General features: G+C 53.1%; 2 protein-coding genes, 1 long non-coding RNA gene and 1 pseudogene across 3 annotated transcripts; 2 read left to right on the top strand and 2 right to left on the bottom strand.

Annotated features, from left to right (window-relative positions):
- Positions 1-15,535: 15,535 nt before the first annotated feature.
- LOC113995317 (zinc finger protein 774-like) lies at positions 15,536-16,503 on the bottom strand (the record flags this gene model as incomplete). Its single annotated transcript, XM_027735235.2, has 1 exon — positions 15,536-16,503. A coding segment is annotated over one exon (810 nt), but the record flags the coding sequence as incomplete, so codon positions are not given.
- Positions 16,504-21,121: 4,618 nt separating this feature from the next.
- LOC120324819 lies at positions 21,122-23,215 on the top strand. Its single transcript, XR_005566451.1, has 2 exons — positions 21,122-21,375; positions 22,958-23,215. It is a non-coding gene; the product is annotated as an uncharacterized LOC120324819 (long non-coding RNA).
- A 7,263-nt stretch (positions 23,216-30,478) lies between these two features.
- LOC113995312 (zinc finger protein OZF-like) lies at positions 30,479-32,809 on the top strand (the record flags this gene model as incomplete). The annotated part of the gene is made up of 1 exon (XM_039389222.1): positions 30,479-32,809. A coding segment is annotated over one exon (1,389 nt), but the record flags the coding sequence as incomplete, so codon positions are not given.
- A 5,942-nt stretch (positions 32,810-38,751) lies between these two features.
- Positions 38,752-60,899, bottom strand: LOC113995314 (annotated as a pseudogene).
- Between the last annotated feature and the right edge of the window lie 9,698 nt (positions 60,900-70,597).

Here is a 70,597-nt window from a genome sequence, read left to right as displayed (position 1 = left end):
CACTGACAGAGGCTGAACAGGAGCCAGAGCGTGCCCAAGTGGCCAAGAAGGCCAATGGATCCTGGCCTGGATCAGGAGCAGTGTGGCAGTAGGAGCAGGGAAGTGATTCTTCCCCTGGACTTATCACTGGAGAGGCCACCCCTGGAGTGCTGTGTCCAGCTCTGGGCCACACAGTTCAGGAAGGATGTTGAGGTGCTGGAGCAGGTCCAGAGAAAGGCAATGAGGCTGGTGAAGGGACTGGAGCACAAGTGCTGTGAGGAGAGGCTGAGGGAGCTGGGCTTGTTGAGCCTGGAGAGAAGGAGGCTCAGGGGAGACCTCATCACTCTCTACAACTCCCTGACAGGAGGTTGGAGCGAGATGGGGGTCGGTCTCTTCTCCCAGACAACCAGCAATAGGACAAGAGGACACAATCTTAAGCTGCACCAGGGGAGGTTTAGGTTGGACATTCAGAAGACTAGGTGCTTGAGCATTGGAATGGGCTGCCCAGAGAGGTGGTGGAGTCACCATCCCTGGAGGTGTTTAAGAAAAGACTGGATGTGGCACTTAGAACCATGGTCTGGTTGACAAGGTCGTGTTGGGTCATAGGTTGGACTCGATGATCTCATAGGTCTTTTCCAACCTAGTTGATTCTGTGATTCCTTCACAGCCCCTTGATTCCATGAGGTTTTGCAGTGGTAAAATGGCCCTTTTATTCCATGAGATTCCGCACGTCACAATGGCCCCTAGGTTCCATGACTTTCCCTGAGCGTTCCAGGGTTCTTTTGGTTCCATGAGGCTTCTCAGTGCCACAATATCCCTTGACTCCATGACGTTCTGCAGTGTCACAACAGCCCCTTGGTTCCATGAGGTTCTGCAGTGTCTGAGGGTTCCTTTGGTTCCATGAGGTCCCACAGTGTCACAATTGCCCCTTGATTCCATGATGTTCCACAGTGTCCCAGGGTTCCTTTGACTCCATAGGGCTGACACTGGGTTTGGAGACATAACAGATCTGATAATGGTTGCAGCAGAATGTGCCATAGAAAATTTCTGCGTAACCAAGCTGCCATGCAAAGAAACCAGCCAAGAAAAGAGACAATAAAGGCAGGAACTTGTGGTTAACAGAAGCAGCAAAGCAGGCAAAGGTGGGGTGTTACAAAGAATCACAGAATATGTTGAGTTGGAAGGAACCCATGAGGATCACCGAGTCCAACTCTTAGCCCTGCACAGGCCCATCCCCAAGAGTCACACCTTGTGCCTGAGAGCATTGTCCAAATGCCCCCTGAGCTCTGTCAGCCTTGGTGCTGTGCCCATTGCCCTGGGGAGCCTGTTCAGCGCCCAGCCACCTTCTGGGGGAACAACTTCTTTCTAAGATCCAACCTAAACCTCCCCTGACACAACTTCAGGCCATTCCCTCAGTCCTATCCCTGGTCCCCACAGAGCAGAGCTCAGGGCCTACCCCTCCTCTGCCCCTCCCCAGAAAGTTGTACCTGCACTGAGGTCTCCCCTCAGTCTCCTCTTCTCCAGCTGAACACACCAAATGCCCTCAGTGTCCTCATACAGCTTCCCCCCAAGGCCCTTCCCCATTCTCATTGCCTCCTTTGGACACTCTCTAATGGCTCAATCTCTCCCTTCCATTGGGTCCCCCCAAACTGCCCCAATGTTGCAGGTGAGGCCGCCCCAGGGCAGAGCAGAGCGGGACAATCCCCTCCCTGGCCGGTCCGACCATGCTGGGCCTGATGCCCCCAGGACAGGCTTGGCCCTCCTGGCTGCCAGGGCACTGCTGACTCAGGGCCAACTGGCCAACCACCAGCACCCCCAGGGCCCTTTCCTGGCACTGCTTTCCAGCCTCTCCTTCCCACTCTGTCTGTACATCCAGGGTTGTCCTATCCCAGGAACAGAATCCCTTCCAGTCCTGTGTCCATGTAATTTATGAAGATGTTGAAGAGCACAGGAACTGGAATCTAAAAGGAGAAGATGCAAAAACGAGCTCGAGAGTCAGAGACACATCCTCATAGAGGTACAGGCAATGCTCTAACTTTATTCCAAAAATACACACGTTATCAAGGGTCCTACAGGGTTCACACGCTCTATTCTAACTTTCTATTGGTTACATTTACTTTCACACACTATATCTATAACTTCATTGGCTCTACTAGCCAAGGCACATTTCCAGGTCCCCCCATCTTCTGGTTTCTCACACCCTGGATAACAACATCCTTCCTTGTTTTCCTCTATGCAGCTTTCTGATATCTGCTGCTCAAGGACACACATCTGCTGTTGGAGAACACAGGTCCCTGCCATCCAGCACGCAGGCCGGATTGTGCAAGCAGGCCTGATGCAGTATATGTCCTGCATCATCTAAGATTTTCTCAACAATTCCCCCTTTTTCTTTTGCACAATCCAGGCCTGACTGATGGTCTTTTGCTTGGTTCATCTCTTTGTTCTATGTGGTTCTTGAGAAATTTTATTTTGCAAATGAAACTTCATTTAACTCAGGGTTATGTGCCTCCCACTCTTTATCCAAAGGTGTTTGTGCATATGTAAGGTAATATGGTTTACGCATTTGTGAGCAAAACCAGAATATATTAATAATCATATATTCATACATTCACATGCATACATTCACACAACTTTCATGCGTGATGGCCATCACTTCATGCTCTCACACAAACATACTTTTGAGTTGTATTTTACTGTGTTTTCTGGTTGTGAACTGAGAAATTATCATTCTTGTGTTTTGCCCTCAGATGAGCAAGATCTAATTATGCATTTCTTGTTTTTATGAAAGTATAACTTGGAAAACATAAACATATTTCTGCTTCACGTTCAATTCAAAACCCAAATACATACAAACATTCTTATAGTTTAAAGATAAATATATACTCATATTTTTAAAGCAAAACGCACTTCTCTATGCAAATGGGCTTTTGGACTTCAAAGAGAACTTGTCAATAGTCACTACAAAAACTTCAAAAGCTCCACTTCTCCACCACCTTTAAAACAATTCTGGCTATTTAGGCAAGCAACCTCAAGTAACAGTCAGCAAGACCATTTCATGAACTTATCTTTCCTCACTCCCCCCCCTTTTTTTTTTTTGTACTGAAATTAAACTGTTAGGTTAGTTGTTGCATAAATAAAAAGCTTAGCTTTGTTGACTTTGAGCTAAGTGTCCCGTGCAAGGACAGGTCTTTATATGATTTGCCTGTGGCATGCTGTATCTCAGGGGTCTGTCTTAACATCATCTTCTTTTTCACTGTTTCTGTCAAATGTTTTTGGAGAGTTGTCAACTAATAGCAAAATACCAATTAATCTCAAGTTATACAAGATGGTTGTTTCAGGGACGAAGTTCCCATCTATCAGCGCTTGCATCATCCAATTAAGCACAAATACATTCCCACAGCATGGTCTGTGGTTGGACCATGCCATTGTTGAACAAGTTAAGCAGCATATTGATGAAAAACAACATAGAATATCTACAACAAAGGACTAATAGTAAAAGGGTAGACAATAATATCTTTGTAACCATATCCATCTTTAGTGAAGAGATCAGAATAGGCTCTAGCTGTTCCTGCTTCATTGGGTCAGCCAGGGTCACTTGCATGCTATGCCGTGGTTGCAGGTAATCATAATCTCTTTGCAGTCAGCATACAGGGGGTCAGCATCCTACTGTTGAATGTAGATGTAATCTCCAAGTTGGAATAGACGAACAGGAGTGTTTAATCTCGCGGATTCGGATTACAGAATGAATCTGTGGAATTTCTGCAAAATAGAGCCTAGACTATTAAACAATTTTCACAAAAGAATTTCAAATTTCAGAATTTTTGTAACTTGACCGTATGAGAGGAATATAGGTTTTATAGTACGAAGTGGTTGGCTGTCAGTTACTAATAAAAGGCTGTGGTTGTTGTCCCGATTAATAGAAAAAATGAAAAAGCAACTAGAATAGTTTCCTTAATTTACTGTATTCTGCATCATCTTCCCAGCTTCTGGTCAAGCTCGCTGGAGCCACAGATTGGCTCCTCTATTCATGAGAATTACTAATGACAGATTGAGAATGAATACATTTTCATTTGTGACTCTTTCCATTAATTTTAATATTATTTCTAACTTTTTGTTTGTTTGTTTTTTCTTTAAATCTCTACTGTGGTATGTGACTCAGGTTTCAGTTTGCAGTGTTTCGCTTCTCCTCCCCCTATCCTGTAGGCAGGGAGATTCAAAGCGAGATGGGAGAGGGGTTTTAGATTTTTTGCCCTCCCTGCCACAAACTGTAAGGCAAAAATATTTCTTTCCCCAATCAGAAGATTGCAAAGTTGCAGCCTCTATAAAGCAGGAGGGTTCTACACCCCCCCTTTTTTTTTTTTTTCCCCGAGTTTGGCCAGAGGAGGTGTAATACTCAGTTGCTCGGCAACAAACGATCTCTATTGTGTGAGCCAGTAACACCTTATCTCTTTCTCTGCTAAGGCAAAGTTTTGCAAGAGGGCTTTTTATCCTTTTTGTCAAAACCTTGCTTGCTTTTTTTTGTTTGTTTTCTGTTTGTTTGTTTTTTGAATACGATGTTTTTTCAGAAGGGTTTTATAGGGGTAAAATACAGCTAAGACTAAGGCATTTCACTAAGATTTTCGTACAAATACTCATTTCCCGGAAAAACTCCCTAAAACTGTCTGCATACGAGCTTGCAGGTAAACGCAAGTCTTTGGGTTTAAGTTATCTACAAGTGAGTAGAAGGATTAAAAAGAGAGATTTTGCTTTTAACAACACTGTGAGCCCACAACGACACACCGGACAGACAACAGAGTCAACACGAGAGTTAACAGAAACACGGGAAAGCAGCCTTCTAGCCTGCTCCCCTTCTCAACAAGAAGTGATACTTTTCCGGGGTTGCTCCATCCCTGTTTCCCTCTGGGGCCGCTCCTGGTTTTTTCTTCCACCGCTACTGCCGGGCTGCTCTCCTGCCGGTTCTCGGGTGCTCCTGCTTTACCCCCACGGTGCTGCCTCGCCCTCCTCTGCTACGCCGTGATGGTTTTCCGGCCATAGCAGCTCTCTGGTGTTCGTCTGCACCACGATTCTGCATGGGGTGGCGGCGGCCACGGTTCGAATTCACACGGTTCGGTCGGGGCAGTGTGTGCCAGGCCGCGACGCACTCCCCCCTTCAGCAGGATGACTGCACGGCCGAGAAGTTTCGTAGTAGCAGTGAGGGTTTTCAAGTCCCAAAGTCTATCTCCCAAACCCCGCCATTCCTTAAAGGCGAAAAGGAGAGGGGGCACTTTAAAGAAACCGTTTTCACGGGCCCAAGCAATAAGCTTGTCAAACACCTCAGCTACTGTTTCACCTTGCTTAGCAAGGATAGCTAACAGCAGCTTTTTAGCTGCAGCAAACTCCGATTCCATGCTTGCAGCAAATGACAGGGGGAAGGTAGCGACCCTTCCTACCTCGGTTCGCGCCGACTGGCCCACGACCGAAACGCCTCTGTCCAGCTTCTATCAGCCTCTCACGTCTCCCACCGCGTCTCACCGCAAGGAGATCAACCGGCTCAGCCTCTCGCGTCTCCGACCGCGTCTCACCGCAAGGAGATCAACCGGCTATCAGCCTCTCGCGTCTCCGACCGCGTCTCACCGCACGGAGATCAATCGGCTAACCGCATTCTTCTACCGTTTCGCGCTTTTTATCACCTTTTCGGGCGCCAGATAAAAGGAGAAGATGCAAAAAACGAGCTCGAGAGTCAGAGACACATCCTCATAGAGGTACAGGCAATGCTCTCACTTTATTCCAAAAATACACACATTATCAAGGGTCCTACAGGGTTCACACGCTCTATTCTAACTTTCTATTGGTTACATTTACTTTCACACACTATATCTATAACTTCATTGGCTCTACTAGCCAAGGCACATTTCCAGGTCCCCCCATCTTCTGGTTTCTCACACCCTGGATAACAACATCCTTCCTTGTTTTCCTCTATGCAGCTTTCTGATATCTGCTGCTCAAGGACACACATCTGCTGTTGGAGAACACAGGTCCCTGCCATCCAGCACGCAGGCCGGATTGTGCAAGCAGGCCTGATGCAGTATATGTCCTGCATCATCTAAGATTTTCTCAACAGGAATCATACTGGGAGTGACTGGGAATATAGTGGAAGTGACTGGGATCATACTGGATGTGTCTGGAACCATACTGGGAGTGGCTAGAATCATACTGGAAGAGACTGGGATTACAGGGCTGTGAATGGAACCTTACTGGGGGTGACTGGGACCTACTGAGCCCATGCTGGGAGCCAACTGGGGACACACTGGGAGCAAGTTGTGGGCAAGTGGGATATAGTGGGAACAACTGGACTCATACTGGGAGTGACTGGGCTCTGGGAAAGGCAGGATAGGGAGGAGGGTGAGAGCAACCCCCCTCTCACTGCTCTGCATTCCCCAAATCCTTGTTCCCAGTTCCCACGCTGGCCCTGACCGGCAGATTGGCTCCAAGATCCCTTTCCCTGGGGACACTTCCCTGCCCTCTTCCCACCTTCCTGCCCCTGGAAATCGGCACTTTGGAGCCTCATCCCATTGTTTCCTCCTTCTCTTCCCTATTATTATCAGGATCCCCCTGTACCCTTGTGGGAAGGTGGCTGGGGGTAACCATTCGAGGAAACTGAGAAGTTCTGTTCTCATGCCAACAGAAGTTCTAATGGCACAGAAATTCCAGGGTGAAAATTGAGCTGCTGCTCCTGGATGGGACATGGGGGCAGCTCCAGGATGATTCCACGCACAACCGTCAGCACCTGCTCAGGGGTGGAAGGGAAGAAGGGCAGGCTCCGTGGGAATCCCTGCAGGGAGGGGAACTCGGGGGCACTTTGCAGCTGATAAACTGCACAGCTCCTGCCAGCCCAGGGAGAGAGGAGGAGGTGTCCTGCTGCTGAGCCAACAACTGTGGGGAAATCTCTCTCCTGGGGTGAACTTGTTTCATTAAAACCTAATTGTAATATTAACACACACCTCCTCCCTCTGGGCAGGAGCTCTAGATTTTATTGACTGTATCTTTAAAAGTGAAGTGAGAGGATTTTACACCAATCAGTAACAAAGATATTTATGACTAAAGTCACTCAAGCTCCACCTAAACATAAAGAAATAGTATAAAACTAAGTCAAGAATAGGGGAACAATGAGGCAAGACTCCACGGTAACTGCTGGATTCTGTGGATGGGCTGGACCTGTCTCTGCCCTACAGGGGCCTCTTGGGTCAGAGCCGCACTCTGGGCACTCGGAGCACTTTCCTTGGGACTAGAGCTTGTCTGGGCATTGCTTTGGATATGTTTGTGCAGTCGGACACTGTCACCAGCAACCCTGGAATCTGAGCCTGTCCAACTGTACATGAATAAAGGTTGTATTCCGCTCCCTGTCCATGTGAGTCCTGCCCGGGTGCTTGATCCATCGGGAAGGGCCATGGGGTGGGTGGGAGCAGTGGGATGAGCTCTGCCGGCAGGTCCTGGCTTTCCCCAGGGGGAGAGAAGTGGCCAGATCCAGCTCCAGCTCCGTGGCTTGCTCAGGCGGTGATTCCAGCCGGGTTGGAGAGCCACCGTGTCCCTGTCCCCATCCCGCGGGATGGATTCCGGCCTGTGCAGGTTTTAATTTTTCTTAGCGGGTTTTTTTGGGGACGCGAGTGACCCCGGCGGGAAAAGGGGGGGTCCAAAGGGCCGCCGGGGACGGCGGGAGCTTCGCGGGCTGGGCCGGGCCGGGCCGGGCCCAGCAGCGCCCCGGGGCCGCCGCCCGGTCGGGCCGAAGCCGCCGGCCCAGCCCGGCCCTGGGGCGCGGGGAAGTCGCGTCGCAGCCGCTCCGGCACCGCCGGGTCGTGCCGGGCGGGAGCGGCAGGAGGGAGCCGGGCGGCGGCGGGCGGGGAATCCCGTCGGCAAGGGCGAGGAGAAGGGGCCGGGGCCGCCGGCGGTGTCCGATCCCGGCAGGAAGCGGGGAGGGCCCCGGGGAGCGGCGGCGGCGGGCGGGGCCCTGGGGGAGCCGCCGCGAGGGGTCCCCGTGTCACTGAAGGAGCTGCACGGCGAGACGGGCGAGATGTGAATAGAATTAAATATAAAAAATAAAATAAATGGAATAAAAAGCCACACACAGGGGGCCTCCACCACCCCGCGACTAAAAAGGCGGCACCGAGAGACCGGCGGGGCGGCACCGGGGGCTGTGAGGGGGCGATGACCGGCACGGAGGGGTCCCGGCCACCCCCTGTCACTGAAGGAGCTGCATGGCGGGACTGCGAGGTGTGAACAGAATAAAATATAGGGAATATAATAAAAGTGAATAAAATAAATAAAGAGCTACACTGAGGCGTTCCCGCCGCCCCACGTCACTAAAAGCTGCACTGCAGGCGAGACGTGGTTAACGGAGCCACACCGGGGGTCACTGTCGCCTCGTGTCACTGAAGGAGCTGCACTGCGGGAGCCGCGATGTCGGAGCCGGAGCGGCTGCGACGCGACTTCCCCGCGCCCCAGGGCCGGGCTGGGCCGGCGGCTTCGGCCCGACCGGGCGGCGGCCCCGGGGCGCTGCTGGGCCCGGCCCGGCCCACGGAGCTCCCGCCGCCCCTGCCCCGAGCCGGGGCCCCTTCCCGGTGCTCCCAGTCTGCCCAGCCACCCCCAAGCGCCCCAGGAAGGGCTTCAGCTGGGGATGCCACACAAGGGCTGCTGGGGGGGCTCACCTCAGTTCGGTTTGGTTTGTTCTTCCCAAGTTGGGGAATCTGACTTCTGGAGTTTTCTGTCAGAAATCTGTCCCCTCCTCCGCTCTGCCAAAGGGACTGGGGGCTTTATCCCTTTTTGGGGCAAATAAAACCAATGTGTTGAGTCCTGGCAGGACACAGCAGCCCTGCAGCCCGCGGAGCCCGGCCTGGCCTGTACCCGGCAGAGGAACAAAGCAGCTCAGGGACTTATGAATCAGCAATTAATTAGCCTAAGAAATTGCTCCTAAATTTGGGGCAGGAGAAGTGAAGGAAGCCAGGGCTTCCACTGAACCAGTGCTGTGCCACACACACGTCTGGGAAAGCCAGCCATGAGCTCCACAAAACTGTATTTGTATCTATTTATAGATAGATCTGGCATTTCATTGATTGATTCTCGAAATTTTATACCTCTTTTAATCAATTCTTTTGCCACCTCCCCCCAAGTCCAAATTTTATGTTCTCTGCTGTTGTGGTTGGGGGTTATTTTCTCCTCTAAGGTGGCTTCCCCATATGTGAGGCTTGCTATTTGTCCCTCTAGCTGGATGCCCATGAGTTTCAGGGATTCAGGAAACCTCTAATGAGGGGAGTCATTCTTTCAGGGTCCACAGGCATCATCATAGGGGACTCATGTCATGGCATGGCTTTAATTCTTTATCATACATCATCTGTAAGCAAGCAGCTTTCTGCACACTTTCCACAGTCTCATCAACATTCCCCACTATTGCCAGGGGATCTCCCCTTTCCAGGGGATTAAGTCCACCTGTCCCCCTGTATGAGGGACCAGGGAGCTTGGTTGTCTCCTGTCAGGAAGACCCCTGGTCCCCAGTACCCCTCTGCCTCTTTCTCTGATAATAAGATTTGGTCACCCCCAGTAAGGGAGATTCTCCAGACATGTTCAGTTTCAGATTCTTTGGAGGTTTGGCTGTATTCTTTTTTCAATTTGGCCAGTTCAGTAGCTGTATATGGGATTTCTTTTGTGGTTATTTGAGATGTCTCGTCTTCCGAACCCTCATCTGTGTATTCTGTTTTAATCAGGGGGTGTAGCGAGACTTCCAACTTTTCAAGTTGATGCAAGAACTGTAAGTCAGAGGTGGGGTAGGAAGTAGTTTCTTTAGGTGGCCCCGATTCTAATTCATTTTCCCCTTCTCTCATCAGTCTCTCATTTAGCTCCTGCAGGAGCATACAGGCAGCAACCCTCTCATTTTTCAATTCCTCCTGGAGGATATAGGCAGTAGCCCTCTCCTCCATCAGCTGCAGCTCCAAGGTTTTGACTAGCTCTTGCAGTGATGCAATGGTCTCTATATCTGTTTTACATTGTTGTTCTCTGTTCTTAATTGCAGTTATTACTACAGCACCCAAAACTGCACAAACTATAGGTTTTCCCTTACCTTTTTTTCACTTTAGCTCCAGCCCGTAGGGCAGTAATTCTATCAACTATTGCTTGAATATTCCACCAGTTGCTCTGAGCCCATTCCATTCCTGGAATTTGCTTAGCACCAAATTCATTCAACAAATCAACAAGAACTTGCGTGTTATGTTCCATATTATCACAGAAGCAGAGTGGTCATTCCTGGGGAGTACCTTGCATAAGTTACACCTAATTTCCAAATTCCACTCCTCTCCCCAGAAAGGTACCTTGCATAAGCTATGTGCCCCAAAAGTGGACTGGTCATTTCTGGGGGGTACCCCGTGTAAGTAACAGTTAATTGCCAGAAAGGTGTCTTGAGTAAGTTATGTCTATTTTACAACAAGCACACAGGAGTTGTCTTCCCGAGAGGCGCCTTGTTTAAGTTACTTTCCAATGTCCCACTTCTTGCACCTCAGGATGTACCTTGTTTTACACACTTGACAACAGTAATACACTTCATCTTGAGGGGCACCTTGCTTTAGTCACATCAGCAAAGCAGTCATACAGGTTAAAGAACGTAGTAGACTCTTAATCTTTTGTAACTAAAATAGAGCTAACCTGTAACCTTTTGAAAATAAAGCATATTTCAGGAATTATTTTTGGGACCAGCAATACTCACGAGATGTACCCAATGTCAAAGTGATGGATGCAATATGATGCTTCAAACACCAGATAAAGGAACGGAACTGGTACAAACTGGACTAGTGGTCTGGTTATTAACCAAGATGGCAGAGAGCCTGCACAACAAGGAAAGTTCAAAAGTTTCACCAAGAAGAAGACCTTGAGCCTTCATCTGAAGACCCTCCAAGAAGACCCTCTGCATGATAACGTGCACGTGCAAGGAGGTAAGAAACCATGTAAATGAGTTCCGAGAAATAATTAGCTTAAACCTGCCCATTCCAAGAAAAGTAATTAATATGAATACTGTAAGTATTAATATGAATACTGTAACAGGCATACACTGTTCCAACAGGCGCATATGTTAGGAGGAGATATCCCCCGTGCTGCCCGGCCCTGTAATAAAGAGAATACCTGCTTAATGACACTTTGTGGCCATTGAGTTTCTTTGCTTTACAAGTAACTTCTATATCACAAAATAATCAATTATTACAGTGCACAATTATCACCTTGGAACCAACACTCTCGCTTCTAGGGAATCCTGCCAACTATGCCAAAAATATGTTCCAATCTGCTTCGATGCAGATGCGAACCAGGTTCTAAAACACTCCCATAAGCCAGGTTAAGGCACAAACGAGGCCAGATGCTGGATCCCAAAACGAGAATTCAACTGTGTTTTGGAACACAAAAGAGCAGAGAGAAAGAAGGGAGATAGGACAGTGGGACAAGCTAAGGGGAACTGTTAAAAGCACAGGACAGGAGTTAGCAGCACCATGAAGTGCCGCTGCCTTGCAAGCTGGTAGATCTCTGGGCTTCTGCCCTGGTCGCCTTGTAGCCTCTGAGGAACGAACCCAACCCGCAGGGGAAGGGGGTGGCAGCAGCTCCCGCAGCAGTCCTGCAACAGCTCCCCACAGTCCCCGGGCACGGCCTTAAATCCCCTCGCCGTGGGACCCCTGGATGCCCCCTGGCCCGTTCACCAGGATCCAAGCAAAGGTCTCCTGGCACCGAGATGGGCCCCGAGTGTCCCTTGGCTGGCTCCCCGGTCTCCAAGCGAGATCCGCCTGGCACACCTTATTTGGGACAGTAAGTCCTTCCCATGTTTTTTGATTGTAACAACTTTTTCTCTTTTTTGCTCGTCTGCCTGCCTCTGCTGGCTTGCTGGGTGCCTCCTGGAGCTTTTGCAAGGAGCTCGGCTCCTGCAGCAGCCCGGCTGTGGCACCAAGGCTTTTGAACTCCATGCTCAAGGCAATGGGGAAGCAGACTCCATCTTGTCATCAGACTCCATCTTCTAATCACTCCATTACAAGGGGTCCTGGTGTTCCTTCCCACCCCATCCCTGGTGTCCCTGACTGTGCTCGGCATCCCCCTCTCCCAGTGTCCTGGTGGGTGGTAGAGAGGGCACAGCCCACTGCTCTCAGCACCTCCAGGGAGCTGCAGAGGATCCTGTGCCCTCTGCCAGGTCACCCACCCCCCCAGGGTCCCCTCAAGGCAGGGACAGGGTTTGACAGCCCAGAGCTGAGCTCAGGGTCATACAGAGCCCAGATAAAATGGGACCAGGACCAGGACCAGCTCAGGGGGTACATGGGAGGCGGGAAAGGGGTTGTGGGAGCTGGGGAAGGGGATGTGGGAGCTGACAGGGGGATGTGGAAGCTGGGGAAGGGGATGTGGGAGCCAGGGAAGGGGATGTGGGAGCTGACAGGGGGATGTGGAAGCTGGGGAAGGGGATGTGGGAGCCAGGGAAGGGGATGTGGGAGCTGACAGGGGGATGTGGGAGCCTGTGCCACTGTTGCTATGCCACAACCCCCGGCACAAATGAACCGGGGCTGTTCCCTGGCTCTGCTCTTTGGGGTGTTCAAGCTCGTTATGAACAGGGAGCAAAAAGCCCTTGCCGGGGGTGCCATGAGGTTTCTTCACCCACCACCCACATTGGAGTTGTCCCACAGATGATTCTGGGGCTCCTGCAGCAGCACCTTTGGGGGGGTCAGGATTAGGGGGGCCCTGAGACCTCTCAATGCAGCCCCAGGTGAGCAAAGCCCCCTGAGCAGACATGGGTGTGTCCCCCCTGCTGCAGGGGAGAGACCCCCGGCCCCAGCACCACCTCTGCCCTGCCCAGCTTTGCCCCCTCCTGCCCCTTCCTCTGCTCTTGGGAAAGGGGAGTTGAAAAACTTGCATCACCTTCCTGCTTCCCAGCCCAGAAACAGTTTGGGAGCTTCAGCTGCTGCTCAACACCCACAGCTAGGGCTGGTTTGGGCATGGTTTTATATAAATTCTTGTTCTGGGAGAGATGGAGCCTTTCCCTGGAGCAGAGGCCCTGCCCAGGGGTAGGAAATGGTTCTGTGTGGGGAAGGCTGGTGGGATCCATTCCCCCTGACCCACCCGTGGCACTCACAGCCTGTGGGTGAAGGGGATGGAGGGGCCCTTGGGAGGAGGTTTTTGAGCTGCTGTCTCCCCACTCAGAGGGATTTCCTGAAACAGCTGCTTTGATTCAAAACAGGCCTGTGAAAGCGTGGGAGTCAAGACACCTGAGAGAGAAGAAAGGAGGGAAAAGCTCTGAGGGAGATTTCTGTGCCTCCACCTCCTTTTCCCATTTCTTCTTCCCCCACCTATTTCTCACCCCAAAACAGCCCAAGCTGCAGCCTGGAGCAGGAGGAATTTTGGGATTGGGGACAGTAATAAAATGCTGCATTAAACCTTATTAAAAATTCAAACATTTGGATAGGAAAAAACATCCTTTTGGGTCTTGCCTTTGCAAATACAGGCAGGGGGTTCTCACCTGGAAAATATTTACCTGGGGAAGTACCAGGTGCTGGGGCTGCTAATAACTTTATTTACACTGGTGATGACAAGAATACCTGCTGGGCATTGATGTAGAAGGTTTAGACAGTAAGTACAGAAACACTTTACATTTGCCAGTGACTCGGCAGCAGAGTCCACAGGTACTCCTAGTTTGTGTCAGTCAATCCTTGTTCTGTTTTTTGGATTTTTTCCTAATAAATATTCCACGAATTGCTCCTATGGGATCAGTTTTGCTTTGCTGAGGAGATATGTGACTTCTGAGGGCCTTGAGCGGATTATCAGCTTTGTGTGCTTTTATTTGAGGAGCACAGGAAGATCCTGATAAAGCCCATGACGGAGCAGGACCTGTGCAGGCCCTGGGAGCTCAGGGTGTTGTCCCAGATCAGCTCGTGGCAGGAGGAGCTGAGGGTGCCCCTGTCCCCTCTGTGGCCCCAGGGGTGGCAGAAGCCCCTCGTGAGGCAGGTCCAGAGGCACCATCTCCTGTCCTGGAGGCTCCATGAGCTGCCCTGCAAAGGGTGTGGAGACAGGGGGTGGCCTCAGGTGGGTCTGAAGGGCCGTCCAGCACCTTGGGGGGTGACCGGGGGGGGCCTGGGACTGAAAACACCTCCCAGCTATGCAAGTCCTTGGGATGACACCTTTCCAGGTGTGGTGGTGCATCCCCACCCCCCCAGGCCTCCCTGTGATCTGAGAAATGCTCCTTAGGCCTCAGCCTTGATGAACAGCCCTGGGCTGAGCTGCTCTTGAGCTGCTCAGAAACACTCTCTGCTGCCAGGAACTGGTGCTGTCTAACCAGCTCCTGCAGTTTAACCAACAGCCTGGGAAACTTCTTATTTTTCTTGCCTGAAGAACAACCCAAGTGGAATCCGATTTTTGTTCTCCAACTTTCAGAGAAAGTCACGGACCTGACTTGGGGCCAGGATGGACAATTCCTGTGGGGGCCCCATAACCAGCGCTGCTGAGTGAGACCCTTTGAGGTCTCTGGGGCCGCAGCAGCTGCAGGGACTCTGCTCCAGCACGGGCTGCCCACGGGCTCACATCCTTCTTTTTGGGCATCCCCCTGCTCTGTGGGCTCCTCCTTGGGCTGCAGGGGAATCTCAGCCCTGGTGCCTGGAGCACCTCCTGCCCCTCCTTCTGCACTGCCCTGGGGGTCTGCAGAGCTGTTCCTCTCCCCTGTTCTCACTCTGCTCTTCTCTGCACCCAATTCCATCTGCACAAGGACTTTTTCCTCCTTCAGTACGTTCTCCCTGAGGTGTCACTGCCATCTCTGATGGGCTCGGCCTTGGCCAGAGGCGAGTCCGTCCTGGAGCCAGCTGGAATTGGCTCTGCTGGACATGGGGGAAGTTTCTGGCAGCTGCTCACAGAACCCAGCCCTGGAGCCCCCCTGCTACCAAAACCTGGCCACACAAACCCAATACACTGCCCAGCATGCATCACCTGGAATGTGGGTCACTGTGTGTCCTAGTTAGGACAGCTGAGACCAGTTCATCACTGGATGGGTGTAACCCAAAACTGTGTATTCTATAGCCTTCCATGCCATTTCTCAGAAACTGTTTTCAATAGACTGTTTACACCCTCTGCCCAGAGCAGCCTGACTCCTCAGGCTACCAAGTAGGTGTTAAGAGGCCTGCCTTATAGAAGGGTGCCTCCCTGTTCTCACACCCTTTGTGAAACTCCCCGCCCTGAGGAAAGTACTGAGCATTCCTGCCTGAACTGGAGAATATATAATCTTGGAGTCTTGGGACTTTTTTAACCACTCGTGGGATCCAGAAGAAGATTGCAGATCACCGCTCTCAACCAGACTGCAGACCACCAGTCTCGACTGGACTGCAACCACCACTCTGGACCAGATTGCAACAGCACCCTCACCAACAGGTTTTTCCCCCTCTCCCTTTACTTTGGACTCAGGGGGCCCAACAAACACCACTCCGTTCATGTCCCAGGGTGCTGGGTTATACATTTGGGTTTTGTGGGTTAAAACCAATTGTTTGTCTGTATAATCGTACTTATTGTATTGTTTTATTAAATTGTTATTCTGACTTATAATCTCTCTTTTGGGTTGAGTTCATTTTCCCCTGCTGGTTTACCTTTAAACCAGCACACTGTGGATCATCAAATGTGGGTCCCCTGATGGCTGATGGAGTTGGAGCAGCAGATGAAGCTCTTCCCGCAGTTGAGGTGCTCACAGGGCTTCGCTTACTGGTGGGTCCGTTGGTGTGAGGTCAAGGCAGAGCTCTGGGTAAAGCTCTTCCCACACTCGTCACACTTGTAGGGCCTCTCCCCGCTGTGGATGCACCGGTGCATGACAAGGTGGGAGCTGCGGGTGAAGCTCTTCCCGCAGTCAGTGCAGCAGAAGGGCCTCTCCCCTGTGTGTGTCTGCTCATGTAGGAGGAGATGTGAGCTGGTCTTAAACCTCTTCCCACACTCAGGACATTTGTAGGGCCATTCCCCACTGTGGATCTTCTGGTGGCGGATAAGGTCGGAGCTCAGGCTGAAGCTCTTCCCACATTCCAAGCACTTGTAGGGCTGTTTCCTGGAGTGCAGGCGCTGGTGGGTGATGAGGTTGGAGCGGTTCTTGAAGCTGCTCTCACATTCCATGCACTTGTAGGGCCGTTCCTCAGTGTGGACGATCTGGTGGCGGATCAGGCAGAAGCGCCAGCTGAAGCTGCTCCCACACTCCAAGCACTTGTAGGGCCTTTCCCCAGTGTGGGTGCGCTGGTGGTGGATCAGGTGGTCGCTCCTGCTAAAGCTCTTCCCACATTCCAAACACTTGTAGGGCTTCTTCCTGCTGGGAGGCTGCTCAGGGACCATCGGGTTGGAGCTCTGGCTCAAGCTCTGGCCGCCTTCTTGGCACAGGCTGGCTCTTTCCTCCTCAGAGCACCCTGGGCTGCCTTTGGAGACCCTCCTCCTGGGGTACCTTCGTGGCTTTCCCTCCCCGCTGCCTTCCTGCGCTGTGGAGCCCTTCAAAACGGCCTCTCCCACCAGGCTCTGCCGGGGGGATTTGTCCTCCGGGCTCTCCGTCCTCAGCTTGGGGCCTGGGGCAGGAAGGAAGGACAGGGAGGGGATTTGCCTCCGGCCCAGAGGGAAGGCCAAGGACATCCCCCCAACTCCGGCCCCGGCAGGACGGCGGCGGCAGCGGGGTTGTCCTGCAGCCGGGGGCGATGCTCGGCTGGGAGATACAGGACAAGACAGGGGCAAAGGGGCACTGACTTCCTCCTCACCTGCCTGGGGGTCCTGGGGCATCTTCCTCTTCCTCACAGCCTCCTCCTCCATCTGGCCAAGGTTTGGGAAGAAATCCTGCTGTGGGGGGAAAAACAAGGTGTGAACACAGCAGCTAGGGGGTTCCTCCTGCCCAAGTCCATCTCTAGAAGTCACTTGGAGTCTTGTGTCCATAATAACTCCTACAAGTGCCCCAGCTGCAAACCATGTTGGGCACAGATCTGGTGACCAATGTTCCAGGTGATCCATGTTGGGCACAGACCTGGTGACCCACATTCCAGGTGATCCATGCTGGGCAGTGCCTTGGGTTTGCCAGGTTTTGGTAGCAGGAGGGCTCCAGGGCTGAGTCTAAAACAGCAAGTGTTCTGTCGAGCTTTAATGTCTCCTAGCTGCTTGCAAGCTTGTTTTGCTTTGTTTGCTAACAGGTATAAATAGGATAGTGCCCCCACTTTAGGAGAAACCCTCAAGGCCATTCAGCAGGTGAAAATCGGCAAGGCAGCTGGGGTTGATGGAATTCCACCCGAAGTCTGGAAACATGGGGGCCTTGCACTCCATACCAAATTTCACGAGTTTGTGGTGCGCTGTTGGGAACTCGGCAAACTACCATCAGACCTTCGTGATGCAGTCATTATCACTTTTTAAAAGAAGAAAGGAATTAAATCTGATTGCTCAAATTACCGTGGTATTACTCTGCTCTCCATTGCTGGCAAAATCCTGGCAAGAACACTCTTGAACAGACTAATACCCACTATAGCAGAAGGAATTCTACCTGAAAGTCAGTGTGGTTTCAGAGCCAACAGGAGCACCACAGACATGGTATTTGTCCTCAGACAACTGCAAGAGAAGTGTAGGGAACAGAACAAAGGTCTCTATGTAACCTTTGTCGACCTCACCAAGGCTTTTGACACTGTGAGCAGAAAAGGTCTGTGGCAGATTTTGGAACGTTTAGGTTGTCCCCCTAAATTCCTCAAAATGATCATCTCACTCCATGAGGATCAGCATGGCCAAGTCAGATATGGCAACACACTTTCTGAGCCCTTTTTAATTAAGAATGGTGTGAAACAAGGCTGCGTTCTCGCTCCTACCCTATTCACCGTCTTCTTTAGCATGATGCTCCAAAGGGCCACAGCAGACCTCAATGATCAGGACGGTATCTACATTCGATACCGTACTGATGGAAGTCTATTCAATCTAAGGCGACTGAAGGCCCACACCAAGACCTTAAACCATCTTGTCCGGGAGCTGCTTTATGCTGATGACGCCGCCCTTGTTGCCCACACAGAAGCAGCCCTGCAGCGTTTAACATCCTGCTTTGCAGATGCTGCTGAGCTCTTTGGTCTGGAGGTCAGCTTAAAGAAGACAGAGGTCCTCCATCAGCCTGCACCTCAGGATGTCCCCCATCATCCCCACATCACCATTGGTCAATCAGAGCTCAAATCAGTCCAACAGTTTAATTACCTCGGTAGCCTCATCTCCTCAGATGGTAAGATTGACGGAGAGATAGACAACAGATTAGCAAAGGCATATAGTGCTTTTGGAAAACTCCATAAAAGAGTATGGCGTAATAAACACTTGAAGAAAAGCACCAAGATCAGTGTTTACAAAGCCATAGTGTTGTCGACTCTCTTATATGGATCTGAATCATGGGTCATCTACCGCCACCACCTGCGTCTCTTAGAACGCTTCCATCAACGCTGCCTCCGTACAATTCTAAACATCCACTGGTCAGACTATGTGACCAATACATCTGTTCTAGAGCAAGCAGCTATCACAAGTATCGAGGCTATGCTGATGAGAACACAGCTGCGTTGGGCAGGGCACGTCTCCAGGATGAAGGACCACCGCCTTCCCAAGATCTTGCTTTACGGTGAACTTGCCACTGGCTGCCGCCTGAGAGGAGCCCCGAAGAAAAGATACAAGGACTCCCTGAAACAACATCTCAGCCTTGGCCATATTGATCACCATAACTGGTCTACTCTGGCCTCCAATCGGGAGGCCTGGAGACACACCATCTATAACGCAGCTGTCTCCTTTGAGAACACACGCAGGATCACCCTCGAGGAAAAAAGGCAACGCAGAAAGAACCGTGTATTGCAGAATACACCATCTAAGGAATCTTTCTGCTGTGCCTTCTGCAATCGGATTTGTCTGTCACGTATTGGCCTCATAAGCCACCAGCGTGCCTGCAGCAAATGTGGATAGAGCCTTCCCAAATCTTCGTTCGCGAAGCCTAGCCATGATGATGATGTCTATCTCGTATTGGCCTCATTAGCCACCAGCGTGCTTGTAACAAACGTGGATAGCGCCTTCCTAAATCTTCCTTTGCGAAGCCTAGCCATGATGATGATGATGATAAATAGTAAAAAGCTTTGCGAGTTGGTGCTTGACTTGTGAAACAGCCCCGGACAGCCAACTCTGAAACAATAACGACTCAATGTGTCTCTCGAGTGTGTCATTATCGGCTTGTCGCAGCCCAGGGAACGAATGCGATGTTTGCGGCCAAGGCCGAGGCACAAACCCGTTCCGAGCCCGCCGAGGCTCAGCGGGAAGGAGGAGCCCGCGGGCAGCCGCTCCCTCAGCGGCCCCTGGGGAGGGGACACGGGGGGACACGGCGGGCCGAGCCCGCCAGACCCCGCTCCCCAGGGCCGCCGACACCGCCCCGCCCGGGCAGGCCGAGCCCGCCAGACCCCGCTTCCCGCGGCACCTCCCGCCCCCTCCGCCCGCAGCGAGCCCCGAGCCCCGAGCCCCGGCAGGACCGAGCGCGGGTCCCACCTGCGCCGCCTCCGAGCTCCGCCGCCGCCTCAGCGCCATCCAAGCGCTGCTGCCGCTGCCCCGGCCCGGCAGACGAAGGGAGGGAGCAGTGCCCGCCCGATCCGACCAATCAGCGCGCGAGGGCGAAAAGTGACGGGAGAAGCAGCCAATCATGACGGGACTCGAGCTCTGCCGCCGCCATTTTGTGGCGCGGCCCGGGCCGGGGGGCAGGAACAGGGCATTGCCCGATCGCCGCCCCGGCACAAAGACCCGGCTGGGGGACATTGATGGGATTGGGAACGGCTCAGATCCGAGCAGGAGGATGAGAAGTCAAACGAATCCTAATAAAACACCTTACCCCACCTCTCCCTCCTTCACGGACTTCACTTTATCCGCTATTCCCTCCCTCCGCTCCTCGGCACAGGGGGATGGGGGTCCCACAGCTGCTTCCCGCTCAGGGAGAGGAGTCCGTGTCTGCTCCGTCCTATGGGGTAGAGTGGAGTCCGTGTCTGCTCCGTCCTATGGGGTAGAGTGGAGTCCGTGTCTGCTCCGTCCAGCGTGGGGTAGAGTGGAGTCCGTGTCTGCTCCGTCCAGCGTGGGGTAGAGTGGAGTCCGTGTCTGCTCCGTCCAGCGTGGGGTACTTGGCAGGGGAGACAGTCCCTAGGGAACAGGCTGCTCCACCGTGGGTCCCCAACGGGGTCACAAGTCCTGCAGGAGCCTGTTCCGCGTCGGCGCCTCCCCGGGCTGCAGGGGGTCTCGTGTCCCCCCACTCCCCGCTGGTATCCGGCGATCGCCACGTGGCTCCGGGGAGCCAACATCCTCCTGCCCAACCTGGGCACCCCCCACCTCCCCTTTCCCCAAATTCCCATCCCGGGGGGCGCTGGGGCCGAGGGGGGACCCTGGGGGGGTCCGGGGGGAGCGCTGGGCGCTGCGGGTCTGTCTGGCAACTGATGAGTCATCAGCGCTGCGCGCTCGGATTGGCTGAGCACTGCTTTGGGGGTGGGGCTGCAGGAAAGGGGGTTCTTTGCAGGGGAAGACATTTGGAGCTGGAAGGACTCCAAAGCTGAGCCGCAAATGCCCCTTGTGGGGATCGTGGGGGGTCCGCGGGAGGTGATTTGGTTTTGGGGGTGTCCCGGTGGCGGTTCCCGGCAGAGCCCCGGCGGTGGGCGGGGGGATGCGGGGTCCCCCCCCGCGGTGGGGGTTGGTCTTGTTGGAAATGATCCAACTTGCCTCAAATTTTCGTCAGTGGCAGCAGTTGACCGGGTTTCTTTTCACGGGCTCTTGTCGCTTTGATCTTTAAAGCACCCAAACTTGGAGTTTCTCTGCACTGGCTCTGATGAGCTTCCATAAACAAAGCCCGAGGGAGCTGAAGATTGGACGTCTGGGATCTTAAATTCCTGGTCCTTCAAGGACATGTTGAAGGAACCAGAAGGTCCAGAGGGGATTTACAAAGACATTGCAGCCTGAGAGTTGGAGACTCTGTGTCTGAGGAGGAGTGCTAAGAGGACCAAAGAACGTGGACCAAATTAGCCAGTTAAGGATAGAATACTAATTAGAGTCTTAATTAATGAAGATAATTCATTAGTTCATTAATTCGGGTAAATCATAACCAATGAACATTAATTTGTTTGTTTGTTCAAATGTATAAATGTGTGAAAAGTCTGGAAAGGGACAGGTGTGGCTGGAATGATTGGCTCCCTGTCTCTGGGAGCCAGAACAAAGCAGTGCCTGGCTCACCAACACTTCCCAGGGGCGTTGGAGGGTTTCATTTCTTCCCAACGCTTTTCAGGGACAATTCTTGGTGAGCCAGGTGGGACAATGCTGTCGACCCTCCAGGGATTCCGGGACCCTGAGGACTCCAGCGAGCAGTGAAAATATTCTTCTGGGAGATCTCAGTCCCTGGATCTGGTGAGTTCAAAGCAAGATCCCTGGAATTTTATTAAGGCATTCCTGAACATAGAAAAGGTATACCTAAGCATCCTAGAAATGGAGCTCTAGAACAGAATAGAATAGAATTGGGTTGTGAAAGTGATGATAGAACTGTAAAAGAAGGAGTGTGATATTTGGCTTATGAGAAGAAATCCCTACTGACTGAGTGAAAGGGGTGGGTTCCTGTCCCCAGGTGTGGTTCAGGGGGTGGGTTCCAGGCCCCAGGTGTGGTTCAGGGGGTGGGTTCCTGTCCCCAGGTGTGGGTCAGGGGGTGGGTTCCAGGCCCCAGGTGTGGTTCAGGGGGTGGGTTCCAGGCCCCAGGTGTGGGTCAGGGGGTGGGTTCCAGGCCCCACGTGTGGGTCAGGGGGTGGGTTCCAGGCCCCCCGTGTGCTTTGCCCACAGATCAGTCACACACAGAGCTCTTGCCCATAGAGCTGCTTTGGGGAGGGCTTTGCTCAGGTAACTGTGTTTGTCAAAGCCAATGGTCAGTGCTGGAGAAAGTGAAGTGTTTGGGGAGTGTGTGTTACTGGGAGTGTGTGTTATAGTATTAGAATCCTGTCTGACTCGGGGATGCCCATAATAGATATAAAAAAGAAAAAATTCACTTGCTGTAAGTGTTAAATGTGATAGTTTGTTCCTGTGTGAATTTTAAAGTGTTTGGTGCACATGAAATATTTGAAGGAAGGTAAATTGCCACAGCAGCTGTTAAGCTGGGACTGTGTGTTCAGAGCATTCTTTAGTGTCAGCTTTAGTGTTTGCAGGGGTTGGATTTGTGTTAATTGTGCCGATCTTCAATTAGTGATTAGTGAATTAGAGATTCAGTTTGTGGATTATAATACGGTTTTTCAGTTGCTGTTGTTTTGTCAGAGAAAAGAGAAGTGAACTGAAATCTCTAGATTTGTTCTTTGAACTGAGCAATAGTCAGGGTTTGGGAAGGTGTGGTTTGATGCCAGGGAGCAGCAGCAGCTGGGGAGGTTCCTCCAGCTGCAGGGGAAGGAGGCAGAAATGGTCCCAGTGAGGGAGGAACAGAAGAAAGGATTTGGGTTTGGAAAGCTTTGGAGGGTTTAGTGTGAGAGCAGGGATTTGGAATGTGCGTGGGGAAGGGACAAACAGGAGCTGCCACAGCCTGGACTCCCCCCAGGGCTCCCGGCCAGGCAGGAAGGCTCCTGCCCTTGGAAGGTGTGTGGGAAGGCCCGGAGGTGTCATCCCCAGCTGAACCTCTGCTCCATGGACACTGGGAGGGAGAAAATGGATGTCTTGGGAGATCCTGGAGTGGCGTGTTGGGTTTGAAATAAGAGTAAAAGACAATTTAGTCAGAAACGATTCCTGTTGGTGGTGGCACAGGGCAAAAGGAAAATGGGCCTTTCTTTCAACCATTAAAATTTGGAATTGGTAAATGGGTGTTGGCCCTTCAAATTCTTTATGTGCCTGACTGTGCTGTACCATTCCTAGGCAAGAGATGGATTTAGTGAGTTAAATGACATTTGAAAAAGGAAAAATCCAAGTTAGTGGGTGCAGCTGCTCTGTCATTTCTGGGTTTTGGTGTCATTGTGTCACTCAGGGATCCTGAGGAGGGTGAAGCCCTTCTGTGCAGGACTTGGAGATGGTCCTTGGCCTGTCCAAATGCATTAAATGCTGCTGCTGAAGGAGCCCCCCCAGTGATTTTATCTGCATTAAACCCCTGGAGCCCACGGGCACCTGCTCCTGCCTGGACAGTAACCAGGAGTTTCCTTGGACTGGTGTCCCCCAGGAAGGACGTTTTCCCCCCTGTTTCTGAGGCTTTTAATAGTCTTTGATCAATAAATATTTCTCCATGGGATTTCTCCTGTGGTGTCTTCTTGAAGCCTGAAGCAAGCAGAGGAGGGGATGCCAAAGATCCGCCCTCCCCACTCTATTGTCACTCTGCACCCCCCAGGCCCTTCCTCTGCAGTGTCCTGTCTCCCTGGACATCCCCCCTGGAACTTGTGCCCTTCCCTGCTGGCACGGGTGGGCACACCCCCCATCCCACTCATGTTCCCAAGCACTGCCAGGGCCACCTGGGTGACCAGCAGGACATGAGTGGGGGTGGCTTGTGAGAGAGTCCCCAAAGGCTCCCTGTCCCCAGAGAGCAGAGCCACGGGGACCAGGGCAGGTCCCCCAGCAGGTCCCACTGCAAATGGCCCGGTTTGTGCTCCAGGGAGGAACAGGCAAGGACCCAGCTTGGGAGAAGATGCTCCAGGAAAGGACGAAGAGTGTCCAAGACACAGGATTTGGGGCAGGAGAACACCTCAGTGCCCCCTCACACATGTGGTGTGAGTGAGAACAGCCCAGGGCAGAAACACCCACCTGCCCGGGGGCCCCAGCAGTGGGTCAGCACCAGGCTGCAAACAGGGCAGGGCAAAACTTGGCCCTGCAGACCCCACAACCGAGGCCAAAGAGAGACCAGCCAGGCCACCACCCCCAGCCCAGCCTATTGCACCTCCGGACACAAGAGTGGGGACCAAAGCTGTGCTTCTCCTTCCTCCTCTGCACCCAGGAGCCACAGCCCGGGGCACGATCCTGCCCCCAGCAGCACAGACTGCCAGGTCCCTGAGCCCCTGGGGCAGGAGCTCCTCGGGGCGCAGCCCCTGGGCCCTGCAGCACCACAACCTCCTGTAGGGCTGCCCCTGCCTGGGCTCAAACTGCCCAGCACGAGGGAAACCAGGAGCCAGAGAGCAGAGCTGGGGGCCTGCAGAACATCAGCATTCCCTGCCCTGCACAGCCAGGACAGTTTTCCAGAGCTCACTTAAAACAGCCCCTCCAGAACTTTCAGGGTGTTCCACAGGGCCCAGTCAGTCCCAGGATGACCCCAGTCACTCCTGGTCTCTCCCAGTATATCCCAGTATATCCCAGTATATCCCAGCTGCCCCCCCACCCCGAGCTGCCGTCGGACGCCGCCCCCCAAGATGCTGACGGGGGTCGGGGGCTCCGTGCTGGGGTTCCTCTGCCTGGGCCTGCATGGAATGAAGGGGCCAAGGTGACACTGCAGGGCCTCCTGGAACCAAAGAACCCTGAGACATTTGGGAACCTCCTGCAATCAAGGGACAATTGGGAGCCTGCAGGGCCTCCTGGAAAAAAGGGACCCTGAGACACTGTGGAAACTCATGGAATCCAGGGGCCTTTGTGACATGGGGGCCTCATGGAACCAAAGGAACCTGGAAACACTTGGGGAAGTTGTGGAATCAAGGGACCATTGTGACACTGCAGGGCAGGATGGAATTACAGGCACACTGGGACACTGTGGCAGGACATTCCCCCCTGGAATGGGACCAAGACAATGCCCTATTTGCAAATGTATCAGTGCTGAGCTGAGAGGGGCCCAGGCCAGGCCAGGAGATGTTGGAACCAGTCTGGGTTCAACCCTGAATTAACATCCTGATGGTGAGGCAACCCCTGGAGTCCAATGGCTGTCAGTCCATTACTTTATACTGTAAAGTTCCAGTCCCCTTTCCCAGGGGCAGGTTCTTCCAACATAACCCTTCTTGAGGTGTATGAGTGGAGGTTCCTCCCTTGGCTGGAGACCCCCTCAAAGGTCACTCCTGGAGGCTGAGAGCAGAGATTTCCCCACAAGTGTTGGTCTGGGTGAGTCACATCAATCTCTACTTAATAATTATTTATTTTTTGCCAGCTTTAGTATAATTGTTTCAACAATCTTATACTATACTACTGGTAGTTTTAACATTTATATTGTGTAGTAAATAATTCTGATTAAAATCTTTTGTCTGTTCATCTGTGGTAATGAATAGTTCATTTTCTATATCTGATTTTCCATCATTAAAAGCTGCAGGACAAAAGTGGTTCAATCACAGCTCTGTAATTCCTTTAATTCCAACCATTGGCATAATCTGGCAGCCGCCACCAAAACCCCCCCAAAAAACCCACTTCCTGAGAACTGCTCAATATACCCCCAAGGGACATTTGGGACTCAGCTCTGGAGTTCCCCAAGCTCCAAACCTCCACCCCCAAAACCCAAAATGAGACTCTCCCAAGATATCTGCGGTGAGCTCCCCATCCCTGGAGGTGTTGAGGGGTTGTGGGAGCCCCTTGTTGGGGGGTTGGGCTGGACACACTCCTGCACTCCTGGGGCCAGAGAGTTGTCACCACCTTCTCCTGCCTGGGGGGGCTCTGGGGGGACCTCGGCTCCTGGGGGCTCTTCTGCAGCTGCAGAACCTGGAAGGACCCTTCTCTGGGTGGGTCCTCCAGGTGTTCCAGGAGCTTTGGGCTCATCCTGGGAGCAACTGGGCTACACTGGGATCATCCTGAGATCATCCTGGGAGTGACTGGGCTACACTGGGATCATCCTGAGCTCATACTGGGAGAGACTGGGCTACACTGGGATCATATGGAGTGTCTGTAACCATACTAGGGGTGACTGGGACCATGCTGGGAGAGACTGGGGTCACATTGGGACTATATTAGGGGCAACTGTGTTCAACTGGGATCACAGTGGGAGGAATGGGAAGCAACTGAAACCATTCTGGGGGCAATTGGGACCATACTGGGATCACACTGGGAGCAGCTAGGCCCATACTGGGGGACACTGGGATCACGCTAAGGGTGACTGGGTGACTGGGATCATAGTAGACTCATACTGAGAGTGACAAGGAGCATCCTGGGGGCAATCAGGATTCTGTTGGGGACAACTGGGATATACTGGGAGCAACTGGGATCATATTAGCAGTGACTGGGACTATGCTAGTGGCAACTGGGTGAAACTGGCAACTGGGAGGAACAGGGAGCAACTGGGACTGTGCTGGGGGCAACTGGGATCATACTGCGAGTGACTGGGATCATACTGGCAGTGGCTAGGAATATGCTGGGTGCAATTGGGACCCTGTTGGGGGCAACTGGGATATACTGGGAGCACCTGAGATCATGCTGGGAGTGACTGAGATCATACTGGGGGGGACTGCGAGTAACTGGGAGTAAAAAGCATTGTAACGTAAACATATGCAGGTATTCTTCCCAAGAACACCAAGGCAGTGGAAGGATTAAAAAAAGGTTTATTTCAGATGCAAGAAACACATTTTTATGATGCAGCACATCAGACCTTTCAGGGGAAGAAGGCCATGCCCCACCTTCTCCAAGGCTTCTTGTATCTTCCCTCTCTCCCCCCCCCGGCCCCAGGAGGCCTTGTACATGTCTGCAAACATGTCATCTTTCTGTATACCACAGAGAGAGAGAGCTGCTCACACCTTCCCTGCAACTTTCTCTGAAACGCAGGAGGGAAAAAACCCCATCTAACCCGTTTGAAAAGGCATTTTGCAGTTTTTCTAAGCAAAACAAGTTCTAGATTTCCATTACAAATTCTTGCACGATTGCACCTACCCCTAAGAGCATCATACTAGGAGTGACTGGGTTAATACTGGGAGCAAGTGGCCACACACTGTAGGCAACTGGGATCATACTGGGAGTGACTGGAAGCAACTGGGCTCATGCTGGCGTTGACTGGGATCATACTGGTGTTGACAGGAAGCAACTGGGACCATGTCAGGGGCAACTGGAATCACACTGGGAATGACTGGGATCGTACCGGAAGTGACTGGAACTATACTGGGAGTGGCTGGGATCACACTGGGATTACAGGGTGTGTGAACGGAACCTTATGGTGGGTTACTGGGACCTACAGGGCCAACACTGGGAACCAACTGGGGACAGATTGGGACCCAGCTGGGATCAACTGGAAGATACTGGAACCATACTGGGGGGACTGGGACCACAACTGGGGCAAGTGGGATCATTCTGGGAGCAACAGGGCCCATAGTGGGGTCATACTGGGAGTGTCTGGGGATGACTGACACTGGCAGCAAGTGGGATCAACTGGCAGTGACTGGGTCACTGGGGGCAACTTGGCATGCCTGGGCTCTGGGAAGCGCAGGATGGGCAGGAGGGAAAGGGCAACCCCCCCTCCCACTGCTCTGCATTCCCAAAATCCTTGTTCCCAGTTCCCACTCTGGCCCTGACCAGCAGATCCGCTCAGGGATCCCTTTCCCTGGGGGCACTTCCCTGCCCTCTCCCCACCTTCCTGCCCCTGGAAATCAGCACTTAGGAGCCTCATCCCATTGTTCCCTCCTTCTCTTCCCTATTATTATTGGGATCCCCCTGCACCCCCTTTTCCTGGGCACTGGGACCCCCTGCTCAGCCATTCCTGGTTTTCCAGACCCCACTTTCTTTGACTCCTAGACCTCTGTGCTCCCCCTTTCCTGGCACTCCCTGAATCCCCCATTTCCATACACTGAGGCCCCCCTGCACCCCCTTCTGCAGATCCATGACCACCTGCAGCCCCATTCCCCATCATCCCACCTCTCCAAGACCTCAGACCATCCCTTTTCCTTGACCCTAGAACGCCATGAACCCCCATTCCTGCCTCTCCCAGTCCCCAACCCCTCCTTTCCTCAAATCCCAGTACTCCCTGAACCCCCTTCCTGCACATCCCAGGTCTCCCCACCCAATGAACCACCTTTCCCTGACACTGGAGGCCCCTGGACCCCCCTTTCCTGGGCACAGGGACCCTCTAGACCCACTCTAGTGCCAGTCCCTACATTCTCACTTTCTCCTTGATTCTGGGACCCCCCTTGAGCCCCCATTCCTGGGCTCAGGAACCCCCCTTAACCCACTTATCCTGCACCAATAACCCCCTGCACCCCCTTTCCCAGCCATCCCGCCTCTCCCAGCCCCCAGGTCTCCCTTTTCCTTGACCCTGGGACCCCCTGGACTCCCGTTCCTGCCTTTCTGAAACCCCAGACCCCTGTGTTTTGAACACTGAGGAACCCCCTGAACCCCTTTTCCTGTCATTCTGTGTCCCCCTACCCTGTGACTCCCCCTTTCCCTGACACCGAGGACCCCTGGACCCCCACTGACATCCCATCCCACCTCTCCAATCTCTGCACCCCCCTTTCCGTGGCCCTGGGACCCCCGGGAACCCCCTTCCCCAGCACTGTGTCCCCCCTGCACCCCCAAGACTCAGCCCAAAATAACCCTCCCAGCACTTCCCCCTCTCTGCTCTCTCCACTTTGGGGGCCCGAGGGTCCCCCCTCTCCCGGATCCCCCTCTCGGGCTACCAGGGCTCCCCCCTCTCCGTGCTCCGGGCTGGCAACCAAGGGCCTGACCCAGCAACACCGACCCCACCGCGGGGGGGACCCGCATCCCCCCACCTACCGCCGGGAACCCACACCGGGACCCCCAAAAACACCTCCCGGGGACCCCCGATAGCCCCCCAAGGCGCATTTGCGGCTCAGCTTTGGGGTCCTGCAACATCCAAACATCCTCTCCCTCAAAACCCCACAAACCCAGAGCCCCCCCAGACATTCGGGGCTCGGCTCTGGAGTCCCGCAGCACTTTCTCTCTCCTCTTGCCCGGCCCTGTTTCCCAGCTCCGGCCCAGCCCCGCGGCAGCACCAACGCGGCATCCAAGCCCCGGGGCCATTCCTGCTTCCCTTCCCGGCCTTTCCCGGGCCCAGCCCGGCTCTCCTGTTCTATCCCACCCCCGCACCGAGCTTTGGGGGGCACGGCGGGGATTGGGGGGCTCTGCTGGGCCACGAAGGGACCCCAAGGGAAGCCCTTTCCCGCCGTCCCACCTCCCCTTATTCCCCCTCTCCCACCCCTTTCCCACCGTCCCCCCAAACCCCGGCTCCTTCCCAGCTCCCTTTGGGGGTGACCCACCGCCCCTCGCGCTCAGTTTGGGGGTCCCATCCCCTCTTTTCCCCCTCTCTTCCCCCCTTTCCCACCGTGTCCCCCCCGCTCACCCGAGAGCTCCGCGGCCGCAGGGACGGAACAGGAAAAGGCGGAGCGGGAGGAACGGGAGGGGATAAAGGAGGAAAAGGAAACGAGAGAGGATCGCCCCGCCCCGTCCCGCACGTTCCTGGGAAGAAGGAGCTCGTCCCAAAAATCTTGGTTGGTTGGTTCGTTGATTTTTGTTCATGGCGGGCAGGGGGGGTGAATGTTTGGATCTTGCAGGACCCCAAAGCTGAGCCCCAAATGCCCCTTGGGGGGATATCGAGGATCCCCGGGAGGTGTTTTTGGGGGTCCCGGTGTGGGTTCCCGGCGCTGGGCGGGGGGATGCGGGTCCCCCCCCGCGGTGGGGGTCGGTGATCCCGGGTCAGGCCCCGCCGCCTCCGCTGTCCCCCGGTACCGGCGGGGGGGGGGCTGGGCCGGGGGGGACGGACGGACACGACCCAGCGGGTTTGGGGACCCCTCGGGAGAGCCGGGGGTGGGGGGGAGGAACCCTGGAGTGGGGAGAGCGGAGCGGGGCGAGAGCGGAGCTGGGGGACCCCCGGCAGCCTGGAGGGGGCGGGATCCCAAAGACGGGTCTCCTGTAAGGCTGGACAAGGAGGGAGCCTGGACAGGGGGACCCCTGAGGTCCCTGGAACAATAGAGCTGAGAAATCAGAGAGGGGGGACCTCCGGGTTTCCTGGCACCCCAAAACAGAGAGTCGGGGGAGAATAATCCCATGGGACACCCCTGCAATTGGTAAGCAGGACTCGGGAGAGAGGACCCCCAACAGCATAGAACAAGGGGACCCGCAGAACCCCAAAACTGAGAGTCCAGAGAGGGAGAGCTCCTGGGACTTTTGTTTTCAACTGAAACTTGTTCTTCTGCAGTTTTGGGGGATTAATCTAAATGTTTCTGAGGTTTCTTAGGCTGAATCTTGATATTTTGGAGGTTTTATGGTCACAAGATGCCCAGTGACTTCTAGAGATGGACTTGGGCAGGAGAAACCCCCAACCCAACGCACTCACACCTTGTTATTCCCCCCACAGCAGGATTTCTCCTTCCCAAACCTTGGCCAGATGGAGGAGAAGACTGTGAGGAAGAGGAAGATGCCCCAGGACCCCCAGGCAGGTGAGGAGGAAGTCAGTGCCCCTTTGCCCCTGTCTTGTCCTGTATCTCCCAGCCGAGCATCGCCCCCGGCTGCAGGACAACCCCGCTGCCGCCGCCGTCCTGCCGGGGCCGGAGTTGGGAGGATGTCCTTGGCCTTCCCTCTGGGCCGGAGGCAAATCCCCTCCCTGTCCTTCTTCCCTCCTGCCCCAGGCCCCGAGCTGAGGACGGAGAGCCCGGAGGACAAATCCCCCCAGCAGAGCCTGGTGGGAGAGGCTGTTTTGAAGGGCTCCACGGCGCAGGAAGGCAGCGGGGAGGAAAAGCCACGAAGGTACCCCAGGAGGAGGGTCTCCAAAGGCAGCCCAGGGTGCTCTGAGGAGGAAAGACCCACTCTGCGCCGGGAAGGTGGCCGGAGCTTGAGCCAGAGCTCCAGCCTGGAGGTCCATGAGCAGTTTCACACCAGGGAGAAACTCTTGAAGTGTTTGGAGTGTGGGAAGTGCTTCAGGCAGAGCTCCCACCTCCTTTCCCACCAGCGCATCCACACCAGAGAACGTCCTTACACATGTGGGAAATGTGGGAAGAGCTTCAGTGACAGCTCTGCCCTGAGCAGACACCAGAAGATCCACACTGAGAAACGGCCCTACAAGTGCTTGGAATGTGGGAAGTGCTTCAGACAGAGCTCCAACCTCCTTGCCCATCAGCACATCCACACTGGAGAACGTCCCTACACATGTGGGAAATGTGGGAAGAGCTTCAGTGACAACTCCACCCTGAGCAGACACCAGAAGATCCACACTGAGAAACGACCCTACAAGTGCTTGGAATGTGGGAAGAGCTTCAGCGAGAGGTCAACCCTGAGACGACACCAGCATATCCACACTGGAGAGCGGCCCTACAAGTGTGGGAAATGTGGGAAGAGCTTCAGCCGCAGCTCCCACCTGATCATCCACCAGATCATCCACACCGGGGAGCGACCCTTCAAGTGCTTGGAATGTGGGAAAAGCTTCAGTGACAACTCCTACCTCCTCACCCACCAGAAGATCCACACTGGGGAACGGCCCTACAAGTGTGAGGAATGTGGGAAGAGCTTCATAAAGAGCTCCAATCTCCTCAGCCACCAGCGCATCCACACTGGGGAACAGCCCTACATGTGTGGGGAATGTGGGAAGAGCTTCAGACAGAGTTCCCACCTGATCCACCACCAGCAGATCCATACTGGGGAACGGCCCTATCCATGTGAATGTGGGAAGAGCTTCAGCCGCATTTCCAGCCTCCTCACCCACCAGCGGGTGCACAGCGGAGAGCGGCCCTACACGTGCTTGGAATGCAGGAAGAGTTTTAGCGACAGCTCCACCCTCATCCGCCACCAGAAGATCCACACTGGGGAACGGCCCTACAAGTGTGGGGAATGTGGGAAGAGGTTTCAGACCAGCTCGAATCTCCTCAAGCATCAGCGGACACACACAGGGGAGAGGCCCTTCCGCTGCACCGACTGCGGGAAGAGCTTCAACCAGAGCTCCCACCTCATCAGGCACCGGCTCATCCACAGCGGGGAGAGGCCCTACAAGTGTGACGAGTGTGAAAAGAGCTTCTCCCACAGCTCTACCTTGACCAAACACCAACGGACCCACCAGTAAGAGAAGCCTTGCAAGTGCCCTGATTGCAGGAAGAACTTCATCCGCTGCTCCAACTCCATCAACCATCAAAGGACCCACGTTGGGCACAGACCTGCTGACCCACATTCCAGGTGATCCATGCTGGGCAGTGTATTGGGTTTGCCAGGTTTTGGTAGCAGGGGGACTCCAGGGCTGGGTTCTGTGAGGAGCTGCCAGAAACCTCCCCATGTCCAACGCCTGTCCCAACCCCCACTGAGGAAGAGGGTGACCCAGGTTCTTGTTAATTGACCCCTTGGGGCAGATTAGAGTTAAGGGACGGTGAATGATTGGTGGTTATAACTATAAATAGTAGAGTTTAGTTTAGAATACTTTGGTTGCCATGTAAAGCAGGTTTGGAGCAGTTTTGGTTCCTGTCTATAGTGATAGAAAGCATAAAAATAACACTTAAGAAAATGTATAAGGGAAAAGAAAGAATCAGAGTAGAAAGATGCAGTCTCACCCTGAGGATCCAGCACAGACTTGGTTGGTACAATTCCCACATCCCTTGGTCCAAGTGATGGTCGAGGTGTTTTACAGTTGGGGGTGGGGGAAGCCCCTGAAACACAGTGAGTTAATACATGTTCAGGTTCAGGAACACCCAGGTTCCTCCCCTGGGAGCAGTTTTACACTGTCTGATGTAACCCTGGGGATCATGGGGCACTTTGGGGGTCCTTGATGGTTTGAGGCCCCTTCTCACACATCACCCTGCCTCTCACATCTGTGGTTGAGCCAGTTGTGGCCCCTGAGAAGGGATGAAAACTTCCAGGCTCTGTGGGAATGTCCCAGTCCTTCCCCAGGTGGAGTTTTCCCCCTGAGCCAGTTGTGTAAGGGAGGACATTGCCCTGATCCAAAGCACTGTCCCCGCTGGCAGGATCTGCTTCTGAGGGGCCTCTTCCCTTCTCTGGCTCCAAACCCAGCCTGTCCTCTTGGGGGGTGGGTGTTCCCCCCCTCTGTCCCTGGGCAGTTCCTTTGCCCATGGGCAGCAAATGAGGGGGGCTTTGAGGGGAACATGAAGGGCAGGGGTTGGGGCCGAGGTTGGGGGTGAGATGGGCATAACTGGCCTCCAAGATGGATCAAGAATTTGGACCCCCATGAGTCCTCCTTGTGTCACCCCACTGGGGGGCTCCTGAGGGGCCACCTGTTGCCTAAAATTGTCTCTTAAAGAAACCTCTAGGACCCAATTGGTGAGTTTTAGCAGCAGACATTCTTTATTACGATGTGCTGCACGGTCACACACGTCGGGTGCCCTGGGAATCAGTTCCCAAAGTGCACACAGAGGTGTCTCCACTGCAGCTGATATGTCAGCATTACATGATTATTCATTTTTCATTCCCCACATTCCTGTTATGTATTCATGACATTTCCCAACACTTATTAGCATATATGCATATCCTTATAAGGTCTCTGAGGGGCTTCATCGTGAGTGTCTCATGGTCGTCTGTGTCTGGAGCCCCCAAAGTTCTAAGTGACCACCTTATGAACTTCTTTAAGACAATTCACCTGAGTTACTCAGTATTGCTTGGCTGCTGTCTCAGTTCCCTTCTTCATTGTTTCATTACTTTGCTTGGTTAGTACCTTTAAATCCCTTGCATCAGCTCTGTGGAGTTTCTATGGTACATTCTGCTGCAGAAGCTTAGTCCTTGTTACATCTCAAAACTCAAATATCACTCCCCTGTTTTTCTTAAGACTTGACCATTAGGCCAATGTCTCATTATTCAAAGCATACTTTGAACCATAAGTGACTACAACAGCTACAGCATTAAATCATAATGCAAGATAATACACAAACATGGATTATAATTTTTATGGTTCAGTCTGTTCGCCTTTCCAATCAAATGGAGCTTTCTTAACTCGAGGATAGTGTGTCCAAGGTCCTTCTTTGCAATTGTAACTGCTGTAAATGGGGTCAAGAAAACCTGGAAAGGGCCTTTCCCCTTTGCCTGAGGGGGCTCAGAGTCCCCCCATTTGACGTGGACCCAATGGCCAGGCAGGGACAGATAGGCTGGGGTGTCCAATCCACTGGCCAAGGTGTCACCACAAATCTCTGGAGTTTCTGCAGGGTGGATCCTAAAGTGTCCATTAGTTCATAGGGGCTTAAATAGTCTCTTCTCCCAGGCTGATCCTGAATTCTCAGCAATGCCATAGGCAGGGCCTGCACCGATGTCCTTGAGGTTTCCTGGCAAATGTTACTTGTCTTGTGTCCCACTGCTGCAATAAAATCTGATCCTTTATCTGATGACATTCCTAGAGGAATTCTGAACCTGGGAATAATGCGGTTTAAGAGAACCTTCAGTACTTCTCTTGCATTATTGGTGCAATAAGGACAGAGCTCTGGCCATCCACTAAAGGTATTGACTAGCACTAAAAATGTACCAATATCCTTCTTTCCGGGGTAACTCAGTAAAAACTATTTGCAGATAATCTCCAGGAAGATTTCCATCTTTTGTGACTCCTACAGTTATTTTATTGCTAGTGTTTGGGTTCTTTCATGCTCTTTTTACATATTTTTTTCCCATATTTATAGGTGGGGCTGTCACCTGCCCTGTAGGGGTGACAGCCCATCCTGTACCTTGAAAGTCAACTTTGAGCAATTCCATTCACTGAAAGTCCTTTTTTATTGTACTTTGGGGCAATTTTAGGTAACGTGACCTCCTTTTCTGGGACTAAAGCCAGAATGTCTTTTTCTGCTGCTTCTTTTGCAGATTTGTCAGCAAAATGGTTTCCAATTTCAGGGAAAGTTTTCAATGCCAAATGTTGCCCTTTTTCCTTAAGTCCAGGGCTAAGAGCAGTTAGTTCTGCTTTCTGAGCAGAGACAGTCGTTGGGGAGGCCAAGATTCGATTCCCTTGTCTGGAGTGGTCACTGCACACCCTGTCACTCGTTTTCCCTCCCAAACAAAGCTGCTTCCATCGTGTACAATTCCCAGTCAGGGTTTTTGGCTGGAATAGGCCTTGGCTCTTCACTGATGCCCAGGAAATTGTGCAAGCACTCCCAGAGCAACATTCTGTCTGTCATAGGTAAACAGTTCAAATGATTTTGAGAGATCTGGCAGACCCAGAGCCGGGGCTCTCATCAGGAAATCCTTGGCTGCTTAAAGGCTGCTCTTGCACCGTCTGTCCAGGTGAGGAAATTCTTACAGGCTGTTTTTAAAAGCTCATCTAATGGTGTTACCAAAGTCCATAGTGAGCAATCCAGAGTCAACACCATCCTGCCATTCCCAGGAAGGCACTTCATGAACTGTTCATGGCTTGGGGAGGAGTCAGGTGGCTTCTTCTCCTCCTTCACAGTTTCTGGATTTTCTCATTCCTAAACAAAGATTTCTTGGCTTTCCTTGCTCAAGGGGATGCAGGAAAAGACATCTTGTAAATCTAAAACTGTAAATGATTACAGGTTATCATTTAAGGGAGTTCTCTCAGGTCCTGCCCTAATCAATAATCTTTCCCATTTGCTTTCTTTATGGGTACTTGTATTCCCAGTCTACAAGCAAATCATGCTTAGCAAATTTGTGTGCTACTGGAACCAATCCAACTTGGCTTTCTAATTTCAAAGGATTCTGCTTTTGCCTTATCAGTACAGCTTCTGGCTTAAGGGTAATTCTTACAGGTGCTGCCTTTCCTGATTTTCATAGAATCCCACTGGCCCACACGATAGGAACAACTGCATCTTCAGCTTCCCTTGGGATGTTGCTGCTAACTGGAGTTATTTCCTGCTCAAGAAGAGTTGCTGCTTCAACATATTTAGTCTCAGCAATTACAATTTCAATGTGCCCATTTTTAAATTTAATTTCTGCCTCAAGTTTTCCAATCAATCTCTTCCTAGCAAAGGTTTAGGGGAGTTTGGCAAATAGAGAAACTGATGACTGTTTTCCTAATTTAACCCCTGTCACACCAATAACCTTTGCAGTGTCATTCCTTAATTCTCCTTCTGTTGTGTTAAGAACTGAGTTGCACCTGTGCCTGACTAATACATGGGCAACCCAGACAGTGGGGACTCCACCTCACACCTTTGAACCAGACAATAGTGTCAACATCATGCTCAGGATATAAAGTGGGGGAGAGAAGGAGGAAGGGGGGACCTTTGGAGTGATGGAGTTTGTCTTCCCAAGTCACTGTTCTGTGGGATGGGGCCCTGCTCTCCTGGAGGTGCTGACCACCTGCCCAACCATGGGAAGCAGGGAATGAATTCCTTGTTTTGCTTGTGTGTGCAGGTTTTGCTTGTCCTTATTAAACTGTCTTTATGTCAACCCATGAGTTTTCCAGCTTTTCCCCTCCCAGTTCTCTCCCTGATCCTGCTGGTGGGGAGTGAGAAGTGGCTGGGAGGGGCTTGGGGGCTGGATGGGGTGAAACCACAACAGCCTTTGTTGGTGTCCAGCGTGGGGCTGGGAGTGTTGGAGATACTGACAGGTGGGATTGGGATGTGCTGCTGGAATTTACAGCTGCTGGTGCTGTCTGGAGCTCCTGGCTGTGTGTCAGAATCTGGTGCTCCTTAGTGGCTGCTCGTTGCTGTCACTGCTGCTGAGCTGCTCAGCTCTGATCACCTCACTGTGCTGTGCCTGGGAACGTTGGGCAACAGCCCCGGCGATGTGCCCGGACTGGCAGGAGGCCTGGGAATTGCTGCTGCACTGGACAGGCTGGAACTCGGTGTGAACTTGAGCTGAAGGGCCTGTGACCTGTGGATGAGTCCAGGATGGAGCAGAGACCCCCCCCTGCAGCCTGGGGAGGAGCCCACGCCAGAGCAGGGGATGCCCAAAGGAGGCCAGAGCCCGTGGGAAGCCTCTGCAGAGCCTCGGAGAGAGGAGCCCACGCAGAACAAGCTCCTGCAGGGCTTGTGACCCCGTGGGGGACCCACGGTGAAACAGCCTGTTCCCTAGGGACTGAACCCATGGAAGGGACCCACAATGAAGCAGGGGAAGGACTTCTGTCCCTGAGGGGGAAGCAACAGCCACAAACATGTGATGAACTGACCATAATCTCAATTCCCATCTCCCCTGTGCCACCAAGGGAAAGGAGGGAGGGAATCGGGGACAAAGTGAAGCTCAGTGTTTTTTTCAGGATTTGTTTCACTTCTCATTCTCCTGCTCTGATTTGGCTGGTCATAAATTGAGTTAATTTCCCCAAGTCGTGTCTGTTGTGCCTGTGACAGCGATGGGTGACTGACCTCTCCCTGCCCTTAATCCCGACCCACGAGCATTTCCTTCTGTCCCCTGCCCTGATGTGGAGGGGAGTGAGGGAGTGGCTTTGGTGGCCCCGGGCCCCCAGGCAGGGCCAGCCCAGCCCAGGAATCTCTGCAAGAATTCCATCCGGCTCCATCTGTAAGGCAGCCGTGGGCAGGCGGCCCCAGAAATACCAACTGGGCACAACGGGACAGGGGGAGGGGAAGCGGGTACCGGGGGGGGGGAAATCTCCTTCCTCCGGGCTGGCAGGGAGAGGAGGGAGAACCTGGTGCCGAGTAAAGGGGAGAGGAGGAGGGACGAGGCTGGAGCTCTGGAAGGCGCTGGGGGTGGCTGCGGGGCAACCGCGACATTGCTTTCCAAATCTCTGAGGTGAAAGGAAGCGCCGTGAATTCCGTCATGGAAAAGGGAGGAGAAATAGCAGGTGGTGGAAATGGCCACCCGTTCGGACTCAGTTTTCCGTCTGGATGACATTCCCGACAGAGCCCGAGCGCCGCTGGACACCAGTCCCTGACAGCGCCGTGCCCCGAGGGATCTGAGCTCCGGCTGGCGGGGCTGGAAGCTCCATCCAGCAGCTCCGCGCCTGCTCCGCGCTCACCCCCCAAAGCCCGGGATGGACCGAAGGGTCTGGGACACGGCCCCGTTCGGGGGGGCAGAGCCACTGCTGGGAGCACCGGGGGTCCGAGGGATCCTTTAACCCCCTCGTGCAACTTCAAGCGCCAGAGGCCAAATCCTGTCTTCTAGGGCTGTCCCCTCCCCTCCCCAGCTTGTTGGGTTTGATTCCAAACTGCAGCGAGCCCCCCTTGCCCCATGGCAGCAGCCGGTCCCGTGACACAGCCCCGGGAGCCGGGATAATGCCCGGCAGTGCCCAAGAGTGAATGAGGGGAGGGGGATTCATAGGGACCAGCGCCCCTTCCTGCCCATAAGAAAGGTTTTTAATCCGTCTGAGCGATTTCCCGGCGTTTCTCGGCTCGGCGGGGCCGGGCAGGCGGCAGCGGGACACGCGGGGCCCGGGCCGTGCGGGCGGACCCGGTTGGGAACTGCGGGGCGGCCTCAGCGCGGGGCCCGAGGGCGGAGCGGACCCAATTGGGAACAACCCCCCGATCTCCCCCAGGGCCCGAGGGCGGAGCGGACCCGGTTGGGAACACTCCGCTCGGCCCCGGCCGGTCCTGCGGGACGTCGCCGCTCCTCGCGCGGGTGGAGGGGTCGGTCGGGGCCGCGCCCGCCCGTCCCTCGGGGCGGCTCTTTCGGCGACACGGGCCGGCGGGGACCCCCCGGTGCCGCTCATCGCCCCCTCACACCCCGCGGTGCTGCCCCACCGGTCCCTCGGGGCAGCTCTTTTAGATGCAGCGGGAGCACCTCAGCGCAACCTTTTACTCCAGTGATTTTATTCTCTATATTTTATGGTTATTCGTACCTCTCCTGTCCCTCGGTGCATCTCTTTCGGTGACACGGGGTGGCGGGGGCCGCTCAGTACCGATTTTTATTCCATTCACTATTTTGTGTTCACACCTCGCCCGTCCCGCAGTGCAGCTCCTTTCGTGACACGAGGCGACAGTCACCCCGCGGCGGCTCCTTAAACCCCGTCCCGCCCACAGCGCAGCTCTTTTGGTGACACGGGCGGCAGGAACCCCTTAGCGCAGTTCTTTATTTATTTTATTCAATTGATTTTATTCTATTCGTTGTATTTTATTGTACTCACACCTCGCAGGTCCTGCCGCGCAGCTGCTTCAGGGACACGGGGCGGCAGAGACCTCTCTGTGCCTCCTCGTCGGTCCCTTGGGGCGAGTCTTTTAGATACAAGACAGTGGAGACTCCCCAGTGCGGCTTTTATGGTGTTTTATTTTATGCTCTATATTTTACTCCATTCACAGCTCGCCCCCCGCCCTCGGCGCGGCCCTTCTGGCGACACCCGATAGCGCAGGTCCCTCGGTGCAGCTCTTTCAGTGACAGGGGGCGGCGGGGACATCTCAGTGCAGCTTTTTATTCTATTTATTTTACTCTATTCTCTGTATTTTATTCTATTCTCACCCCTCCCGTCCCTCGGGGCAGCTCTTTCAGTGACACGGGGCGGCAGAGGCCCCTCGGTGCCGTTCATCGCTCCCTCACAACCCCCGGGGCTGCCCTGCCGAACCCTCACTACAACTCTTTTAGATATCGGGTGGTGGAAGCCCCTCGGAGCAGATATTTTATTCCATTATTTTATTCTCTATATTTTATTCTATTTAACACCTTGCAGGTCCTGTCGTGCAGCTCCTTCGGTAACACGGGGCGGTGAAGACCCCCCGATGCGATTCTTTTATTATATTTTACTCTGTGAATTTTATTCCTTTCACACCTCCCGTCCTCGGTGCCGCCCTTTTATCACCGCCCCGTGATGCGGCTTTTTCGGGGATACCGAAAATCGCCCGACCTCCCGATGCCGCCCCACCGGTCCCTCGGGGCAGCTCTTCTAGATACGGGGCGGCGGGGACCTCGCTAGTGCAGGTTTTTTTCTAATTATTTTATTCTTTATTGTATTCATAGCTCGCCTGTTCCGCTGTGCAGCTTCTTCACTGACACGGGCCGGCCGGGACACCCGGGGGGTGTCATCAACCCCTCACCCCCCCCGGTTCCTCAGTGCAGCTCTTTTAGATATGGGGTGGCGGAGAGTCCCCCAGTGCGGCTATTTTGTTTTCCTTTGTTTTATTCTCTGTATTTTATTCTATTCAGACCTCGCCCCCCCTCTCTGGCGACACCCGACAAGGCTCGTCCCGCGGTGCGCTTCTTTTCCTGTATTTTCCTCTCTTGTCTGGATTTGATTCCATGCCCACCCCGCCCGGCCCGGGGCAGCTCCCCCAGGGCCCGCCCGCCGCCGCCGCTCCCCGGGGCCCTCCCCGCGTCCTGCCGGGATCCGACACCGCCGGCGGCCCCGGCTTCAGCTGGGGACAGCACACAAGTGCTGCTGGGGGGTCCCACCTCAGTTCGGCTTGGTTTGTGCTTCCCAGGCTGGGCAAAACCCATTGTTGGAGTTTTCTGCCAGAAATCCGTCCCCTCCTCCGCTCAGCCAAGTGGACTGGGGGCCTTTTTCCCTTCTGGGAATAAATAAAACCGATATGTTGAGCCCCGACAGGACACAGCAGCCCTGCAGCCTGCGGAGCCTGTGCTCATCTGTGTCTGGCAGAGGAACAAAGCAGCTCAGGGACAAATGAATCAGTGGTTAATTAGCCTAATGCATTGCTCCAAAACAAGGGGTGGGAAAAGTGAGGCTCCAGGGCTTCCAGTCCCTCATATATGGCCGGGAAAGCCGGCCTTCAGCCCCACAACACTGTATTTGTATCTATTTTTCGATAGATCTGGCGTTTCATTGATTGGATCTCGACATTTTTTAACTCTTTTAATGTCACTTTATTAATTCTCTTAGAGATCAGGATCAAGACCTTGATCTTTTATTTTCACCGTTTTGGGGAGCTGAGGAGGGTTTTTCTCTCAGTGTCTGGTGCTGCAGCTTCTCGTCCTTTCCCCCGGTTTTCCATCCTCTGGAGACAACCCCCGCACCTCGATGCCCCTCACCGGAGCGTCAGGGCAAGTCCCCCCGGCAGCTGTGGGGCTGTGGTTGGCTGCTGTCCCACTCCCCTAAGCTGGGATCCCAAAAGAGGGAGCAGAGGGATTTTTGGGGACACGCAGCTCCTCCTGCTCCTGTGCAGGGGGGTCTGCAGGGGTTTGGGGGAGTCTCACCAGGGTGCTTTGCCCCAGGACACCCTGCCTTGGCCTCTAGGGGGTTGAGGGGGTGACGGGTGCTCTTGAGCCCCTCCTTTTTTCTGTACTCCTTCCTTGAACACAGGATCTGGCATCCAGTGCCCCGAGGGGTCCTTGACCGCAGCTGTCCCCCCGCTGTCCCCTCGGGGGCCCTTACAGTCACCCTGGCGCTATCCCTCGGGCTGGGTGAAGAATGGCCCCCACGGGCTTTTTGGGGTGGTGGTGGAGGGGTCCGGGTACCCCTCTGGTGTTTTCAAGCATGTGATGAACCGGGAGCAAAACCCCCAAATCAGGTTTCCTGGCTGCAAAGCTCAGTGGGGCTGCCCCATGGCACTGCACTGCCCCTGGAACCGGTCTGCACCGGGGCTGTGAGGGGGGATGGACTGGGAGCACTGGGAGGGGCTGCTTGCAGCAGCCCTGACACCCTCCCACAGATCCCCTCCTCCCCTCCAGCCTTCACCGGGGGTGCCATGAGGTTTCTTCACCCACCACCCACATTGGAGTTGTCCCACAGCTATTCCGAGGCTCCTGCAGAGGCATCTTTGGGGGGTCAGGATTAGGGGGGCCCTGAGACCTCTTGATGCAGCCCCAGGAGAGCAAAGCCCCCTGAGCAGACATGGGTGTGTCCCCCCTGCTGCAGAGGAGAGACCCCCGGCCCCAGCACCACCTCTGCCCTGCCCAGCTCCTCTAACACTGGAGGCCTGATTGTTAAGAGGTTCTGGGGCTGTGGAGTCTCTGAAATGACTGCTCTATATATGGCAGTTTCCCAGCTAGCATAGAAGTCAGGGTATTTGGATTAGAAGGAAGAAAAGTAGAAATCCAGGTGTCATTAGTAAAGTATTACGATCTCAGATTTTTCTTAAAATCTAGGGACTGAAAGGTAAAGAATATTTTTTTCCCTCTGAGACATCCCAGGGACTTTGGCTGCTACAGCTCCAACCTGTCAAAGGCACTCACAGGGGCTCCATGGGGACATTCCAAGGATCTCCAGCCTGCTAAAGAGCCGGGATGTCACAGACACTCACAGGGGTTCCTGTCCTGGGCACAGTGGGAGTTTAAGGCAAAGTCTATTAGAGAAGCTCCCATTGAGTCATGAGGTGCAGAAAGGACCCCCAACACCCCCCAGAGACCCCCAACCCCCCCCCCCCAGACCCCCTGGCTTTCTAAACTACTTCCCCCAGAGAAGCGTGGCAGTGGCTAGATCCAATCTTAGCCCCAGACTTCGTCAATGGTTTCTGTGTAAAGGATTATGCAAGTCTGATTGAACCTCCCCAGCTCTGCCCCCTCCTGCCTCTTCCTCTGCACTTGGGAGAGGAGAGAGGAAAAATCTGCATCACCCTCCTGCTTCCCAGCCCAGAAACAATTTTGGAGCTGCAGCTGCTGCTCAGCACCCACAGCTGGTTCTTATTTGGGGCTGATTTTGTTAAATCTCTTATTCTGGGAGAGAGATGGAGCCTTTTCCTGGAGCAGAGGCCCTGCTCAGGGGTGGGAAATGGTTCTGCGTGTGGAGGGCTGGTGGGATCCATTCCCCCTGACCCACCCCTTGCACTTGTGGCTGGTGGGTGAATGGGTTGGAGGGGCCCTTGGAAGGGGGGAAAAGCTTTGAGGGAGAGAAATTCCTGTGCCTCCATCCCGTTTTCCCACTTCTTCCTTCCCAACCTGTTTCTCACCCCGAAACACCCCAAGCTGCAGCCTGGAGCAGGAGGAATTTGAGGGATGGAGACAGTAACAAAGGGCTGCATCAATTAAACCTTATTAAAAATTCAAGCATTTGGACAGGAAAAAAACATCCTTTTGAGTCTTGCCTTTGCAAACACAGGCAGGGGGTTCTCACCTGGAAAATATTTACCTGGGGAAGTACCAGGTGCAGGGGCTGTAATAAATTTATTTACAGTGGTGATGCATGACATCTCAGGCACAGACCCCATGCAGTATAATGGAATCCTTTATTACAGTTCTTTCACGGTTTATATACCCCGTTACAGCAGCAGTAAATTCCTGTTAGTAACTTTTCTCTAGATCTACTTTTTAGTTAAGCATTCACTGCCCATGAGAAAAATACTCCCAAACAATTTCCTCCACACAAAGACACATCTCACTACGTCCGCTAGAACCAAGCCACACATTAGAATCTTTTTCACCCATGGCCCCAATCCCAAAGTCCGATCCCATCCTTCAAAGGGGTTCCATCTGTTGTTCACCATCAGTTTCTTTGTTAGGTCCTGTAACTGTTGTAAAGCTTTTGTGAATGGAGGTTGATTTGTCACTCAAGTTCATGCAACACATTCCATCAAATCCTTCCCATCCATGTCCCTGTGCTAAAAGCAAAAAGTCAATAGCAGCTCCGTTTTGCAAAGCAGCATGTCCCACTGACTGAGCATCAGTCAATAAATCTGCAATAGCCTGACTAGTAGCATTTGTCTGTTTTGCTAACCAACATCCTAATTTATTTAATGTAGCTACAGTTTTTGCAGCTGCCACTCCAAGTGCTAGGAAAGAGGCAACAATTCTTGTCCCCTGATTCCAAAATTCTACATTATCCCTACATTCACTAGTGAAGGTGTGTACATGTCTCTCGTATCTATAACAGTGTTTTAGGATCATTGTTGTATTAGGAGTGAACAAGGTTAATTTTCCTACTGTATAAGGTCCTCCAATAATTTGTGCTGGTACCAAAACCCAGGCTCGATCTCCACAAAAGAGGAAAAGACTGGATGGTAAGGTCATGGGACTGGAAAAGGATAGGGTACTATTATCTACATGCGAACACCATAGAGACACGTTACTAAATGGTCTGGTACCTGTAACATTCCACGAGGTGCTGACATTGTTCCTAAACATTATACATCAATGTGCATCCAGGGATTCTAACAATTCCAGTTCTTGAGGGGGATTTGTACCTGGCTGACTTATGTGAGGCCACCACTCATCCCAGGAGTCATAAGTGTTGTTTCTCATAAGATTCTGGCAGGAGGATGGTGCATGCAGTGAGTGATTACAAAGAGTGAACAATTCCTGCGGATCTAGAGGAACACCTACTAAGCAAGTCAAAAAAGGGTTGTTGGGTGTTGCAGTGCTAAGACACAGGGTATCCTGACCCGTTACATTGGCTAATGTAACCCATACGTTCTGTTTCAGTTGAGCCACCAGCCATCCTTGAGTTACTGCCATTACAGTGGCAAAAAGCATACATGAACAGGTATCAACAGATACGTGAATGTATTTTAGTCTGCTAAGGGAGGGATAATGAGCGGTATCAGTTTGCTAGATGTCACAGGGCTGTAAGCCCCGAGGGTTCACACCATGTGGCAAAGGCAAAGGACTTATATCCTGGCAATCAGGGCAACTGCGAATAATGTTTTGAGCCTGTTCTCCTGTGTGAAACCATAGGACCTTTGCAAAGCTTTTGCATTTTGATGGAAAAAATCATGTGAAAGTCTGGCCTGTTGATAGGCATTAGGGGTTTTTGCTGCTGCAAGCAAGGAAGTCTGCTATTTGATTTCCCTGTACAATTGGGCCTGGCAACACTGAACGTAAAACAAAATATTCATGGTGATGGTATTCTAATAAAAACAACAACTGCCTAAGGAGTGAAAACAATCGTTGATTAGAAACTGTTTTGAGAAATGCTCTGTCTAAGCGCTGAATAATACCCGTGACATAAAGTGAGTCAGCAACAATATTCAAAGGACGCTGTTAAAGAAGAGTAAAGGCACGAACAGCAGCTGCCAGTTCCACTACCTTTGTAGAGCCTGTAACAAAACTAACATCTGAGTTCCATTTATCACTGTCTGTTTCCCATGCTACCACGGCTTTTCCCGTTGCCCCCGACCCATCTAACAGTTAAAGCATTTGGGATAGCAGCTCGAGAAAGGTGGGTCTTTAACTGTAAAGGCAAGGCTGACAGCGAATGTAACAGCTTGTGACGAGGAAGAGAAAATTTTCTCTCTCAATAAATTCCGCTAAGGCAATCTGCAATGGCATGTGCTGTTGAAGCCAAAAAGCAAAATCTTGTTTTGCAACCGCTATATAAATTACTGCAGGATCACATGCCATTAATTGTTGCAAGCAGTGTCTGCCTCGCTGTGTGAGCATAGTCAACATTTCAATACCTGTGGTTACTGTTTTAGGAAAGGCATGAGGCAGAAAAACCCACTCCAGAACTTGTAAGGGGTTCATCCTACTGGCATAAGCGGGCATAAGGTTGAAATGTATTATAAATTAAATTTTAAAAGACTGGTAATTCCAGTCTGCGGCAGCTATATCGACCCTGAATAGCCTGAAGCACAAAAGACAAAGCCTGTTCTGCTTCATTAGTTAATGAACGAAGTGAAGATAAGCCAGGATCACGCTTTAACAACTCAAACAATGAGGCCAATTGTTCTGTAGATATGCCTAATTGCGGTCGCACCCAATTCATGGTGAGGAGAGGCCCGGGGAGCGGCGACCCTCGCAGGGGGCCGCCGGAGCGGGAGATGCGTTTGCTCCCAGCGGCGCTGGGAGCCGCGTGTTCCCCGCTGCTGACAGCGCCAGCAGCACGGCCGGGCAGTCTGAGGCCGTGGGGGCCGCTGCCCCCGGCCCGCTGGGCTCGCACGGCCCCGGCGGCGAGGAGGAGGCGGCAGTGAAAGTGGATACGCGGGGCGGCGGCGGCGGAGCGGGGCTAAGCGGGGCCGAGCGGGGCTAAGCGGGGCGGAGCGGGCGGAGCGGGCGGAGCGGGGCCGAGCGGGGCCGAGCGGGCGGAGCGGGGCCGAGCGGGCGGAGCGGGGCCGAGCGGACGGAGCGGGCGGAGCGGGGCCGAGCGGGCGGAGCGGGGCCGAGCGGGCGGAGCGGGGCCGAGCGGGGCCGAGCGGGGCCGAGCGGACGGAGCGGGTGGAGCGGGGCCGAGCGGGGCCGAGCGGACGGAGCGGGCGGAGCGGCCTGAGCGCTGCGCTGGCGGGCGGACAGAGGGCGGGATGGCGGCGGGAGCGAAGCCAGTCCTCCCTCCTCCTGTCCTTCTCCCTCCTCCTGTCCTTCTCCTTCCTACACTGCTCAAGAGTCCCACAATATTGTGAAGAATCACTGTTTTTCTCGCTTCCCACCTCGAGTTATGCGGGTTTTGCCCAAGACACGGAATTCGCCGTGGAGGGGTTTTAGCGGCGGATTTGCCGGCGCGGCAGAAGCGGCGACGCGGAGCGAGGGGTTTAGCAGGGCTGTTCCCGAGGTGCGCGCGGTACTTTGCGGTGAGATTGTCAGCAGGAGGCGGATATAAATCCTGCTCTTTTTCAGAATCGATCCAGGGTGGATCGAGAGGATCAACAGGGTTTGAGTCTTGGGTAGTAAACGGGGATTGTTTCTCTTTAGGATCATTCTTGGCGAGGGGCGCACTTGCCAAAGAAGGTAAATCAGTTACATTTGTGGCTTGTAGGCGGGTTAATGCCGAAAACACCTGTTGCCACGTTGAAAGTAAACTTAAAGCTTTTTCATCTAGCGTTCGCCCCAGCTCTTCCCCAGTTCGCTTCCGTATGAAAACATTCAAAGTTCCCTCTCGGGGAAACCAGGAACAATTGTCTGTTACCCAAACTAAGAGTGTTACTAATGATACCTGGCATACATTACTGCCGTAAATCTTTAATATCTTTGTGAGTATTTCCATCTAATTCTTTTTTGTTCTCGTGTTAGTGATTGTCCCATGGTTCCCAGCTGCTCACCCGCTGTCCTGCAGAGGTGATGGGCACGTGTAGTCAAATTCTGACCCCGGTCTCTTTCCATGGTTCACCAGGGCTATGCCACCGGAGCTCCAGCTATATTTTCTGGATTAAATTTGCAAACCCCACGTTCAGGATGCCATTCGTGACGTCTCAGACACGGATCCCATGTGGTATAATGGAATCATTTATTACAGTTCTTTCACAGTTTATATACCCCATTACAGCAGCAGTAAATTCCTGTTAGTAACTTTTCTCTAGATCTACTTTTTAGTTAAGCATTCACTGCCCATGAGAAAAATACTCCCAAGCAATTTCCCCCACACAAAGATACATCCCACCACGTTCACTTTTATCTTGCCAAGTTCCCCTTAAGTTTCTCCCAGGTCATATAATCTCTGTTCCCTACAGTGATGCCAAGAACACCTGCTGGGCATTGCTAAGGGGGTTTATATAGTTTTAGTAAGTATAGAAACACTTTACATTTGCCAGTGACTCGGCAGCAGAGTCCACAGGTACTCCTAGTCTGTGTCAGTTGATCCTTGTTCTGTTTTTTGGATTTTTTTTCCTTATAAATGTTCCACAAATTGCTCCTATGGGATCAGTTTTGCTTTGCTGAGGAGACGTGTAACTTCTGGGGGCAGTGGGGGAATTATCAGTGTTGTGTGTTTTTATTTGAGGAGCACAGGAAGATCCTGATAAAGCCCACGATGGAGCAGGACCTGTGCAGGCCCTGGGAGCTCGGGGTGTTGTCCCAGATCAGCTCGTGGCAGGAGGAGCTGAGGGTGCCCCTGTCCCCTCTGTGGCCCCAGGGGTGGCAGAAGCCCCTCGTGAGGCAGGTCCAGAGGCACCATCTCCTGTCCTGGGGGCTCCATGAGCTGCCCTGCAAAGAGTGTGGAGACAGGGGGTGGCCTCAGGTGGGTCTGAAGGGCCGTCCAGCACCTTGGGGGGTGACCGGGGGGGCCTGGGACTGAAAACACCTCCCAGCTGTGCAAGTCCTTGGGACGACACCTTTCCAGGTGTGGTGGTGCATCCCCACCCTTCCAGGCCTCCCTGTGATCTGAGAAATGCTCCTTAGGCCTCAGCCTTGATGAACAGCCCTGGGCTGAGCTGCTCTTGAGCTGCTCAGAAACACACTCTGCTGCCAGGAACTGGTGCTGTCTAACCAGCTCCTGCAGTTTAACCAACAGCCTGGGAAACTTCTTATTTTTCTTGCCTGAAGAACAACCCAAGTGGAATCTGATTTTTGTTCTCCAGTGGATGACAAGGTGGGAGTTGTGGTTGAAGCTCTTCCCGTAGTCGGTGCAGCAGAAAGGCCTCTCCCCTTGTGTGTGTCTGCTAATGCAGGAGATGTGAGCTGGTCTGAAACCTCTTCTCACTTTCAGGACACTTGTAGGGCTGTTCCCCACTCTGGATCTTCTGGTGGCAGATCAAGTCAGAGCTCAGGCTGAAGCTCTTCCCACATTCCAAGCACTTGTAGGGCCGTTTCCTGGAGTGCAGGCGCTGGTGGGTGATGAGGTTGGAGCGGTCATTGAAGCTCTTCCCACATTCCCCACACTGGTAGGGTTGTTCTCCAGTGTGGATGATCTGGTGGCAGATCAGGCAGAAGCGCCAGCTGAAGCTGCCCCCACGCTCCGAGCACTTGTAGGGCCTTTCTCCAGTGTGGATGGGCTGGTGGCAGATCAGGTTGTATCTCTTCCTGATGCTCTTCATGCATTCCAAGCATTTGTAGGGCCTTTCCCCAGTGTGAAGCTGCTCATGGACCTCCAGGTCAGAGCTCAAGCTCTTGTCCCTTCCCGGCACAGGGTGGGTCTTTCCTCCTCAGAGCACCCTGGGCTGCCTTTGGAGACCCTCCTCCTGGGGTACCTTCGTGGCTTTCCCTCCCCGCTGCCTTCCTGCGCCGTGGAGCCCTTCAAAACGGCCTCTCCCACCAGGCTCTGCTGGGGGGATTTGTCCTCCGGGCTCTCCGTCCTCAGCTCGGGGCCTGGGGCAGGAGGGAAGAAGGACAGGGAGGGGATTTGCCTCCGGCCCAGAGGGAAGGCCAAGGACATCCCCCCAACTCCGGCCCCGGCAGGACGGCGGCGGCAGCGGGGTTGTCCTGCAGCCGGGGGCGATGCTCGGCTGGGAGATACAGGACAAGACAGGGGCAAAGGGGCACTGACTTCCTCCTCACCTGCCTGGGGGTCCTGGGGCATCTTCCTCTTCCTCGCAGCCTTCAATTTTGGCTGCGTGTGCGGGTCCCCACCCCCGATGGAGCAGGACTGGGCACTGTGGCTCTGACCCTTGATTCCAAATCTCCTTCTCTCTTTTTCTCTTTTTGTCCCCTTTCCTCGTGATGATCATAAATGCCAGAACTGCTGTAGACTCCCTTCCCCAGCCACGGATTACCCATTATGGTTCCAGAGTTGCCAAAAATAAAAGCCATTCCTGTTGTCACTCCAGTTCTTGTAACAGTTCGTTTGGATACACGTCTGGAATAAAGACAAGTGCCAGAAATATTCAAACACACAAAATATCTTTTATTACAGTGAGAATAAAAATAATAGTAATAAACTTAGCAAGAGGAATCAAAAACTAAGAAAGGATACAAAATAACTACCTTATCGGGTGGCATTAAAAGAAATACTATGAACAGCATTTAATACAGTATTAACTAGTGAAAAATGGGAAACAAAATAAGGATCTTAACACAGTATTATAGATAACACGATATTGGTTAGTAAAAAGGGAAATTAAAAGGAAAAAATACTATAAACATAAAAGGGGAATTAAGGGAACAGTAAAAGAATATTAAAAAGTTTGTTCTCTCAGTTGCTTCCTATCAATAACCTGTGCTTACCCACACAGACAGGCCAGGGCTGTCAGGATCTGCAGCAGCTGGTCGGTGCCCGTGCTTAGCGGGCGTCCCCGCGGAGTAACACAGTCTCGGTGGTAGGATGAGTATCGCTCGACTCAGCAGCTCCGACACCCCATTTTTATCAGTTCCACATTACACTACGTAGGGCCAGTACCCAGTATAAGGTGAGGCCTGAATGGCAGCCAAACCCCGCCTAATCATTACCTAATGGCAACAGCCTGCGCATGCCCTGCTTGTAGGGCAAGGGGCCAGCGACCCCTGCCCACATCATCTTCCTCCCATCATCATCTTTCTCACCCCTATGGATGACCTCTACCATTGTGTTTCAAGGGTAGATGTATCTATCTTGCAATATGTAGCAAAACCAAGGAAGAACTCAGCTCTGATAATAGGGGATATCAAGCTGACTTGCTAAAAAGCACAATGGACCTTACAATTAGCTTGTGCCATGAAGTTCCATTGTACCATACTCTAGCTGGTTTCACATCCTAATATGATGCCTTTCTCACGCCTCTATGCTCCATTGCTCATCTAATTCAAAAGTACCCCCCTTACAGTTCTCCAGCGGTGTTTCTCTTTCATTCCCCCCAAGGGATCCCTCAGGAAAAGAACCTGTTGTGGTGCCTCTGGGGCAGGTCATGACATGGGCTCTGACAGAGCCATGTGTGGGAAGAGCTGGGAGTGGAGAACTGGGGGGACATGGATACTGGGGGGGTTTGGAGGGTCCGTGGATTAAGAAAAGGGGGAACTGGGAGAACTGGAAGAGGCAGGAAGGGGCTTCAGAGGTACCTGGGTTCAAGGAAAGCACGGCTGGGGGCGAGGTGACCTGGGATGGCTGGGAATGGTGGTCTGGGAGTCCCCAGGGTCAAGGAAACAGGAGATCCAGGGACTGAGAGAGGTGGGATGGCTGGAAAAGGGGTTGCAGAACCAGGGAAATGGGTGCAGGGGCATCCCAGTGCCCAGGAATGGGGGTTCAAAGGAGTGACAGTGTCAAGGAAAAGAGGAGGTCTGGAAGAGGGAGAGTGCCTGGGAAAGTGGTATAATGGCCAGTCTTCGCGAGCGAAGATTTTTGGGAAAGGTCATTAACCCTTCCAGCCTGCGCAGTGGATTTTTAGGTGAGACACAGTGTGCGCTGAACTGAGCCCACCCTTTAGTCCTGAGGTTCATCTGCCAGGGCCGAGCAAAGCTTGGACAGTGGCAGTGAGGTCCCCAGGATGTAGGTTTGTTTAGAGTGACCTTCTCTTAGGTGGATTGCCTACCAAGGCTGACGAGCTCCACCTGCCCAGGGGGCCGGGAATCGAACCCGGGTCGCAGAGGTGAGAGTCAGGCACTCTAACCACTAGACCACCAGAGGCCTGGGAAAGTGGTAGTAGGAGGGTATTGGTGCAGGATAAAGGGCTGCAGGGGGGTCCTGGAGCTGGGGAAGGGGCTGAAGGGGCATCTCAGTGTCATGGTCACCTCTGGGAAACTCAGGGGCACCTCATGGGCATGGTCATGGCCATCTCATGGTTTTTATCACCTCATGGCCATGGTTGTGTTGTGGTCATCTCATGGTCATCTAAGTTTCACAATCATCTCATGGTCAGTCATCTCATGGTTTTGATCACATCATGGTCACAATCACCTTGTGTTCATGGTCATCTCATGGTCGAGGTTGGAAAAACCCTCTGAGACCTTTAAGGCCAACCATTAACCCACCACTGCCACAGCCACCACTAAAACATGTCCTGAGGTGTCACATCCACGCTTGTTTTGGGCACCTCCAGGGATGGTGACTCTACCACTGCTCTGTGCCAGGGCTGGACAACCCTTTCCCTGGCAAAAACATTTTCCTAATATCCATCTAAACCTCCCCTGGAACAACTTGAGGCCGTTTTCGCTCAGATATTTTGCTGATTTTGGACGGCCCTCATTTGTGTCCCATTGAGGTCCCCTGATCTTTTCGGGGTCACCAGGCCCTGGGTAATGACCAGTGATAGATACAGTTATTGTACTGACTATAATTCTATAGAAACATATTAATATATTAGTAGAGTAATAATGCTATTTACTCTATTAATTCTAATTAATAATTCTACTAACTACAATTAATTTTTACACCATAAATAGAGTCCTAACATTTGTAATTTCATTACATTTTTACCTCCCTCAATCACATTAAACCTTTGGTTTCCACATGGGAAGAATAAATAGATTAAACAGTAAAAACAACAATTTCCTAATTTTTCTCCAGTTTATTCCCCTCCCCAGGCCCGGCTGGGTGCCCCCCACCTGCCACCTCCTCAGGGGAGATGAGATCCCAGGTAGCAGCTCCAGACTCCTCCTAGGCAGGTATCTCAGATGATTTTCCTTTTTTTTGCATCCTGAATCTTCCAGGATCTATCAGAGACTCTTCCCAGGCAGAGACTCTTCTGTCTTTTCACATCTCTTCAAGGGAGCTGAGAGCCCAGGAAGCAGCCCCAGGCTACTCCAGGGAAGCTGCCCAAGATGATTTTTTCCCTTTTGCAGGAAACTGTGTCCTCCTGTATTCACCCAAGACTCCTCCCATGATTCTCCTGGAGTATTTTAATCTCTGATTTTGGGACCTGAGTTGCTCTCCCCAGGCTCAGAATCTTCCAAGAAAGGTATCCAATATGTTTTTTCTCCTTTGGAGGTAAATTTTTGCTGTGGAATCCACCTCAGACTCAACCCAGGTGTGTCCCAGAGTCTTCGCATCTCCTCAAGGAAGCTGAGTTCCCAGGAAGCAGCCTCAGATTCCTCCAGGGAGGCTTTCCGAGATGTTTTTGCTTGTTTGGAAGTAGCTCTCTACTCCAGGATGCACTAGAGACTCCTCCTGGCATCTCCCAGAGTCTTTTCATCTCTGATTCAGGCACTTGATATCCTGGGTAGAAGCTCTCAGTCAGGTACCCAAGATGATTTTTCTCTTTTGAAGGAAAATGCATCCTCTGGGACCCAGCTGGAGCCTTCTCAAACATTGCCTGGAGTCTTCATCTCTCATCTGGGGACCTGAAATCCTGGATAGCAACCCTAAACTATTCCAGGAATGATTCCAGATATCGTTTTTTTTCTTTTTGTAGTTCCAGGATCTTCCAGGATCTACTTGAGACTCCTCCCAGGCTTCTCCTGGAGTCTTGGTCTCTGATTTCAGCATCTGAAATCCTGTGTGTCAGTCCAGACTCCTCCAAGGCAGGTAGGCAAGATGATTTTTCTTCTTTTGTAGATTCTGCGTCTTCCAGGATCTACATGAGACTCCTCACAGGCATCTCCTGGAGTCTTTTCACATCTCCTCAAGGGAGCTGAGATCCCAGGGATCAGCCCCAGACTGCTCCAGGGCAGCTGCCTGAGATGATTTTGTGCAGGGCAGGAGGAAGCTCTGCAGGCCTAGAGTAGCACAGGGGCTCTGGGGCTCTGCTGGCTCAGGAGCAGCCGAATGTGCCTCCTCTTGTGCCGGGGTCTCTGTCCTGTGCCCTGCTGGGCACATGGAGGAGCAGCTGAAGCTGCCCCCTGTTGCGGTAGGAATTCTTTAGGACACAGCAGACGTAAGAAATGATCTTAGCCAGAAACCTTGAGATTTAAACACAGACAAGAAAGCCTGTTTACATTTGCTCTCTGATATCCTTACACTAACTTTTAATTAAATAGACTTCTAGACTACAGAAGTAAATCCCTTTACCACCTTTGTTTACCCCCATCTGTTGTGATTGTGATAAAGAAATATTTGTTTATCTGTTTGAAGAAAAATATCTCCCTGCACTTCCGAGACCTTTAACCCTAGCTGTGAATACAATGTATGCCCCTCCTTCTCTGAACCCTATATAAACCAAAAGTTTTGTACAATAAACTATTCAGTTTCGGACCCTCAGACTGGATTGTTTATTATCATTCTAAGCATCTCAGCCCCCTGTGCCAGGGGGTGTGTCTGGGTTTGCAGCTGGACACAGCGGGGCCCAGCTGGGCTCCTGTTGTGGCACAAGGGGCGCACGGGGTGGGCAGTGCCCTGTGGTTCTGTGGCACTGCCAGGCCTGCCCGCCCTGCTGCCCCCGCCGGCTGCTGGCCGGGGCCAGGGGCTTCCAGCCCCGCCAGCACCTGCTCCTTCTGGCCTGGGACATCCCTGGGCTGCCTCTGGTGTGGCCAGTGCAGGGCAGGAGATGGTTTGTATGAGAAATAAATAACCTGGTTTTATTATAAGCAAATGAACTTGGTAGGAAGACGGAAGGGGGTGGGTTTTTTATTTTCTAAGAGGTTTTTTTAGGCATACTGCGGAGGCTGTAATGTGGATGGTCCTGCCTGGACCTGATGACAGGGAACCTTTCACGGTTGGGAGTAGGGAAAAATACAAAAATAAAGATGTATCCTCCATGCGGCAGCCTATTATGTACAGGGGGACCACTCCCCCCCGTACAGGTCCAGGGGGATAAGTCACAATCAATCAAGAGAAACCCCCTTCTGGGTCAGAGAAATTACCCTTTAAGGCAAAAAAATGGTGGTCAATGAATACATAACAGTTTGTGATAAACTGAGAAAATGATTCGAGCTAATTAAGAGAAAACTGTGTAAGGTTAATATGACCTGGAGAGAAAAGAAAAACAAGTCGTAAAACTTAATTGGGCCCCTATAAAGGGATAAAACAAGTTACCTCCCTTTTACCTTGTGTAGGATTTATAGTGAGAGAATTTTGTTTAGTTAGCTAGATAATAGCACCTTTCTTAAAATTTATAACTTTGTATAGATAACAAGCGAACATCTGCTGAAAGTCTGATTTAACAATATATTATGGATGCTTATAGATAACATTCTTGTTAAGAAATATCTGTGGAATGTCTGACCTAACAATGTGTAATGTTTATACTTATGTATAATGAATATTCATGTAGTAGCTGGAAATAAATGTAGAACAAATGTCTTCTTTGCGTGTGACAGGCGTTGGGAGTTGTTGAACCCCTTCCCTGATCACCCAGCGCTGAATTTGCTTTTATCATATAATAAAATTCTGATTGGAAATTGCCCGACTGGGTTTCTATTTCTCACAAGTTTATGTAACGGAAAGAATACAAAAGGCACGATTTTCAAACCGTTGGTGTGCTTTTTAGATCCTTGTGATTTTGGAGCGCCCAGCGCGCTGCATTAAAAAAATTCTCGCTACACTTTCCTTGTCCTACAGGTATTTTTTTGCCGTTTTTAAATCTAAAGGAAGGATTTTTCCGACAGTTTGCCCTGGGGGGGCTGAAAGGAGAGCGGGGGACGCGCAGAGGCCGCCCGGCTCCCCCCAGCCAAGGCCTGCCGGGCCCCGCCAGCAGCGGCTGGGCAGATGCCGGGGCTGCAGCGCTGCCGCGCAGAGGGAGCGTCCCGGGCCCGGGCCCTGCCCGTGTCCCTCCGTGCTCGGCACTGCCGGCTCCAGCCCCGCCAGCCGCCGCAGCCCCGGCAGCTCCTGCCCCGCCGGCGCTGGCCGCGGGCTGCGGTGCCGCTGGCCGGGCTGCCCGGCTGCCAGGGACCCCCAGCACAGGCCCTGCCCCGCTGCGGCCCTCGGCCCTGTGCCCCCGGGGCCGGGCTGCCATGGCTCCCGGGGCTCCTGCAGCTCCGGGGGCTGCGGGGCCAGCACGGCCCGGCCCCGCCCAGGGACCAGGCCCGGCCCGGCTGCCCTGAGGCTGCCGCTGCTGCAGCTGAGGGCGGCGGCAGGAGGAGGCCTGGGCTGGAGGCGGCTGCCTCGGCCCAGTGCTGGGGAGCTCGGCGCCGGCCCACCAGCGGCCTCTCCTCCTGCCCCGGCCCTCAGCTGGACTGGCCACCCGGGGGGCTCCTCAAACACCCCAGGCCAGGGCGGGGCCCAAAGGCTCACAAGGTGCCCTCGGTTCCAGGAGGCCCCACAGTGTCACAGTGGCCCCTGGGCACCCGCAGGCCCCACATCACACAGCCCTGGCACTTGCCATGGAAATACCCGAGCAGCCCCTTCCAGCACAGCCGCTCAGGGCGGGTCCCTTTCGGCTGCTCTGGGGCACTTTTTGTCTGGAGGGAGCGTGTGGGGATCCCCCCCGCAGCCCGGACAGCGGGACAGCAGCACCTCCTTGGTGCTGACACCCCCCAGGAGTGGGGGAATGTTTGGTTTTGGCCCTGGGACATCTCTGGCTCCTTGAGGACAGGGCTCCTGTGGGATATGTATGTAAGGAAGAAATTGAGCCATTAGAGAGCAACCAAAAGGAGGCAATGAGGATGGGGAAGGGCCCTGGGGGGAAGCCGTGTGAGGACACTGAGGGCACTTGGTGTGTTCAGCTGGAGGAGACTGAGGGGAGACCTCAGTGCAGGTACAACTTCCTGGGGAGGGGCAGAGGAGGGGCAGGCCCTGAGCTCTGCTCTGGGGGGACCAGGGACAGGACTGAGGGAATGTCCCGAAGTTGTGTCAGGGGAGGTTTAGGTTGGATATTAGGAGAAGGTTCTTCCCCCAGAGGGTGATTGGGCACTGAACAGGCTCCCCAGGGCAGTTGTCACAGCACCAAGGCTCAAGGAGGGTTTGGATGATCCTCTGGGGCACATGGGGTGAATCTTGGGGATGGTCCTGTTCAGGGCTAAGGGTTGGACTCCATGATCCTTGTGGGTCCCTTCCAGCTCAGTGTATTCTGTGATGCTGTGACACCAACTGGACTGGTCTAAGTGCACGAGGAGCCTCTTCTTCCCCCCTCTCAAAATGTGGGTGCCCCCCATGTGGGGAGGGGTCCTAGACCTGCTGCAGGGTGCCTGGAGGAAGGAGGGACACCCTCCTCCAGGTGGGACGTCCATCAAATGTGGGACCTCCACAAGCCCCTTTTAACCCCACAAAACTGGGGGTATAACCCCTCCTCAGCCATCAGTGGAGCCATGGAGTCACCCCAATCCCCCAAAATGAGGGGGGGGACCCCCAAGAGCCATTTATAACCCCTAAAAATTAGTTGAAAACAGCAGGATCCTGCCCAAAATGGGGTCATCTCACCTCCCAAAACGTGAGGGGTTTATCTCAGCCCCTGAAAATGAGGAGGGGGACCCCCAAAAGATGTTTATAATCCCCCAAATTGGTGGAAAGCACTAGGACCCTCCCCAAAATGGGCTCCCTGGATCCCTCCTTGTGGTGTCCCCCTCAAGTGCTGGAGCCACGCATCCCCCACCCCATCTCCCAGTACCTCCTCTCAGGATTGGGGGGCACCCAAAAAACTCCCTCAGTATTAGAGGGCACCCCAAAGACCCCCCAGGAACATGGGATACCCCAAAAACCCGTCAGGAAAGGGGTGCCTCCTGGCCTCATCATCCCCAACATTCAGCTCTCTCACTACAGACCCCATCCCACCCCCCCCAAACTCCATCCCATCTCTCTCCAAGCCCCATCCCAGCCCTCCAACCCCATCCTACCACTCCTGGGCATGAACTTCCCCCTCTCTGGTTGCTGACACCCCACGGGGTGATCGGGGGGGCCTTTGGAGGGACTGTGTGATTGAGGCATTTTGGAGTGGGATCGAGTCACTATGAGGTGACAGATTGATCCATCTCAGCTTTTGGAGTACAAAGTGATGGAGAAAACTCACCTGGCCTGGGTATTCCCAATTTTGAGGGAAAACTCCCCCACCCCACATCCCCCCAGAACCCACAAATCCTCCTGAATATCCCCTTGAACCCCAAATTTCCCCTCCCAGAATCCCAGAAAAATGGTAGGGCTTTAAATATCTTTATTGTATTTCTTTATTTTTACCCCAATTTCAGGTGTTTTTAAGGAATGAAGATGGATCAAAACAAAATCAGGGCCAGCATAAAAGGATCTACATGTCAGCGTCCTGTGAGGTTGGTTTGGGTGGCCTGTCAGCCATGGAGAATTAGAAACACAGAATTATTTAGGATGGAAAAGATCTCGAAGATCACCCAGTGTTGCTTGATGCCAAATCAAATGATTGGAATGAGCAGGTGAAATTCTTTGGCGGTCTAAAGACAACAAATCCACTCTTACCAATGAATTTCTGACATCTGGTCTGTGTCCGGATGGATGTTCCTCCCCCTGCATTCACCCACGTGCCTATAGGGAACCATAAGGATGTGCAGACCCCCAGCCAGGTGTCTTCCCAATGTGGGTCAACAGGAACTTAGGTCAGCGGGTCTATGCCCCACATGGGTGATGGAGCAGTGGATGAAGCTCTTCCCACAGTCAGAGCAGTCGCAGGCCTTCCCTTAATGGTGGGTCTGTTGGTGTGTGGTCAAGGCGCAGCTCTGCTCGAAGATCTTCCCACACTTGGGACACTTGTAGGGCCACTCCCTGTGGTAGACGTGCCGGCGTCTGATGAGGTTGGGCTTCTGGCTGAAGCTCTTCCCACAGTCGGTGCAGTGGAAGGGCCTCTCCCCGTGTGCGTCCGCTGATGCACGAGGAATTTGCGCTGCTCTGAAATGTCTTCCCACACTTGAGACACTCGTAGGGCCATTCCCCACTGTGGATCTTCTGGTGGCGGATCAAGTTGGACTTGATGCTGTAGTTCTTCTCACACCCTAGGCACTTGTAGGGCCGTTCCTTCGTGTGCAGGCGCTGGTGGTTGGTGAGGTTGCAGCTCTGGCTGAAGCTCTTCCCACATTCCCCACACTTGTAGGGCCGTTCCCTGGTGTGGACTATCTGGTGGCAGATCAGGTAGGAGCTAAAGCTGAAGGTCTTCCCACACTCAGGACACTTGTGGGGCCTCTTCTCAGTGTGGATGTGCTGGTGGGTGATGAGGCTGGAGTTGTGCTTGGAGCTCTTCCTGCAGTTGGTGTAGGGGAAGGCCCCTCCCTCGTGTGCGTCCACCGATGCCTTATGAGATTTGCCCTGTTCCGAAACCCCCTCCCACACTCAGAACACTTGTAGGGACATTCCTCTGTGTGGATCACCTGGTGGCGGTTCAGGTGAAAGTTCCGGCCGAAGCTCTTCCCACATTTCTGACACTTGTAGGGCTTCTCCCCTGTGTGCAGGTGCTGGTGGGCAACAAGAGCGGAGCTACAAGTGAAGCTCTTCCCACAGTCCAAGCACTTGCAGGGCTGTTTCCCAGTGTGCAGGGATTGCTGAGTGCTAAGTTTGGAGCTCTGGCCAAAGTTCTTCAATAATTTCACACATTTGTATGGTTCCTCCTCTGTGTGTACGCTTTGGTGGTAGAAGAGGTGGGAGACGTGGCTGAAATTCTTTGTACATTGCAAGCACTTGTAGGGCTTCTCCCTGGGGCGAAACTGAACGTGGACCTCCAGGTCAGGGCACCGGATCAAGCTCCAGCTGCCTTCCTGGCACAGGCTGAGTCTTTCCTCCTTGGAGGACTCTGGGCTGGCTTTGGAGACCCTCCTCCTGGGGTACCTTCGTGGCTTTTCCTCCCCGCTGCCTTCCTGCGCCGTGGAGCCCTTCAAAACGGCCTCTCCCACCAGGCTCTGCCGGGGGGATTTGTCCTCCGGGCTCTCTGTCCTCAGCTTGGGGCCTGGGGCAGCAGGGAAGAAGGACAGGCAGGGGATTTGCCCCCAGCCCAGAGGGAAGGCCAAGGACATCCCCCCAACTCCGGCCCCGGCAGGACGGCGGTGGCAGCGGGGTTGTCCTGCAGCCGGGGGTGATGCTCGGCTGGGAGATACAGGACAAGACAGGGCAAAGGGGCACTGATTTCCTCCTCACCTGCCTGGGGGTCCTGGGGCTTCTTTCTCTTCCTCACAGCCTCCTCCACCATTCGGTCAAGGTTTGGGAAGGAGAAATGCTGGATTGGGAGAAAAAACAAGCTGTGAGCATGTTGGCTTAGGGGTTCCTCCTGCCCAAGTTCATCTCTAGAAGTCACTTGGAGTCTTGTGTCCATAATAACCCCTACGAGTGACCCAACTGCGATCCAGGTTGGGCATGGACCTGGTGACCCACATTCCAGGTGATCCATGCTGGGCAGTGTATTGGGTTTGCCAGGTTTTGGTAGTAGGGGGACTCCAGGGCTGGGTTCTGTGAGCAGCTGCCAGAAACTTCCCCCATGTCCAGCAGAGCCAATTCCAGCTGGCTCCAGGACAGACCCGCCTCTGGCCAAGGCCGAGCCCATCAGAGATGGCAGTGACACCTCAGGGAGAACGTACTGAAGGAGGAAAAAGTCCTTGTGCAGATGGAATTGGGTGCAGAGAAGAGCAGAGTGGGAACAGGGGAGAGGAACAGCTCTGCAGACCCCCAGGGCAGTGCAGAAGGAGGGGCAGGAGGTGCTCCAGGCACCAGGGCTGAGATTCCCCTGCAGCCCAAGGAGGAGCTCACAGAGCAGGGGGATGCCCAAAAAGAAGGATGTGAGCCTGTGGGCAGCCCGTGCTGGAGCAGAGTCCCTGCAGCTGCTGTGGCCCCAGAGACCTCAAAGGGTCTCAATCAGCACCGCTGGTTATGGGGCCCCCACAGGAATTGTCCATCCTGGCCCCAAGTCAGGTCCATGACTTTCTCTGAAAGTTGGAGAACAAAAATCGGATTCCACTTGGGTTGTTCTTCAGGCAAGAAAAATAAGAAGTTTCCCAGGCTGTTGGTTAAACTGCAGGAGCTGGTTAGACAGCACCAGTTCCTGGCAGCAGAGAGTGTTTCTGAGCAGCTCAAGAGCAGCTCAGCCCAGGGCTGTTCATCAAGGCTGAGGCCTAAGGAGCATTTCTCAGATCACAGGGAGGCCTGGGGGGGTGGGGATGCACCACCACACCTGGAAAGGTGTCATCCCAAGGACTTGCACAGTTGGGAGGTGTTTTCAGTCCCAGGCCCCCCCGGTCACCCCCCAAGGTGCTGGACGGCCCTTCAGACCCACCTGAGGCCACCCCCCGTCTCTCCAAGAACCTGCAGGAGGGAAAGCAGCTGAGTCTAAACCAGCAAGTGTTCTCTCCAGCTCTAATGTCTCGTAGCTGCTTGCAAGCTTGTTTTGCTTTGTTTGCTAAAATGTAGAAATAGTAAAAAGCTTTATGAGTTGGTGCTTGACTTGTGAAACAGCCCCGGGCAGCCAACTCTGAAACAATAACGACTCAATGTGTCTCTCGAGTGTGTCATTATCGGCTTGTCGCAGCCCAGGGAACGAATGCGATGTTTGCGGCCAAGGCCGAGGCACAAACCCGTTCCGAGCCCGCCGAGGCTCAGCGGGAAGGAGGAGCCCGCGGGCAGCCGCTCCCTCAGCGGCCCCTGGGGAGGGGACACGGGGGGACACGGCGGGCCGAGCCCGCCAGACCCCGCTCCCCAGGGCCGCCGACACCGCCCCGCCCGGGCAGGCCGAGCCCGCCAGACCCCGCTTCCCGCGGCACCTCCCGCCCCCTCCGCCCGCAGCGAGCCCCGAGCCCCGAGCCCCGGCAGGACCGAGCGCGGGTCCCACCTGCGCCGCCTCCGAGCTCCGCCGCCGCCTCAGCGCCATCCAAGCGCTGCTGCCGCTGCCCCGGCCCGGCAGACGAAGGGAGGGAGCAGTGCCCGCCCGATCCGACCAATCAGCGCGCGAGGGCGAAAAGTGACGGGAGAAGCAGCCAATCATGACGGGACTCGAGCTCTGCCGCCGCCATTTTGTGGCGCGGCCCGGGCCGGGGGGCAGGAACAGGGCATTGCCCGATCGCCGCCCCGGCACAAAGACCCGGCTGGGGGACATTGATGGGATTGGGAACGGCTCAGATCCGAGCAGGAGGATGAGAAGTCAAACGAATCCTAATAAAACACCTTACCCCACCTCTCCCTCCTTCACGGACTTCACTTTATCCGCTATTCCCTCCCTCCGCTCCTCGGCACAGGGGGATGGGGGTCCCACAGCTGCTTCCCGCTCAGGGAGAGGAGTCCGTGTCTGCTCCGTCCTATGGGGTAGAGTGGAGTCCGTGTCTGCTCCGTCCAGCGTGGGGTAGAGTGGAGTCCGTGTCTGCTCCGTCCAGCGTGGGGTACTTGGCAGGGGAGACAGTCCCCCGGGAACAGGCTGCTCCACCGTGGGTCCCCAACGGGGTCACAAGCCCTGCAGGAGCTTGTTCTGCGTGGGCTCCTCTCTCCGAGGCTCTGCAGAGGCTTCCCACGGGCTCTGGCCTCCTTTGGGCATCCCCTGCTCTGGCGTGGGCTCCTCCCCAGGCTGCAGGGGGGGGTCTCTGCTCCATCCTGGACTCATCCACAGGTCACAGGCCCTTCAGCTCAAGTTCACACCGAGTTCCAGCCTGTCCAGTGCAGTAGCAATTCCCGGGCCTCCTGCCAGTCCGGGCACATCGCCGGGGCTGTTGCCCAACGTTCCCAGGCACAGCACAGTGAGGTGATCAGAGCTGAGCAGCTCAGCAGCAGTGACAGCAACGAGCAGCCACTAAGGAGCACCAGATTCTGACACACAGCCAGGAGCTCCAGACAGCACCAGCAGCTGTAAATTCCAGCAGCACATCCCAATCCCACCTGTCAGTATCTCCAACACTCCCAGCCCCACGCTGGACACCAACAAAGGCTGTTGTGGTTTCACCCCATCCAGCCCCCAAGCCCCTCCCAGCCACTTCTCACTCCCCACCAGCAGGATCAGGGAGAGAACTGGGAGGGGAAAAGCTGGAAAACTCATGGGTTGACATAAAGACAGTTTAATAAGGACAAGCAAAACCTGCACACACAAGCAAAACAAGGAATTCATTCCCTGCTTCCCATGGTTGGGCAGGTGGTCAGCACCTCCAGGAGAGCAGGGCCCCATCCCACAGAACAGTGACTTGGGAAGACAAACTCCATCACTCCAAAGGTCCCCCCTTCCTCCTTCTCTCCCCCACTTTATATCCTGAGCATGATGTTGACACTATTGTCTGGTTCAAAGGTGTGGGGTGGAGTCCCACTGTCTGGGTTGCCCATGTATTAGTCAGGCACAGGTGCAACTCAGTTCTTAACACAACAGAAGGAGAATTAAGGAATGACACTGCAAAGGTTATTGGTGTGACAGGGGTTAAATTAGGAAAACAGTCATCAGTTTCTCTATTTGCCAAACTCCCCTAAACCTTTGCTAGGAAGAGATTGATTGGAAAACTTGAGGCAGAAATTAAATTTAAAAATGGGCACATTGAAATTGTAATTGCTGAGACTAAATATGTTGAAGCAGCAACTCTTCTTGAGCAGGAAATAACTCCAGTTAGCAGCAACATCCCAAGGGAAGCTGAAGATGCAGTTGTTCCTATCATGTGGGCCAGTGGGATTCTATGAAAATCAGGAAAGGCAGCACCTGTAAGAATTACCCTTAAGCCAGAAGCTGTACTGATAAGGCAGCTCCCGCCTGTCTGTGAATACCAGGAGGAGGAACTGGGGGATGGAGCTGCTGTTGGGCATTTGTTGTTTCATGGTATGGGTCCCTATTCCTGAAAGGAAAGACATGGAACAATTAAGACAGACGTCTCTGAGCAAAGCCACTCCAGTTTTGAATGGAATACCTGCCAAAATAAATCTGTTTCCTTTCCCTGGTTTTTGTTGGCTGTGAGGAGCAGGAGCTCTGCCCATGTGCTGCCAAGGACTCAGCTTTGCTCTGCTGCAGTGCAGACACGGAGCTGCTTTGTGACAGCTCTGACATTCACAATGGACATCAGATGTAATCCAGTGGAAAAGCTGCATCTCTGACCTTGTAACTCAGAAGACCGTGGGCTGCAGAGAGAGGCTTAGCACAGCCTTTTACTGATTTTACCTGTGTTTTTTCTTTTGCACCATCACATCTGGAAAATGTACTCTTTATGGGCAGAAATCCACATTCTAGTTACTGTGAATGTGAACCTGGACAGGCAAAACGGATCAGCTCTCTATGGCTTAGAGCAGAGCCAGAAGAGGTGCAATGTCCATCAGTCTGCTTCCCATCTCTCCTGAGTTTTCCCATTTACTGCCTCAAAGGTGACTTCACCTACAAATTAGTCTTGAAAAACATGACAGAACAGGACAGGAGTCCTCCCACAGAGAAGCCAAGGGCTGGCAGAGCAGAGTGTCCACCCCCAAGGGAAGGTTCAGCACTGCTCAGGATCCTGCCCAGGCAGAGCTAGGCCTTGTTGGGGGCAGCTCCAAGCCCAGCAGCACAGGCCCAGCAGAGAGGGGGGGGTCCCGCAGGGGAGATGTTCTCCAGGCAGAGGCAGCTCCTCACCCAGCACACAGTGCCCAGCAGAGCTGCAGGGAAGGGCCCCCAGAGCTGCCCGAACGCCCCCTCCCCCGGGCCTTGGGGGCACTTGCCCCCCACTCTCTACCCTGGGCTCTGATGCCGGGAGCTGTCCCTGCCAGCAGCTGCTTCCCTGTGCCCAGAGCTGGGCCCTGGCAGTGCTACCAGAGCCCATCCCAGCCCTGAGGGCTCAGCTCTGCCCTGCAGAGCCCTCCCAGCAGCACAGGGCACTGCCCAGGGGCATCTCTGGCTGGGCAGGCTCTGATGGCAATGTCAGAGCAACCCTGAGGAGGCTGGGAAAGCGACACTGATGCTGCCTGTAAGGCACCATGTGCTGATCTCTGATACTGCCTGGTTTATTCACCTCTGCACAGAGCAGATTTGGAATTGCAGTGCTGCCCTCTGAAATGAGACATTGATTTGTACTTCTCATTACTCACGAGATAAACAAGAGCATGAGGTTGAAAGAATGGGATCATCCCCTCTGAGGCAGCCCCTGCCTTTCTGTGCTCATTGAAAAGTCTCCCGTGAAATCTCCTCTTGTGCTCTCCAGCTGTGAGCAGCCCTGACTCACAGAGCACCTTATCCACATAAGGACTCAGCCCTCCAAGTCATTGTCCTTGCCCACAGCCCTTCTCCCCCAGCCCCGGCAGCAGCTCCCCGGGCTGGCTGAGAGCTGCCCCTGGCAGGCAGCAGAATCCCTGCCCAGCACAGCACCCTGGGCTGCAGGACCCTGCTCTGCCCCACAGCCCTGTGAGTCTGTGGCTGCAGGGCAGGGCAGCTCCTGGAGGCATCTCTGAGCACTCTCCAAGGTGCCAACAGATGAAAACATGGTCTAAGTCACAGGGATACATTTTACCAAGGCCTGTAGTGGCAGAACACAGGGCAATGGCTTTAAATTGAAATAGGGGAGCTTTATGTTGGATAAAATAAAGAAATACTTATCAATTGGGCTGGCAAGAACTGCAACAGAAGAGGATGTCCCATCCCTGGATTTGTCCAAGGTCAGGAACTTTGAGCAGCCAGAATCAGTGAAGACGTCACTCTCCATGTCCAGGGACTTGGACCAGATGAGCTTTTATGTCCGTTCCAAGCCAAACCATTCTTGATTCTTTGAGTCCCAAACTCCTTCTCCAAAGAATTTCTATTGCTAGGACATGAATTACCATGTTTTTGGAGAAGCCATTGTAAACTCAGAAGGTAAAAAATCAATTCAAATAAAGTTCCAACACCTCTGTGTGAGAGCTTCACCAAGTGGGTCAATGGCAGAGCCTCCCAGGATGACTTTGCCAGTTGAAGATGGGGGTCTGATACTTATGATGGGCAACAAGAAAGCACACTTGGGGACTGTGCAAGACTTGTGGGATCTGTGATGCAACTAAAACAACAAGGATTACTTACAGGGATGTTAAATGTATTGTCAGTCACACGAATCACACCACCAGGTGCAGCCAAGAAGGCATCTGAGTGACAGGGACACACCACGGCTGAGTCATTAAGCCAGTCAGTAAGAGTTAGTAGACATAGTGAATTCCTCCTAGAACAGTGTCTTCCCTATGGGACATCCGGGCAGGGCTTGCTCTGCTCAGCATTCCCTACCTCCTCCCGGGATTCTAGCCTCTGCGTCTGCAGAATCGGATTGCAGACCGGCTCCACTCAGGATAAGGTTCCATCCAAGGGGCTGGAAGCCAGCAGGGTCCTGTGGGAGACAGAACACAAGCACAGCCCTTCCCCATACTGAGCACTCAATAGGACTTTGTCATGAGGTGTCTTCTTGTGGGTTTTTGTTCAATACTTGTTGATTCAAATTCAAAAAACTAAGGGTAAATACAACTTTATCTACTTAGGGTGTCATATTCCCCCTTTTTTGTTTTAAAAGAATGGTTTTTAATCCAGAGCACACATTTCTTGCACCTGAGATAGGCACAAGTGATAAGACCACATTTATGTTTTTTTGGTTTTCTGTCTTATTTTTTTTCTTTTTTCTTTCCTTTCTTTTTTTTTCTGTCTTTTTTTCTTCTTTCTCCTTTTTTTTTTCTCATTTTTTTTCTTTATCTTCTTTTTCTTTCCTGGTTTTTCTTTCTTTTTTTTTTCTCTTTTTTCCCTCTTTTTTCTTCCTTTTTTTTCTTTTTTTTTCCCGTTGTTTTCTATCAGTTGTATTTTCAAGGAAGATTTAAACACATATCAGAACAATCTCCATGTACATATCTTACGAAAACAGATAATCTGCCATTGTTCCAGGTTAGTGAGGATTCCCAACATCACAAACACTGAGGTACCAAGGGTGGAAGCCAAGCAACTTTATCCTGTCCCTTGCCAAAGCATTCAGTCCACACCCAGCCCTGGATTTCTGGAAAGCTGCTGGGTGGGAGCAGCAGATGGAGCTGGTGCTCGGCAGGAGGGGCAGGCAGGCCGTGCACCTTCCCTTAGAGGCACTTCAATTATCCAGGAGATCCAATGGTTCCAGGGCTGTGTGTCCATTCTTCAGGCATCCAGCCCCGGCACGGCCGCAGCCAAAAGCAGCCCCGTTTCCCAAAAGCACCATGAGGAAGGATGGGGGTGGAAAACCCCCACCAGAGGTAAATGAACACCATTAAAGGCAGGAGAGAGAACGCCCACCGGAGGGAGATTCCCACGAGTCAAGGTAGGAGACAGAGCCCTCAGCAGAGGTCCTAAAGCCCCATCAGTGGGGATATCAATAGGCTGAGCAGCAGAGCAGAGAGAAATGTCAGGGAATACATCCTCCTTCTCCCTGAAGACGTTGTCCAACAAGTCTAAAAGATGCATTTTCAAGGTGTCCAAACTGAAATAGAATATTGCCATCATCGTCCCTTTGTCCCTTGTATTCGCGCTCAGTTAGATGCTGCTAATTTTGGTCTGTGTTTTGGCCCAGCCACCTCCAAGAATCTGTTCTTCTCCTGCCAACTTATGTGAAAACAAGCACTGAGAAACGAGAACTCCGTCCTTGAAGGAAGCATCTTGTATAAACTGGAATTAATTGGGGGCTGGCTATTGGCCGATGGCCCTCCAAGGCCATTTGAAGAAGAAAGTGAAGAGAAGGAGGATGAAGGAAGCCCCCAGACTCATTTAGGACAGACCCCCAAGGTGCAGCACACCGGCACAGAAAGGGCACCACTTACACCATGGGGGGAGGGACCAAGGACCTCTGGCTGGGTGGTGCTGGCCACATCTGCCCAGGGTGACATCACAGGTTAATTGTATAAAAAGCAGAGAGCTCGTGCTGGGAGCAGATTCAAGCTGCACAGGGAGGACAACGTTACCTCTGCAGGGACCCTGCTAAGCCTGCCGACGCTCTGGGGATGCAGCTCCTGCTATGCGGGAATTCTGAGCATTTCGGGGTCAGTAAGACAACCTCATCAGTAACGCCTGAGTGAGTGAGGGGTTGTCTCGGGGGCTTGTTTCCCTTCTCTTTCCTGTCTCTCGGTTTCTCCTTTTGTTGGCTACTTCTTTGTAATAACTGTTGCTTTGTTGAACTTCCAACGCTGTACTGGTTTCAGTTTCGGCAATCTCCCTGCTACAATTACCCACCAAGTGCACCCAGGGCCTGCAGCAAAACCAATCCTACAGGTGGGTTTGCCTTTGCTTGAGGCAGGACTAATGCAAACTGTCTTTCCTAACACATTTCTCATGTGCACCATGGGCGCTGTATCTCTTCCAATGGTATGTGGGGGTTCTGATTGGGCAGGGCCAGCTCCACGGGCAGAGCCTGGGGTGTGAACTAACCAAGTGCCCTTTGCTAAATGCAAATGGAAGGTCCCACTGCCTGTTGCTTTCAAGGGGATGTTTCACAGTCCATTGTACCATTCAGTCAAGGGGCCATTGTGACACTGCAGGATCCTATGGAGGCACAGGGGCCATTGGGACACTGTGGAACATCATGGAATCAAGGGGCCATTGTGACACTGCAGGGCCTTATGGAGACAAAGGGATGATGGTGACACTTTGGAACCTGATAGAATCAAGGTGCCTTTGTGACAGTGGGGAACCTTGTAGAATCAAGGGGTCATTGTGACACTGTGGAAACTTGTAGAGTCAAGGGTCCATTGGGACACTGTAGGGACTTATGGAGCCAAAGGGACCATTGTGACATTGTGGAGCCGCATGGAATCAAGGGGCCATTGTGACACTGTGGAATCTCATGGAACCAAATGGGCCATCGTGACACAGAAGGGCCTTCTTGGGCCAAAGGGACCATTGTGACCCTGAGGAACCTCCTGAAATAAAGGGGGCCTTTGGGACACTGTGGCAGCTCTTGGAATCTTGGGACCACTGTTGCAATGCAGAACCTTAAAAACTCAAGGGTGCATTGTGACACTGCATGGTCTTCTGGAACCAAAGGAACCCTAGGACACTGCAGAACCACATGGAATCCAGTGGTCTTTTGGACACTGCAAATCATCATGGAATCAAGGGGCCATTGTGACACTGTGTGGCCTAATGGAACCAAAGGAAACCTGGGGCGCTATGGAATCTCATGGACTCAAGGGGCCTTTCTGTCACTGTGGAACCTCATTGAATCAAGGGGACATTGTTACACTGCAGGCCCTAATGTAGCATCAAGGACCATTGCGGCTCTGTGGAACCTCCTGGAATCGAGGCACCTTTGTGACACTGCATGGTTTAACAGAACCAAAGGGACCCTGGGACACTGTGGAACATCTTGGAATCAGGGGGCCTTTTTAACACTGCAAGACCTTATGGATCTGCAGGAACCATTGTGACACTGTGAAACCCCATAAAATCAAAAGGCCATTATGACACTGCAGGGCCTCTTGAAACCAAAGAAACCCTGGGACACTGCGGAACATCTTGGAATCAAGGGGCCTTTGAGACGGTGCAAACCCTCGTGGGATCAAAGGGCCTCTGTGACAATGTGGAGCTTTATGGAAGCCAGGGGTCATGATTACTCTCCAGAAACTCGTGTAATCAAGTTTCCATTGTGACACTGCAAGGACCTGTGGAGCCAAAGGAACCATTGTGACACTGCAGGGCCTTGTGGAACCAAAGGAAACCTGGGACACTGCAGAATCTCTTGCAATCAAGGGGCCTTTCTGACACTGTAGAACCTCATGGAATGATGGGGCCATTGTGACACTACAGGACTTCATGGACTCAGGGGGCCTTTGTGACACTGTGAAACCTCATGGAATCAAGGGGCCATTGTGACACTGCAGGGCATCATGGAACTAAAGGAAACCTGGGAGACTGTGGAACCTTACGGAATAAAGGTGCAGTTTTGACACTGCAGGTCCACATGGAAAAAAAGAAACCTGGGAAGCTGCAGAAACTCATGGAATCAAGTGGCCACTGTGACACTGCAGGGCCTTATTGAAACCAAAGAGCCCAGGAAGATGGAACCTCATGGAACCAGGAGCCTTTTGTGACTCTGCAGGGCCTCCTTAAATCAAGAGACCATTGTGACACTGCAGGGCCTGATGGAGCCAAAGGAAGCAGGGTCACTGTGGAGTCTCATGGAACCAAGGGGCCATTGTGCCATCCAGGGTCTGATGGAACCAAAGGAACTCTTGAGACATTTCTGAACCTCATGGAGTCAAGTGACACTGCAGGGCCTTACGGAATAAAGGGGCCATCATGACTTGCAGATAAGGCAGAAAAGGAAAGTGTGTGCCCACTGGAAGGAAGGTCCAGTGACATGGGAAGAATTTAGAGATGCTGCTTGCTGCTGTAGGGAGAAAATTCATGTAGACAAAGCTCAACTGGACTTGAAGCTGCCGGAAATGTGGGGGACAAAAAAAAGGATTTTTTTCCAAATAGATTAATGGCAATAGGCAGTACAGAAATATCACTGGCCCGCTCCAGGATGGGGGCAGCCACCTCCCAAACAGGGACAGAGACAAGGCAGAGGTGTTTAACACTGTCTTCAACACGGATGAGGGGCCAAGGGGGTCTCAGTGCCCTGAGCTGCAGGACCATGACTGCGAGAATGAGCAACTCCCAGTTCGGGCCTGACAGCGGGATCTGCTGCTCCAGCTGGATCCCTACAAATCTCTGGGGCCCGATGGGATTCATCTCAGAATCCTCCAAGAGTTGCTGATGTCATCACAAAACCTCTCTCAATGGTTTTTGAGAGGTCTTGGGAATCCTGGGAGATCCCGGCTGACTGGAAGCTGGTGAAAGTCCCAATTTTCAAGAAGGGCAAGAAGGAGGACCCTGGAAACTACAGCCCTGTCAGTCTCCCTTCAGTGCCTGGTAAAGTTATGGAGAAGATTATTCTGGGAGGTGTTGAAAAACACCTGAAAGACAACGCAATCATTGGTGACAGCCAGCAGGGCTTCAGGAGTGGAAAGCCCTGTTTCTCCAACCTGATTTCCTTCTATGACAAGGTGACCCACCTGGCTGATCAAGGGAAGCCAGCTGATGTGATCTTTCTGGATTTCAGTAAAGGTTTCTATCCTGTCTCTCCCAGGATCCCTCTGGACAAACTGTCCAGCCCATGGCTGGATAAACACATCCTGTCTGGGTGAGCAATTGGCTCCCAGGTGTTACAACCTGCCCCAGGAAAAGGGGAGGGGGGTGTATCAATAATTCCCTTGGGGTGGATTAGAGTGAAACGACACTGAATAATCGGTGTCTGAAAACATATATTGGTAAGGTTTATTTTAACAATTTTGTATCAACAGGTATTGCTAGCATTTTGGGTGTTGTCATATAACAACGTGGCACAGAGATAACCTTTGCGGGGGGGAGAAAATGCATAGGGGAGAAAGACAGGATAACTGAGAGTAAGGAAAAAGAAAAGATAACAGTGGAAAAAAATGTATATAGTCACCGCCCACGGGGTCCAGCGATGCCACTTGGTAGTTGCCGCTTCCATGTCTGTCAGTTGAAGTGGTGGCCTTGATCTGCTGGGGGTGAAGGAGGGAAGCCCCCACATGCCAAGAAGTTATGAGTTATTATATCCATGGTTAGTGTCATGGGCCATGCCTCAAGCCTCCAAACTCTCCCTGGGCCCTGCGCAAGAGTTTCTGTGTCTGGCCTGGTTCCCACCTTTTTTTAGATGGGCAGAGGGGGGGATGGGCTTTTATGGGCCATCAGAGGTCCTGCCTTTTCAGGGCTTGACACCTTCAATTGCCCATCAGAGGTATAATGCAACAGTCAAAAGCCTGCAAGAGTCTCCTAGAATGCATAAATCATCAACCATTTCAGTCTCTGACACCAGGTCGGGCACAGAGGGTGAC

Source organism: Pipra filicauda, unplaced genomic scaffold (genome assembly GCF_003945595.2).
Source record: "Pipra filicauda isolate LSUMZ 115617 unplaced genomic scaffold, ASM394559v2 scaffold718_size133179_pilon, whole genome shotgun sequence".
NCBI lineage: Eukaryota > Metazoa > Chordata > Aves > Passeriformes > Pipridae > Pipra > Pipra filicauda.
This window is presented reverse-complemented; position numbering and strand designations above follow the sequence as displayed.